The sequence below is a fragment of the Lycium barbarum genome, chromosome 9, assembly GCF_019175385.1.
Source record: "Lycium barbarum isolate Lr01 chromosome 9, ASM1917538v2, whole genome shotgun sequence".
NCBI classification, from domain to species: Eukaryota; Viridiplantae; Streptophyta; class Magnoliopsida; order Solanales; family Solanaceae; genus Lycium; species Lycium barbarum.
Window position 1 is genome coordinate 23,511,725 of NC_083345.1, and position 72,089 is coordinate 23,583,813.

The 72,089-nt window shown below is 36.1% G+C and overlaps 3 protein-coding genes and 1 pseudogene across 3 annotated transcripts; 3 read left to right on the plus strand and 1 right to left on the minus strand.

Annotated features, from left to right (window-relative positions):
- LOC132610125 (glutathione transferase GST 23-like) overlaps positions 1 to 705 on the plus strand; it is a 3,538-nt pseudogene extending 2,833 nt beyond the window's left edge.
- A 1,761-nt stretch (positions 706 to 2,466) lies between these two features.
- LOC132609001 (uncharacterized) lies at positions 2,467 to 3,418 on the plus strand. Its single transcript, XM_060322833.1, has 2 exons — positions 2,467 to 2,950; positions 3,022 to 3,418. The coding sequence occupies exons 1-2, from the start codon at positions 2,638 to 2,640 to the stop codon at positions 3,234 to 3,236; spliced, it is 528 nt and encodes a 175-aa protein (XP_060178816.1). The 5' UTR covers positions 2,467 to 2,637; the 3' UTR covers positions 3,237 to 3,418.
- A 9,816-nt stretch (positions 3,419 to 13,234) lies between these two features.
- On the minus strand, positions 13,235 to 14,083 carry LOC132611778 (uncharacterized). The gene has a single exon (XM_060326152.1). The coding sequence runs from the start codon at positions 14,081 to 14,083 to the stop codon at positions 13,235 to 13,237; it is 849 nt and encodes a 282-aa protein (XP_060182135.1).
- Positions 14,084 to 32,802: 18,719 nt separating this feature from the next.
- On the plus strand, positions 32,803 to 33,577 carry LOC132611779 (uncharacterized). The gene is made up of 2 exons (XM_060326153.1): positions 32,803 to 32,832; positions 32,915 to 33,577. Exons 1-2 carry the CDS (start codon positions 32,803 to 32,805, stop codon positions 33,575 to 33,577), a joined length of 693 nt encoding a protein of 230 aa, XP_060182136.1.
- Positions 33,578 to 72,089: the final 38,512 nt, after the last annotated feature.

Genomic DNA, 72,089 nt, shown 5'->3' on the forward strand with positions numbered 1-72,089 from the left:
CATTTCAAACGTCGTAGAAAAATGGTTGTTGCATCAAAGTCAGCAACACAATATTGAGGATCGGACATATATATTTTTCAACTGTTGCTAGAATGGACCACACAAATTTGGCTGATCTATGCGTATTCTCCTAAGACAAGTATTGAGTATTCTCCCTGTTTGATTGAGTCTTGAACTTCTCCTTGTTCTTTTTTTGAGTCAGAGTAACAATCAGAACATGTGAAAATGAATCAGTGTAGAGTGAACTGTTTCAAACCTAGCTTTGTATTGTGAAAATATCACAAATTGGAACCCCTTTATGAGAAGGGTATACGTTTTGGACATCGATTTCATGTCATGAGATGAAATCAATGTTTGGACATGCGATTTTATCTCATTAGATGAAATCCCAAATAGTCCAAAAAGACATGATTTGGGATTTCAAAATTTTAAATGTAAAACTTGACCTATAAGTTTATATTTTGTAAAAAAGACTCATAAGTTGGTAGATATTTTTAACAATTACTCCCACCAATCATTTATCAACCTTATTAACTTCTACCAATTGTTATTTATGTTCGTGCTATGTGAGATGATTATATTAAAGAGTAGTTACATTACTATTTATGTTAAATTTTTCTTTTTATTGAACTAAAGTTTGATCAATTGATGTTGTATTTTTCAAAAAGGCCTTCTAGTAGCGTATTAATTTTGTTATAAACTATGACTTGCTCATTTGGTAAGATTGTATAAGAATTGAGAAAGTTTTGATAGTTTTCACAACTTGTGGGGTTTTTATGCCTGTAAGAAAAAATACAACTTAAGAAATTCAAATTCCATGTCCAAACATGATTTCAAATCATGATTTCAAATCATGTCCAAACAGCTCCTAAGATTTTAGGCTTGTTATGAAAAAATTGCATTCATGACAAAATAATCAAAGACATAATATTTTTCACCAGCCAAGGCACCATTTGTGTTAACACGATATCTCACAAATTCTTCCGTCATGCATAATATATTTTGTTTAATGATTGTTGTTGTTTGAGTCAAACATCGTACTTTGCCCAAATAGTTAAGAATTTAAATAAGGTTAACCACAGTTGGTAGCAATTTGATAAAATGGTTGAAAATACACAAGCAAGTTAATAAAGGCTGATAAAGAATAAATAGTGAGAAAAAGTAAACTTATGCCAATTATGATGAATAACAACAATGGATTTCTCCTTTGCCAAGAATGAACAAGAGCTTGATGATCAGAGAATCATAATAATAATAATAATAATAATAATAATAATAATAATAATAATAAATAGAAAGTAATCAAGAATAATCTATTTCTTTTTTAGTGAGTATTCGATGCCTAGATATACAAGTGAAAGTACTATTTATAGGTATTTGGTCCTGTCTGGTGCCTTTCCCGTTGTGTGTAGGTAACGACAATTATTAATTGCTGAATTAATGATTGTCATTTAATCCCTTGATTCTGGCTGTTAGAAACCGTTTTGCCGTTACTGCATTCATTCTATTTAATGCGTAATCAATAGGATCTCATATGTTGTTCCCGTTGGTGTTCTCTTCGTTGACCATGTCGCCGATTTTAGCTACCTCTCCGTAATTACTATGCTCGGCATTACCATTAGATCTTTCTACGCCATTGTCTTAACTAACATGTGTCAGTCATATGTTGGTCCACGTGTTAGTTGTAATTTTTACTCATACAGATAGTCCCTCACTTTTTCGGGTTCATCACAAAGATGTTCCCAAAGAATTTGTTTTTGCCGATTTTTATCAATCTTTCCTTGATTTGAATTGTTTCATTGTGGAATAAGAAACGTTGTAACTAACGTTAGATCGTGGCCCACTACCGTGATGGGTACGTGGCATAACCGCAGAAGCTGAAAAGACTCGTATTAATGACGAAGTCAAACGTGGGGCACGTGATCGTTGCCATGCCCTTCATTTTCTCGCCAGTTCCCGATGTAATAATGATTCCTCTATAAGGCGTACTTTTACCCTTTTATTTTTGCTTCCAATTCACGCTTTAATTGTTTGAATATCTTTTGCTTCTTCTTCTTCTTCTTCTTCTTCTTCTTCTTCTTCTTCTTCAACTTCTTCGATTTTCAACCCTGTCTTCTCCTTCGTCTTCTCAAAACATCTTATTAGAAAAGATCGTCATTGTTGATGCTCTTCCTCCCAATGTGGGTGTTGAAAAACCTAAGAGCAGATTACCTCCCAAAAAATTTATGAGCGATGCTATTGTTGCCGCTGCTGCTTCCAGGCTTTCATCTTCACCAACTTCTGATGTTGGTGATGATGAAATTGACATGGTAAATATGAATCTGCCTTCTATTGATAGTGTGATTCCGAAGAATCCTTCACATACTACAGATTTAAAGATTGCTCTTCCGAAAGGCGATAATCGCGATGTTTCGGTGTTAGATGAAGAAAGGATGGTTTTAGTTTCTTCAATTACTTCTCTCGTTACTGAGGAGTCTCTTGATTCTATTCGGGAACGGTTTCACTGGACAACTCGTAATCTTGACATCGTAGTTCCCGAAGAGTATATGTCTGCAACTACTCATCATCCCGGATATTCTACAGTGTATATCTTCCCTTTCACTATCGGCTTTACTTTACCTCTTTCGCCGTTGATAGATGAATTTTTTCGCCGTTTTAATATTTGTGAGGCACAAATTACCCCCGGGGTTTGGCGATTTGTTTCAATTACTTGAACACGTTGCTCATCTTGCCGGGGTAGATATTACTCTCGATCATGTTTTATATCTGAATTCGATCTGTTTTATCCGAGGCTCTATGATTATGTTTAGAGCTCGGGGATCTAGTAAATTGTTTGAAGATCCCGAGGATGGTCATGATCAGCGTTGGTTTGACGAGTTCGTATTTATCTCTACCGCACAACTGGTGAGCGGGGATGCTAGCACCTTCCCAGAGATATGGAATGCGAGAGGTAATATTATTTTTCTTAATTTTCTTTATTACCACAATCTTGTCTTTTTAATCTTTCCCTTCGTTCAACAGCTTTTAACCCTATATTGGTTAAACCTTCGAACATAACGGAGTTTACCGAAACCGTGATTCAAGCTTCAGCGAGTGTTCGTACTCTCAAAGACATGAAGCCGGATGGAGCCTCTACGAAAGGTAGAGGTAAAGATATTGAAGAAATATCTTACTATGTAATGGCGAAAGAGTTTATTTTATATTCATTTTTTTCCCAGGTCCTTCAAAAAAGGTGAAACACGTAGCAAAGAAACGACTGACTCTTCCGAGTGACGAGGAGTCGGCATTAGAAAAGATAAGATCTCTTACTGGTAAGAGGTCTAATGCCAAAATTAAGGATTCCAAGGCTGTTGACGAGCCTGCCTTGAAGAAGAAAAGATCGAGAAAACAATCTCTTTCGGAATCAACAGATGTTGTTCACGAGAAGATAGGAGGTACGCCAAGTGAGTTCAAGCTAATTGACGAGAGTACTAATTCTGAAGAAGAATCTTCTTTAGTTTTACGTCGTAAAAGGTGGGTTGAGCTTCTAATTTCTTCTGATATTGTTGTCATTTCAGATGAATCTCCGATGAAGGAGTTGGAGAAAACAACTGTTACTGAGAGCCATAATGAGGGTGATACCGCGGTTCCCGAGGTGAATATCACCGATAATATTATTTTTGAAGTTGCCGATAAGACTAAGACCTGTCTTCCTGGTAATATTGATGTAGCTAAAGTTGAAGTTCCCTCTCGTGAAGCGGCTGTAGCCGATGTCGAAGGCTTGGTCGATATTGAAAACATTGATGCCAGTGTTGTTGGTAACCCAACCGGTACTTCTACTTCTCCTTTTCAGCGGCGAGGAACAAGTACCCCTAGTGTTCTTTACAATACCGCTCAACCCGTTTTCGTTTTTACTGTAGCCGATAAAAGGAAAATCGCTTGGAAAGAAGGCAATATCTTGCACGGGGTTGATCCTCGATCTCAACTTGTTCAGGCGGATGATCCCGCCACTATATGGATGAAGTCTTTTGTTCCTCTTACCATCAACCGTAATCATTCATTTGAACTATCAGTTGAGGATAATCTTTTGGCCAATCTTCACATGATGAGTCGCTTTGCTCATAACTATATTGGTCCTACAGAGAATATGATTTTGAAAAATATGCCTATTCATCAACTGGACATGGTTGCCCTCGGGCTTATGATTCAGGTATAGGTTTTCACTTTCCTTCTTCTTTTTTCTTCTTACTTCCCTTCATTGTATACTCTGATCCTTATTAATTTTGATATCGGCCCAAACATATTTGTGTGGAAGTCTCGAACGTGTCGAAGGTGAGGCTAAACTCATTCAAAAGCTTCGCGAGAAAAATGTCGTACTCACTTAGGAAGTGAAGATTTTGAACAAGGAACGCAACTCCTCCGTCGAGGAGTTAGAAAGGGCCAAAGCAGAAATTATGGCACATCGGGCTGATGAAAGAAATTTTCGAAAGCAAATTGCCGATATCGAAAAGAAAAAAGCTGAAGCTTTTCACATAGCGAAGCAGGAAGAGTTAGCTATTAGCGATCTGAAGCAAAAATTAGTAGAATCGAATCAGTTAAAAGTTGATCTCCAATACAAATTGTGGGATCAAAATGCCAAACTCAACAAACTTGAATCTTACTTTAATACTTTGAAATTGAAGAATGTCAAAGACTTTGGAGAGCTTGCACAGGCTTTGATTGATTTAAATCAAAATAAACATGATATTCAAACTCTCTGAAAAGAGTTGAGGGATAAAGATCCGGATCTCATTAAGAAAAATGTTATGTTGGCGGAAAGCCACAAAAAATTCTCGGAGTTTATGGATCGTTTTAAGAAATTGCGTGATTACGCAAAGCAACTCCTGGGTCGGAAAGACATGTACAAACAAAGAATTGAAGATATGGAGAAGGGTTTTGAAGATGAAAAACAGAAAATTCTCAGTTGGGCTGTTAACAAAGCTCATCATGAGTTCTTGAAGACTTTCAACCCTTCTTCTTTTGATCATGCTCAGGCTCTCGCCGCTGCTGAGCAGAACATGAAAGAAGCCAATGAAATCCTCGGGTATGATGCAGAGGATGAATCTATGGTTGAAGAGGAAATGATTGAGGAGGAAAATGATATTGGTACCTCAGATGAAGTGGATATATTATCCGGAGATGCAGCTACTCCTTCCCCTGAGGATACCGTAATCGGGGAGGATCTAAATGTTGATTCCAATGTCGGGATGTTTCCGAGGATCCTCCTGTGCAAATTGCCAAAGATGCCTCTCTTCCTTCTTCATCGCATGTTTCTTCTTCTCATGTTTAAATGTTTGTACTTTATGTCTTCCTCTTATAAGGCTTTTTCTTTTATGAACAAAATTTCTTTCATTCATGTTTTGCTTTTATTAAAAACATCTTCTTGGAAGTTTTCTTCAATTAAAACCTTTCACGGGTGATCAATCCGATTAAGGATTTTAATATCAGAATCCTTGTAAGATTTGTCATTTTGATGTTGCCTTTTCGGGAAGTTTGCTATAGTTTACTGAGTAGCTCAAATGATTTGAAGAAATCAAGTCATCGACTTTGACTTTCCACACAAACAATGAATCTTAACTGATGTGTTTCTTTTTCAACAAGAAATATTAGTTCAAAAAATATGAGATGTTGTAAACAGACTTACATGTCAAAATTCTGCCATTGTTAACTCGGAGGTGTTTTTAACGGAATCAGAATCTTCCGGCATTATGAATTTAATTTAAATGATCTGTATTACTATTGTGTATGTATGATCGGAATCATGGATACATTATTTGTATAATTGGAAACAGTGATATGTATGTATGATCGGAATCATGAATATACCATACAAGCTTATAAAACACAAAGATCATGTAATAATCAATTTCATTACTAACATGACTATAAGTTTACAAATCGATCCCGGAGGCCTTTCTCATACATTTTTGGAGCGATAGTCTCTATTGTCGGCCCCTAGTGATAGTCCCCCATTGTTTGTTTTGAGGTACGAAGAACTAAGCAATGATACCCGTAAACCATTCCCGTACATTCTACTTACTGCCTCGTTAAAAACCTCCCCGGTAAAACCCAAATGGGATAAAAGCCAGGTAAGGGAAAAAGAGTACAGTTTGTCGAATGCAACTAGATGTTAGGAATGGAAGAGCTTTAAATTTCTTATATTGTAGTTGTTGGAGAAAAGCTTCCCATCCAAGGTTTCTAATTGAAATGCTCCTTTTCCTGCATCAGCTATAACCCTATAAGGCCCTTCCTAATTTTCTCCTAGTTTGCCCTCGTTCGGTATCTTAGTAGTGTTGACACCCAATTTTGTCCCTCCTTTATTTAATTTACTCGGGCTTCTAAATTTTATGACGAGCTAAACACTTTATTTTTCACAATATTTTATTGCCACTACTATTAATATCACTACTTTTATTTTCAACATTATGAGCATTACTTTATCACAAATTTTAAATGTTCGTCATCGTTTCATTTTCGGGTTTGGAATCGTTAAATTAATTACAAGACACCACTTTGTGAAATCTTTATTTTTCTGCATATTAATTATTAATCATCTTCACATAGTATATATTGTACTAGTTATTAAATTAGAAATCCAAGAATAATTAAATAGAGGTGGAAGAATCAACAATTTTCACCTCATAAGCAATTGCTCGGAAGTATATCAATGTTGGACTCATTTTGAAGCTCGTTTAAAACAACGTATTATAATTTTTATTTCATCAAAATATTATTTTACAAGGGGTAAATTCTTGATAATAGCTATCTACCCCAAAAGAAAGAAAGAAGAAAAAAGGAAAAAAAAAAAACTTTGCATTTGCATATTCGTCTGAATTCCATTCTTCCTTTTTTTTTACTGCACATGCTTCTTTTTTTTAATGCACGCTTCTTCTTTTTATTTTTATGCATTCCACTCATGCTCCTCTACCCTACCTCTCTTTCTCTTTTTCCTTTTCATCATGACCACCACTACCGTTTGCCTCCCCAACGTCTCTCTTTCTGCTCCTCACCCGCTCCTCTCTCTCCTCAAATTTCCCCATAAAAAGAGGACGTTTCTACCTTCTTTGGGGGAGGGATTGGGATGAGCAAAAAAAAAAAAACCTAACAAAACAAGATCGGGCAGTGGCGAAAGAAAAGAGAAAAAAACAGACCGAAAAATCCCCCCTCAAAACAGATTGAACACGATCTGAAATTCCCAAAAACCCCCCTACAAACACAGGTTTTAATCGCCTTCAATTTCCCCAGAAAAAGAACAGCCTTCATTTTTTTTTTTTTTTGGGAAACATTTCTTGAAATTCAACCGAAAGGAGGGATTGAACACTGATTGGGGAGATTATTGTATACGGAGTATTTTGTCACCGAGCCTCAAGTTTCTTTTATCCTGGTCCTGATTTTGTTTAAAATCAGAAAAAAAAAAACACCTTTTGTTGAAAACATAAGATTTGTGACAAAAAATTAAGTTTTCACAATTCAATTAACTTTCGTCGCTGCTCGGCAAAAGAACTTTAATTACAACAAAGACATTTTAACTTTCGATTCGAGCTTTGAATCTGTCCATACGAGAGGGTAGATTCGAGGCTTCGACGCTCAGTTCACTGCACACACAAAAGGTAAACCTCGATACATTTATCGCTTCTAGCCTTTGCTTCCTGCTTGAGTTAAATTTTAGTTGATTCTGCTATTTTGCTAGTTATGTAGTTTCTTTGTCGTCACATTGTTTGTTTGACGTTTGGGAGCTGTTAGGATAGAATAACAATTGCTAATAGACAAATTTGAAAGACATATACTGTAGCTTGGATGTTTAGACTGAGTTTCAGGATTTAAAACCTATGTAGAGTCGAATATACATAGGATATACCGTGGGTATACATGCGATATACCTCTTATATACACACCTTGGTGTGTATATCTTAGGTATACCGTGTATAAGGTTAAGACAGATCGGTATTGTCTCTCTTTTACTCTGTTTGTTCAAATAATATGCCCCGGGTATAAATATAATCCGCTCGGTTTAGATACGATGAAACGGTTGTATGATATGTCGGTATTGTTTACTGATTTGATTTAGTCTATGGTTTCTGTTCTACGAACAATCCTATTAGCAACCATGTATCAGGCCTAGTTCCATTTTTAGTCTGATTAACATGTTTATGTGAAAATAAACATGTCTTGAACATAATCCCTGCTATACCTATGTTTAAAATAGCCATCCTGTTTGGTATATGTTGCTGCCCCCATATAATTTGAACGCATATTAACGTCTTCTCTTTCTGTACACAATGCGATTCTCATTGACATTCTGGGATCATGAATTTTCACCAAACTGGAACAAAATTGTTTTTCTCATTATCGGCACCATCTGTTTTCACATTCTACACTCTCATGCAACTCATATTGTGCTTTGTTGAGCATATTATATATCTGCATCTACTCATCTTTATATGCTAAGTATACTTGTATCGATTATATATGTGTGTACATGACAGGTATACTTTAGCCTATACATCTTCATAGATATGTATACATGAGATGCACTTTGAATATACATATTATATACATAATCTACTGATTTGTTTTTTTTTTATATTTTTCATGTTTAATCTTATCCGTTGAGTAGATACTAATCCTTTTCCTTTCATTTTTTTTTTTGCATGATATCTCGCATACGAGTCCAAACGACTCGTCATCTCCCGCATTCGGCTTCGGGCTAAAAGCCCAACATGAAATTCTCTCCCTATCATCCCAATCCGCAGCCAAACAAGAAAACAAAATCTGGGCCAAAGCCCAATAGACAAGACAGCCCATAGCAACAATATAGAGAAAATTTATTGGGCCTAAGCCCAATAAACGTGAACAGTTCAGCTGGGCCTTAATAAATGGGCCAAACCCATTTACCCTTTTTACCCTCTTCCTTATTTTATTTTGTGTATTTTTATTTGTTTTGTATGACTAACATCTTACCTTATTTTATTTTTCTAACTTACATGAATTTAGCAAATTAGTGGGGCTTAGTTTAATAATGGGTAATTAATTTAAGGACGATCAATCAATCCCATAAGATTCGCTTGTTTTCTTGCTATCGATTTTCAAAATTACGTCTTTATAATATTTCAAAAGAAAAAATTAAATGTATGTTCTATATTCGTTCTTGTTCTATAGTTCAAATTACAAACAATTTTCTAGACTCACGTTGTAACGCAACATATTTTCCGATAGATGTAAATGTGAATTCAACTATATTTTGTGAATACATTTTCAAGAATCATGCATATTTTAATTAAAGAGAGCTAACAAAAGAGAAAGAAAACTTATTTCCTTTGCATCCTATTTATAAAATAAGTCTAGATTTTTTTTACACCACTGCATTCATATAACATCATTTTTTATCTAAAGATCACTTTTTATGAATTATCTTTTAAAAAGCTATCAATCATAAGCAAATTATCCTACTTTTTTTTTTACGAATCTTATTTTTTGAATAATATTACTATATTTTCAATTTAGGCTTTAGCAATATCTTCATGCCTCATTTAACATTTAAAATCTTTTGTTGCGCAAATTGTTATGTTTTCTATAAGTATTATTTTAAACAATACTATGATACTTTCGTTTAAACTTAACGATATTTATAAGTCGTATTTTAAAATAACGTTAGAAGTATTCTTTTACACAAATTATTACCTTCTACAAAAATTCTATTTTTTCAAACAACATTTCCGTATATCTATCTGTACCTTTAGCTATATTTACATAGTTATTTTCTTTTCTACAATACTATATTTACACTTAGCCTAATTAATCATAAGTCCGGTCGGTTAACCATTGTTAATGGGTCTTAAAGGGTGCCTAATACCTTCCCTTTAGACTAATTGAACCCTTACCTAGAACCTTAAGTTTCGCAGACCTTAAACAGAGCTAACTTTAGAAAATAACTTTAATAAACTTTAGGTGTCCTAATTCACCATAAATAATTAGGTGGCGACTCCTTAACAACAAACACAAAAACAGGAATCTCCAATACGTCATACCTCTAAATTTAACTCTACGGGGTTAAAATGGGGTGTGACAAGTGGCTGGAGTTACCATTCGCATGACCAAATCTCCAAGTTTAATTTGACGTAATATGGTCTTATTGTTGTAGTATCTTTCCACTTGTTGTTTCTGTGTTGTTAACTTAATTAGAGCCAATTCTCGGTGTTCTTCTAGTAGATCAAGTCCATCCTTCATTGCTTCCAAGTTCTCTGCATTTTGTTGCATGTGTATATCTTATGCTTGGCTCCATTACTTCAATTCGTACCAATGCCTCTGCTCCATAGACTAATGAAAAAGGTGTTTCTGCGGTACTAGTTTTGTGTGTAACTCGATAAGAAGAACTTCGGGAAGGACATCAGGCCAACTTCCTTTTGCATTGCCGAGTCGTCTTTTCAATACTCTGAGTATCATTTTGTTTGTTGATTCTGCCTGTCCATTGCTGGATGGATGATATAGTGAAGATGTTATCCGTTTGATCCCGAGATTTTGGAGAAAATTTGTTATCTCCGCTCTAATAAATTGCTTCCCGTTATCACTACTTATTTCCTTTGGAATATCGAATCGGCATATGATGTCTTTCCGGAGGAAATTAATAACTTGATCTTGTCTAACTTTTGCGTAGGCCCCTGCTTCAACCCACTTAGAAAAATAGTCAGTTGCAACAAGTAAGAATTTAACTTTACCTTTGGCTTATAGGAATGGTCCCATGATGTCGAGTCCCCATTTCATGAACGACTATAGGGTAATGACTGAATGAAGAGGTTCTCAAGGTTGATGTATTGCAGATGCATATGCTTGACATTCTTTGCATTATTGTACAAAGTTTTGTGAATCTTTCCCATTGTGTTTCGATAATAACCTGCACGCAACAAAAATCGGGCTAATGATCTCCCACCAGAGTGATTTCCACAATATACACTATGCACTTGTTGCATAGCGGGTTCTGTGTCTGTTGAACCTAAACATTTGGCGAGCGGCCCTCCAAAGGTTCTCCGATATAGCTTTTCGTAAACCAAGAAGTATCTAGCTGCTTTTACTCGGAATTTTCGTGCTTCCTTCTTATCTGCGGGTAGAGTCCCTTGTTGCAAATAATCAAGTATCTCATTTCTTCAATCATGTGTTGGTCTCGTTGCATGTACTTCAATTTCGCAACCAACTGGATGTAATAAATAGATCATACTTCTACTTCCTAGCTCTGTGGGATCACCAGCTGATGCCAATTTTGCTAAGTCGTCGGCCTCCGCGTTGCTTTCCCGTGGAACCTGTTCTAGTCCCCAGTCTTTGAATCTTGCAAAGAGGTCTGATATCTGCGTTTGATACTTCTTCATTCGTGGCTCTTTTATACTGAAAGTTCCATTCACTTGGTTGGCCACCAATTGCGAATCGCAATGTACCTTGATGCTTTCTACCCCATATTCCAAAGCAAGTTTTAAACTTGCAATAACAGCTTCACACTCGGATTCGTTGTTAGTAATTTTTAGGTATTTGATGGCTTGGCGGATAATTTCTCCGCTGGGTACTTTAAGTACAAAGCCTAATCCCGACCCACTTTCATTAGACGCCCTATCCGTGTATAGGGTCCATATCCTAGAGGATGACCCTGACTTTTCGATGGTTTCTTTTTCTACTTCTAAAATTAATTTTGAACTAAAGTCTTCTACAAAATCAACAAGAACTTGCGACTCTATAGCATTTCTAATAATTTTGGCTTGTGGAGAATACTCCGTAGGGGGAATGTTGTTACCACGACAATTGGATGACTTTGAAAATAATGCCTTAATTTTCTAGCAGCATGTATTAAAGCTAAAGCCAATTTTTCTAAGTGCGGATATCTCATTTCGACATCTAAAAGTGTTTTGCTAACATAATAAATTGGAGACTGTTTACTTTCTTCTTCCCGTACAAGAACTGCACTCACCGATACCTCTGATATAGCAAGATATAGAAATAGATTTTCCTCGGGGTTAGGTTTTGACAACAATGGTGGGCTTGAAAGATACCTTTTGAGCTCCTGCAATGCTTGTTTACATTCCGGCGTCCATTCAAAACCTTGCTGCTTTTTTAGTATCGTGAAGAATTTGTGGCACCTTTCCGATGATCTCGAAATAAATCAGATAGCGCTGCTACTCGACCAGTAAAGCTTTGAACCTCCTTTTTGCTGTTGAGATCATCGGGAATGTTTTCTATCGCCTTTATTTGGTCTGGATTCACCTTTATTCCTCTCTTTGAAATGATGAATCAAAAAAACTTTCCTGAGGCTACGCTAAATGCGCATTTCTCGGGGTTCAGCTTCATGTTGAATTGTCTTAATATTACAAATGCTTCTTTTAAATGAATTAAGTGATCTTCAGCCCTTTCCGACTTCACAACCATATCTTCAATGTATACCTCCATTGTTTTTCCCAATTGATTTTTGAACATTGTCCTTACTAACCTTTGATATGTTGCTCCGGCATTCTTGAGTCCAAACGGCATTACATTATAACAATGTAAACCCCTCGGTTTTATAAATGTTGTTTTTGTTTGATCCGCAGGATTCATCTTAATTTTATTGTATCCTGAATATGCATCAATAAAACTCAATAACTCATGGGCAGCTGTTGCGTCTATCATTTGATATATAGGAGGGAGTGGAAACGGATCCTTTGGGCATGCTTTGTTTAGATATGTGAAATCCACACACATTCGCAGCTTTCCGTTCTTCTTTGGCACCACTACTATAGTTGACACCCACTCCGTATGCTCTACTGGCCTTATGGATCCGGCATCTAACAATCTTTGTACTTCTGTCCTCGGGGAATCTTCTTCGAGGTTGTTTTACGGGTCTACAATAAGGATCAATGTGCAACTTATGTATTGCTACTTCCGGCGCTATCCCTGTCATGTCAGCATGGCAAAAGGCAAAAATATCTATATTGTCACGTAAAAATGAGATATACTTACTTGGTTGATACAGTTTGCATCCAAGGAATGTACATTTTTTCGGCAATGCATCATCAAACGGCATTGGGTTGAGGTCCTCAACTACCATCGTTGATTGCTCCTCTGTTAAAAGATCTTGTATAGTTTCTTTTTCGACATCGTTGGTGCTTGATTCCATTTGTTGCAGTATTTGATAGATTTGTTTATCCTTTTTCCCTCCGCTTGTCGGTTCGAAGTGTTCTACCTTTGGTACGCCCTTCTTTTACGCCACAGTGTAACAGTCTTTGAAAATTCTTTGCTCTCCACGAACTTCGCCTACGCCCCACGCCGTTGGAAATTTGATCACTTGGTGATATGTTGATGGCACCGCTTTCATGGCGTGAATCCAGGGACGTCCAACTATCATGTTATAAGCCATTGCAGAGGACATGATTGAAAAAATAGTTTGTGGCTCCGCTCCACCTGCTACTAGTGGTAAAATAATTTCATCCAGAGTTCTTTCTATTGAATTATTGAACCCAGTGAGCATGATGGATTTATGGATTATTTTGCTCGTCAATTTCATCTCCTCTATGACCCTGATGTTTATGATGTTGGCAGCACTTCCCTGATGAACAAAAACACGCTTAATATCAGTATCTAAGATGCGCAAAGTAATTACTAACCCATCATTAGGCGGATATTGCATATTATCGGAGTTAGCTTCATCGAAGGTGATACAATCCTCGACGAGGGCTAGCCTATCCCTTTTTTCATTTTTGGTTGTTACTCTTTTGAACTTCACGCCTGAAGTGTAAGTGACTTTGTTGACGTCCAACCCTCCTGTGATATTGACATCTTTACCACCTGTAATAAAATTAACTACTCCCTTTGGCTCGGGAAGTGGTGGATGTGCTCCTTGCTCCCTATTCCGATAATATGCTTGTTTGTCTTTCTCCGAAAGTAACTCTGTCAAATGCCCTTGCTCCAAGAGTTCGGCGACTGCCAATCGCAATGAATGACAATCCTCTGTTTTGTGAGCATGTCCTTTGTGAAATTCACAGAAATGTTCTGGATTTCTTTTACTCGGATTTGATTTCATTTTTCCAGGCGATTTGACCCTATTACCCATTTGTCCAATACTACAACTACCTCTGATTTTGAAATACAAAAATTATGGTCTATAAGTTTTGGAACTCCGGTGTTGTAATTTCCTCGGGAAGTTCCTGCTGGTGGTGGTGATCTGCGCCGATATTGATTATTTCTTCGTTTTCCTTCATGACTTCCTCGTGAATAATATGGATCATAACGTTCCCTTCTATAAATTCGAGCTCTATCGTTTTTTTGGAATAACTTCTACTTGACGTATCCTTAATTGTTTATAATGATTTCCTCATGATCGGACTGATGATATCCTGTTCTATCTGAATTTTTGAATAATATTGATAATATATATCGTCCCATATGTTTTCGCCGGATATTCAACTAAGTGTTTGGCGAGATCTTTCGTTGACGGTGTTCCATCGAGATGCAATGCATGTCATAATGCAATGCCAGCCCATTTGTCTTTGATTTGAGGCAAGGTGTTGCGGTGTTTCTGGAAGGGATGAACAAATTCTTGTAGAGTTTCATCCCTCCTTTGTTTGATGTTGAATATATCTTACATTCTTTTTTCTGTTTTTTTTGCTCCAGTGTGTGCCTTCTTGAATTTATCTACCAAATCCGCAAAGGATTCAAGCGAATTTGGGGGTAAGCTTGCATACAATCTAGCGCTCCTCCTGTCAACACTTGACCAAATCGCTTGATCATAACAGATTGACACATCTTTGGCCCAAGGTCACAGGCCCGAATAGTAGATGTAGAGGCTGTGATGTGATCCTGAGGATCGGTAGTTCCTTCATATTTTTTTATTTTTGGTAACTTAAAACTTTCTGGAACATGTTCCAAACCTGCAGAATCTTTCCATGGATGATATATGTAATCACTATCATCTTTTTTTTTTTTTTTATGGCGGGTGAGGCTCCAGGTATTCTACTGATTCTCTCCTCGTGTTCTTTGAATTTTTTCATATGCTCCTCGAACCACTGCAATATTGGTATGAATATGATTGGGTTGATATCAGCATCGTTGTGACCTGTTGCTTCTGCTATTCCGCCGAGATAACCGGCATTGGTTGGCTCGACATTTAAGTTTCTTTGCTCAAGGGGCATTGTCCGAATTGAACGGGCAACCCCGTTCAGTGGAGGTGATCTCGAAGGGTTTTGACGTATTTCAACCATCATTTGTTTCATCACCTCTGTCATATCCCCCTTCAGGAATTCTCGCAAATCACCTATTGGGATTGAGGCTTGATTTGGGTCCACCATTGATGTGTTTCCTGTTGTCCCGTTAGTTGTGTCAACCAATCCCTCGTCATTGACATTCCTATTTTCGTCAATAGGTGTAGGTGGGGCTCCTGTCATATCTGAATGCAAAAATAGAAGAAAATACCAAAGTAATATCACTTGCGTAAACAGAGATAAAGCAGAAATCAAACTGCAAGGTCAACCGTAGAATTCCCACAGACGGCGCCAAACTGTTTGAGTCAAAATCATACTTCGCCCAAATAGTTAAGAATTTAAATAAGGTTAACTACAATTGGTAGCAATTTGATAAAATGATTGAAAATACACAAGCAAGTTAATAAAGGCTGATAAAGAATAAATAAAGAGAAAAAGTAAACTTATGCCAATTATGATGAATAACAGTAATGGATTTCTCCTTTGCCAAGAATGAACAAGAGCTTGATGATCAGAGAATCAGAATAATAATAATAATAATAATAATAATAATAATAATAATAATAATAATAATAATAATAATAATAATAATAAGTAGAAAGTAATCAAGAATAATCTATTTCTTTTTTAGTGAGTATTCGATGCCTAGATACACAAGTGAAAGTACTATTTATAGGTATTTGGTCCTGTCTGGTGCCTTTCTCGTTGTGTGTAGGTAACGGCAATCATTAATTGCTGAATTAATGATTGTCATTTAATTCCTTGACTCTGGCTGTCAGAAACCGTTTTGCCGTTACTGCATTCATTCTATTTAATGCGTAATTAATAGGATCTCGAATGTTGTTCCTGTTGATGTTCTCTTCGTTGACCATGTCGTCGGTATTAGCAACCTCTCTGTAATTACTATGCTCGGCATTACCGTTAGATCTTTCTACGCCATTGTCTTAACTGACATGTGTCAGCCGTATGTTGGTCCACGTGTTAGTTGTAATTTTTACTCATACAGTTGTCGCTTGATGAAAAATGTGTGCAAAATATCTTGCTTTATTAAATAAATTTGTGGCTGATTAATTAGACTATGATTTTCTGAGGGTAGTTTAGCTTTGTGATAGATTTATATGCCTCTAAAATATAAAGAATTTCAAATACTACTTTTTACTATTATTTGTTATATATATTTGCCTTCTTTTATTTTACTCTTATTTGATATGATTATTGCATGACATGAATTTAAATGGAGAAGCACAATATTTATATAACTGATCTCAACTTATTGCTGACTGAAATTAATTTATTTGGGATTGAGACATAGTTATTGTTGTTTGTTGATTAACTGGATTGGACAACCAGTGAAAAATAGGTCATGAGAGAATTCATGTTTAGACCTCAAGCAGTTAAAGAAGTTTCTTAACAAAGAATGGTTTACGGAAAATTGACATTCATACAATATCAACAGTTATTAACATATTTTTTGTGAAAGTTTAGGCTTAACAACCGGAGGTCAAACAAATGGCAGTGAATAGCCAAAAGTTTGGATCAGGAGCTTCTCAATAGTTTTTTTGTTTTGAATGGATGTGGTTGGATTCATTAGAAACACCTTGACAAACCTATATACAAGTTTGACGAAGATTGAATGTGATTTGGAGTTAAATTACATATCTGAATTGACTTGGAAAACGTTACCTCGACAACGTATATTACGTTTGTATATCGTATATATCATTGTAAATCACAATCATATTTTCGTGAATATACACTTTATATTCATGGGATAACATGTTTCCAACCAAACGACCCCTTAGGGTTTTAAAGGTAACCCCTCGCTATTATTTCTCATCGGTCACACAATATAATTCGTTTTCTCTAATGTGCATGGCAATGTTCCTTTTATGCTTGTAGAGCATGTATGCTACAACCAACAGTCCATGTGTAATGGACATGCGAACACGGCGGAACCAAGTGTGTTGAAGGGGGTTCGTTGGCGAAAACTTACACGATATATACAAGGTTAAAAATATTTTTAAAATAAGCAAGTTAGCGACTTGTCAAAGCTTAGTGGCAGGTTTTGTCGGAAAAAGAATGTTTTTCAGCGGGAGTCTCATCTGGGTGGAATCTTTCAGGGTGAAAAGCAAGATGTTTGACCTGTCGGGCGTAGCCTTGGTCACTTCTTTTTTGAAAAGCGGAATAATAAATGTTGAATAGGAACAAGCTTTTGGCTGAGAACAGAAGGTCTTCTTAAGAATTCTGTAATCAACTTTAAATTTGATTCTATTGTTTTTTTATTCCTATAGATTTAGTACTTTTTTTTCTTTATTACAGTGATCGAGCACTGCTTTATTTTTTGTTTAAATTTTGTATAATTTGTTAGTTTTCAGGATAATGAGTATTGACTTGATTCTTTGTGAATTTTGTTTCAGGTGAATACTAGAATCATCGCTTTCTATTAATGGAGGTTGGCCTCGATCAAATAATTGCGATGTTGAGCAACTTTAAATTTGATTCTATTGTTTTTTTTATTTTTTTGAAAAGTAAAAAAAAAAAAAACTGCGTTATTTTTGGAGTCCTTTTTGACAATAACTGGCATAGGAATTCCTTTCTGACAATAACTGGCATAGGAATCCTTTTTAGCTTTGGCGAAAAAAAACTGTAGTAGTTCTTCTTGAGATAACAATCTCAGTCCAAAAATTATAATCCGTCCAAACCATTCATATTTGATTATTGAGTGAAAATCTCATTTTTGCTCTTCCGTGTTTATTTAAGATTTGCGAATTACGTTCGATAATGCGAGAAACCAAATATTAAAATAATTCATGAATAATATTAAGTTAGTTAGGGTTAGTAGGATATTTTTGCAAGGGGCACTGGGGCAGTCCTTCTTCTTATTGTTTATTAACTGGCTCATTTTATTTTTCCGAAAGTTTTGTACGTGTTCATTAATCTATATTATTATATTAATACTTATTTAATCTTTTCTTATCTAACAATGTAAGAAATCCTAATATTTAGCACTTCTAAATCAATTAAAAAATTTAACATATAATTTTTTTTTCTATTTAAAATTATGTATTAAATAAACATTACATTATTAAACTACAATTCTATGTAAGGAAAAATTTAAAATTACTTTTCTATTTAAACTGTGTAGTAAATAAACTTCCTATTATTAAACTACAATTCTATTTAAGTAAAATTTTGATAATATTTTGCGGAACAATTTGTCTTAGTTTGTCTTTTTATTTAAGTTCAAATATCCAAATGTGTTAGTTTCTTTAAAGTTTTTTATTAGTTGTAGTTACAATTCTACGTTATAAAATTCTTGTGAGGCGCAAAGGAAGAAGCTTGGGTTGATCAAAATCACGTATAAGTGTATGTATTGTTTAAATTTATGTACGATCAACATGAATCATTTTCAAGAACTTGTACTTTTTTTAAAACCTAAATCCATTATCTAATAATGTTCATCGATTTTTTTTAAATTTATATTCATTGATATAGGACACGCGCAAAGTTTGTACACTAAAGTAGTTACATTAAAAAAGAGCTTGAAGAAGGGTTCCCACATATATTATGTATGTGAAACAATTTATTTCTTTCTTTACTCTGGATAAATGTTGATTTTTTTTCGGAGGAAAAAGGTTAAGAAAAAACAATGGAGATGCGGATCCGCAATTTAAATGAGAATAACATCAACTACTCTCACGTAATAAACGGCCAAATATTGATGGCTCCATAATCTATACTATATTAAACGCACGAAGAGCCTTAGAAATGCTGATTGAACTTTTTGTCCTTCATTAAAAGACTTTTTACTATTTTCCTAATACTTTTAAACTTCGAAATCAATTAAAATTTTAATCATTTAATTATTTCCTATTTAGGACTTCGAAATTAGCTAAATTTGGTATATTAAACCTTTCATTAATTGAACTTTGTATATAATAGATTTGTAAAAGGAAACAAATAACACAAGAAATACGCTGCTTATATGTTTATTCTTCCCGTGATTATATATGTCAAATTGTTAAAAGTCCTTCGGCCACTTTCTAGGGTTTCTTTTTGTTTAAAGCCTAATAGCTTTCGCATTACACTAAACGGCCAACAACTCTTCTCTGGAAGTGGACAGGTAATTTGTTTGATCATTATTTTGTTTAACTTCTCAAATTTATAGACCAAGACCTATAGTTTTTATACAAGCTTTATTGAAATTTACTGATTCTTTTGGTGCAAGGACATATATATCTTATAAATCTTTACATAGAAATAGAGTCCAAATAAACATTCACTTACCTTACATCGCAAATTTAAAAAATATTCGAAATTAGTTGAATTGTGATGATTATTCTGTGCTTTATTTTTTTAAAATTTGTTTTTTGTATAATTTGTTAGTCTTCAGGGTAATGTGTATTGACTTGATTCTTTGTTAATTTTGTTTCAGGTAAACACTAGAATTATCGCCTTTTATTGATGGAGGTTGGCCTTGATCAAATAATTGCAGTGTTGATTATGTGAAATATCAATTTACTGGCAAAACTTATTATGCTCATATATGATGTAATTATTTTTTCCTTTAACTTATTTTTAGAGTGTGTTTTTTTCGTATATCAATATCAACATAATTTTGATTTTTGATATTAATTGCGAAATTTTTTTCGCAACATTAAGTTTGCTCCTTAATTGTTGGGGTGTCAAGGAGGTGAGTTATCATGTTCCTCTTTAATTATCACCCTGATATTAAGGACCATACTCCTTTCTTTTTATTGTTAATTGTTACAAGTAGTTGTGTTATATTATTATGCTCATATAATGTAGCTCGTTTTTCCTTTACCTTATTCTTTATAGTGTATTTTCATGTACCAATACCAACACCTCTCTAATTATAACCTAATATTTAGAAATTCAGAATCGAGCAAGATTTTTATTTACACAAAGATCCTTATCGGAGTTGTCGTTCATTTTTTTTCCCTTTCAAAAATAAATGTCACATTAGAAAAAAAATAGGCATTTAGTTATTTTTCTAATATTTAAGACTTTCAAATCAACTAAAATTTGGTTATTGAATTTCCTTATACGAATTATATAGAGAGTCCAAATATTTAGGAGTTTGAAATTAATTAAGACTTTACCTTAAAAAAAATTCCTTATTTGAAAAAAAAACTGAACTAATATATTTAAATTTTGAAGAAAGGATGTTATAAACGAAAAAAACACAACTAGGAATATAGTCCATTGAAAGAAAAATTCATTTCGGTACCTTTAAATTAGTCTATTGAATACACATATGTATACAAAATTGTTATAGTTACTTTACAACTAATAGTTGAAATTGAAATTGAAATTTTTATTAATAGAAATTGAAATTGATTTTTTTTTTTACTAATCATAATTTGGAAGAGTTATTTACTGATTTCAAAATATTTGTGATTTGCAATGATAATAAATAAATCACAGTGTCAAATTATACCAAAAGTTGGACTCTATTCTCCGCATTATGTTTCACATGGATGCATATATGTTGCATTTAAAAAAATTATCAATGTCGACAATAAAAGTTTTTATCATGATAAAACAGCCAAAATGATGAAAAATAATATAAACCAACAAATCATTTGCAGAAAAAGATTAGGCGAGATACAACGAATAATAACATATTTGAGATACAATATTTAGTTATATATAGGGACATGAGCCCGCTGACGTGGCGCTCTAAAAACCCAGCATTCCCATTTATCTTTTTTTACAATTTTTTGCCATTTTCTGCTCTTTAAAATTACAGTTTAAAAAAAAAAAGCTTTTAACGAGAATTTCAACAGTCGCTTCTTTTCCTTGCGGGGAAAAAAACGCTCGCTGCATTTAACACAAAAAAGGGTCGCTGCGTTTAACCCTCCTAGCAGAATAAATCCAAACGAAAAGTTCCTTTCCAAGCATGTTGAACATCAGTTTTCTAAGCCCAGAAAATAAAGGAGCGAAATAAACTCAAAAAACAGTAAAAATAGCACTTCACGCCTTGCTCTCCTTGGTCAGTATTTCTTCACCAGAAAATAGATTGAATAGCTAGGCCTAATTATCTAATATAGATAGCGTGATGACGATTCAGGTTAGTTGTTCTCATAAATTGTCTATTGAACTTCCTTTCATCAAGAATATATACATGTATCTGCTATCAAAATTTATTATCTGACTGATCGAAATTTATGCATTGATCACGTCATGTGCACTGTCCACCAAAATGGTTTATTTAAGTCGGACAGATTCAACAAAGGGTTAAAATGCTCTTTACCCACATGTTATCGATTTCATTTGTCATGAATACTCCATTGCTCTTTCTTTTATACTTCCAGATTTCAAGTATACATTCATGGTCCTTTATTTGCTATCATGCACAATGAAGGAGTTTTCAAGAACTTGACTTGAGCAACATTCCTTCTGTCAGCAAGAGAAACCATGTTCCCCTACATATCTATGTGATTTTCATTCTTCTTTTTAATGTAAAGTTGCCCCACTGCAGGTAAGTTCTTAAATGTTTCCCTTCATTTTTCCTCTTTTTTGTTGATTTAAAAATTTCCGTATAGTAATTATATTTTTCGATCAATGTCTGCTGAAGAAAATTCAAAATGTGTTCTTATGACCCTTTATAAATTCGTTTCATTTGTTGCCATGTATAGCAACTGATCTAAAGTTTGCATTATCAAACGCTTGGCGCTTTTAAAAAAGCATGTAGTCTACTCCATAATGATTCCGTAAAATCTGATGCAAAGCTTCCTATACTTGAAGATTTCTCTATTTGCTGTCCAATATTGTTTAGGCAGCCTAAAATGTTACACATAATTGCAATGTTGGTGAGGTCTAACAAATGTACTACCATTTTCTTTAGTCCTATCTGAATGTGAACTTGATTACTTTATTGGAGTTGATAAAATTAGGAGTGTTCATAAAGAAATTCGGTCTATATACCACATTCAAATTGTTGACGTTACTATTATTAGAACATTTTTACAACTTATTCTTTATGTTGTTACTGCTTATTCTTTATTGTTACTATATTATTTACTGCATAGGCTGTTATTTTAGTTTTCACTATTTTAGGAGTCCATCATAATCTTTTCCTTGATTTCTGGTGTAGTTCCACCGTAGGAGGAGACTTTGTTAGTTTGTATTGTGTATATATTTCGGTTCTTCATCAATTAATAAAAGTATCTTTTTGCTTCATCTTTCTCAGTTATTATAACTATTACTGATTTATAAAGTTTTTTGTTGCAGGCGTTGTAGAAAATCAGTAGTAATTCAACCGTGGAATGTGGAAATAGAGAATTTCAGAAGGTGTCTTGATATCCTTGTGTGTATGTATGTCGAGTAGATGCCTGTGTTGTTAGCATAACACTCTTTGTTGTTCTTTTAATTTGTTTTCCTTTTCAGGTAAAAGATTGATTGTCAATGCTTTTAATTACTATAATGTCGTGGGTGACTAAGAAACGGGAACTTTTTGTCTATCAGAATCAATCATGTAGAGACGCTCCAAAGCAAGACGAATCTGTGTCTACCTACAACTTCAAAGCTCTCCCACTTAATAAAAAGGTACGTCAAGAAAACTTGGGGAAGATTTTATATAAGGAGTTCTGGGAACTGAACAACTATTTGAGTGTTCCGAAACACCAAGAGAGAAATCATAATGCCAATGGTAATCCGGACATGTATAGACTCTTATGTTGTTATTGTTATCTTTGAAATTCCAATAAGGACACATGAATTGTTTTGCCTCTGCTACATGAGTTCAATTTTCATACTGTAAAGAGAACTCATCATAATCCGCCAATTGATCTGTTTAATAAGGTTGATATTTTTCACATCTTTATGTTGATTGTTTCTATATCTTTACTCAATAACAAAACAAATTAAAAGTCAATTGTTGACTTCTTTAGTTCTCGTTATAACTTCTATAATTTGCTTTAACTTACACAAGCTTTTCAAAGGGGCAGGCAAAATGCTGAACCAAAAAAATCGCTCACCATTTTCATTTCTTACCACTCCCCCTATACCTGCTCTTCTAGAAGACTTGTAGTAGCAGCCATCAGTGTTCAATTTCACCACATTAAGGGCAGGTTTGTTCCAGCTGATCATAGAGATTCTGATAACAGGACTAAGATTTTCTACATGATTGCAGATATTGATCCAACTATCATCTATGGCAATATTTGGATAGGCATCTTGTATAACAGCTTCCATATTCCAAATGCATTTGGTAACCATTCTGTACAACTGAAACCTGCTGCTATCTCCATATCTACATGCAATCCAAGCCTTCCATATTTCCCAGCAAACCATGATAGGAGTAGCTTGTAAAATGATTTTGTGGAGATAATATTATTTAAATGGTCGAGCCCCATTCTAGCTTTTTGAACCTAGAATGGGGCTTTTTTCACTGCAACTTTTTAATTTTTTTGATTTTTCTAAAATTTTGAAAAAGATAGTCAAAATATAATTAATCTTTTCTGAGAGAATGTGAAATGACTACAACTTTTCAAAATGAAAGTGATCTTGAATAGAAATGGTGATCAAAATGAATATTTACCAGTGAATTGGTGAAAAGACTAAATTCAAGTTTCACTAGTGGATTAATCCGCGCTTCGCGCGGTCATAAGGCCTCCTTAAATTTATTATGTACTTTTTTTTAGTTATCTGAATGGTAAGATAATCACAAAGTATATTTTTCGGAACCTAAAGTAAATTGTCGTTTAGTTTATCTTTCAAAAGATAATTTTTTTAAAAGTTTATAATTTTAATCCGTGTGTATCTTCCGTTTGAGAAATAGTGACCAATAAATTATATGTCCATTCACATTCCAAGTGAAATAAAATTGCAAAGACCACAGCTACATGATTTTGTGATGTCAACAGTATTGATCCCTTCTCAACTTGCATTAAAACTACTAATCAAAACTGTTGCTCTGTATCTTCTGCCTTCATAACAATTTATAACAATGGTTAACTTTCACGGTTCCTTAACCATAAAGCGATATTGAATAAATAGTTAACTTTATACCAAAAGTAAGAACAGTTTACTGAAAAAAATTACCATATCAGTACCTTTTTCTTTTTAAGCTTTCGTTTTACTATATGTTGTTGATCTTTATAATTGAACATATTGTAAATTATGTTGGGTTGATGATTATATTGTTAGGTTTAACTTGTAACAATAAAGATAAATCTTTCAAAAAATGATTGATAATAAAATTTAATATTTTATGAAAGATCTCCTTCCAGGGAGGCGGAATCTTTTTATTGATTGCCACAGCAATATCAAGTAGAGCAATACAACAAACAAAACATAAGAAGATAAAATACTTGAATAGAGGCATATATAACTTAGTGTGAGAGTTCAATTTTTGCGGAAGATGTTAATCGTCTAATTTTTAGTTACCTAGAGTTGGTGGAGAATTAATTCCTTGATAATCCCCTTCCCATTTCCCTTTCAATCTTTCTCAACCAAAAAAAAAAGGGCTTCTTTTAAACCTTAATTAACAACAAAAAAGACAAGATGTAAATTAAAACATAAAATCATGAAATAATTGCATAAGTAGAGCAATTCAACAACACTAATGCAAACAAATTTTTTTCTTTGGTTTCTCAAGTTGAATTAGCTTTGGAACAGAAGACGCATCAAGATTCTCCAAATCAATACTTGTATCTTTAAGACTCCTCCAAAACAATAATTTTCTTCAAATTATTGTCTTTACACCACAAGACCACTCTCTTATTTAAAAATTATAACTTCAAACAATAAATTTATTTACATCAACCAAAGAGATGTCTTGTTATGCAGCTTCTTTCCAGTTTCACAATAAATGCTACGCAAAACATCATTTCTTGTTAAGAAGTTAGATTTGGCCTCTATTTCGTATTATTAAGTTTTAAAATAGTCTACGAAATTATGTTGTATCAATTTTTAAGCAGCTCTAATCATATTCCTGAACAAACCTAATAAGAAAGTTACGCAGAGTAAAAGAAATAAAAATAATTAATAGGAACAGAAAAAAAAATTATGAATTTAGAAAATGCACATTACTACCTTAAAAGTAATGCATTCAACGTTAGGGTAGATATCATCGAGTGTACCAGACTTCTTGATGCAGATGCCATAGCACGAATTACCAAAAATTAGCAAAATTGAGGAATTATGTGACACAAACGTATAAATTACAATATCAATTTATAAACAGGTCTAACCATATTCCTGAACAAATCTACTAAAAAAGTTATGCGTTGTAAATGAAATAAAACAAATCAATGGGAATAGAGAAAAGTTTATGACTTAGAAAGTGCATGTAATAAAAGTAATGCATCCACATTGAGGCAGATATTATCGAGTATACCAGTCTCCTCGGTGCAAATGAAATAGCACGAACCACCAAAATTTAGCAAATACTGAATAAGAAATTATGTGGCACAAAAGTATAAACTTTTCAATTAAAATGTTGGCAAAAGAAATTGATCCATTTAAATATGCTGAGAAGATAGCATATGAAAATAAGTCCAACCAAGATAAAATATTCACTAACACATAAACCTCACAAAAAATTGTTACTATGCAAAGTTAAAAAAATAAAAATAAAATGTCACGGTGAACTTCATGCTGGAGAATGTCCAGTTCACCGTTGGAGCTATAATGGATGAAGCATATATGAATAGCGTGGCAGTATGAGGAATAGGTTAATTCTTGTCTTTTTATCCTTTTATAATTAAAAAAAAGTTAAAGGGAAGGGAGAAGAATCATAGTAGGAGTAACGTTTTTACCTCCTATCCTCAGCTCATTACCACACATTAAATGCACAAATTGTTATAGAATGTTGCTGATACAGTCGTGGGATCTTTATTTGTAGCATAGATATTTGGAATACTAAACCACCCATTTATAGGTTAATTAAAGCACCCATAATGCTTGCAAAACATTGAAAACTGATAAAGTCGTGACCGTTATTTGTGGTATGCATGGATATTATGTGAGTCCGGAGCCAAAATGGGTTATTTTTGCAGCCATTACACAAAAATGGTATGCTTTTTTTTTAAAACCAAAATGGGCAGTTCGTGATCCATGCAACGAAATAGGTGGTTTTTTTTTATTATTTTTTTATTTCGTGAATAAAAAAGAAAGTGATTTGTAATTTTATTTTATTTTTTGCATTTCGTGACACTATTCACGAAATAGATGTTTTTTTGTTTTTTTTTTTTATTTCGTGAATAAAAAAGAAAGTGATTTGTATATTTTTTTTTTGCATTTCGTGAATCAATTCACGAAATACTTTTTTTTTTTTTTGCATTTCGTTGCCCAATTCACGAAATAGCCTTTTTTTTCGTGAATATTAACTTAACTGTTTTTTTTTTTGTATTTCTTGAATAAAAAAAGAAATAGGAAATTATATTTTTTTTTTTTTTTGCATTTTCGTGTATTAAAAAACGAAATAGGATAATTTTTTTTTATTTTGTTCATATAAAAAGGAAATTGGAATATATATATATATATATATATATATATATATATATATATATATATATATATATATATTTGCATTTCGTATATTAATGAACGAAATAGGTTTTTTTTTTGTGTTTCGTGAATAAAAAAACGAAATACGAAATTATATATATATATATATTTCTTTTTTATTTTTTTTATTTTTTTTTATTTTTATTTTTATTTTTTTGCATTTCGTGTATTAAAAATGAAATACGAATACATACATACATATATATATATATAGGAATACATACATACATATATATATATATATATATATATATATATATATATATATATATATATATATATATATATATATATATATATATATATATATATATATTATTTCATTCATATACCAATGAAATAGGATGAATATATATTTTTTTTTTGTATTTCATTTATATAATTATCCAATGTGGTTAAGCTCATAATTAAACTTTTGGTTAATTAAACTACTTTTTAATTAATTGTAATTAAACTTTTGGTTAAGCTCATAATTAATTGCCATAATAGTATTCATCTTACATATAACTACTTTTTTCTATTTAAAACAAAGCATATGACTGGAGAGGGGATGCAAGGAAAATATATATATTTTTTTAACGGATCGGAATAGTATTTCGTCAGTTATCCAACGAAATACCCATTTTGGTATTAAAAAAAAAGGACATGCTATTTTTGTCTATTAGCTTCAAAAACAACTCCAACTTCCTCACAGTTTCTTGATCTTATACTTTTAATTTGAAAATTAAAAATTCTTCATGCTTATCAACAGAAAATAATCTCCAACGACTAGTCACAATTTGAACATAGAAAATGACCCAACAAATGATACAAATATCTTTATGTTATATTTAACAATCTTACTTTCCTCACAATTTCTTCATCTTTTTTTTTAACTGTTGTTCTATGAAAATGACTAACTAAAAGAACATTTTATAATATAAATTTATACCTTTTTAATCAGTAGCTTCAACGATTTTTTAAGTATTTTAATTGTAGTTCGTTGACCGATAAACTCTACTAACATTTTTTAAAAGCTTTTTTTAATTGAAGCAACGACTGAAATTACCAACTATTGATTAATTAAACTTGTAACTTTTGTTTTCTTTATTATAGTCTACTACACTAAGTATAACATTTAAATAAATCAAAAAAATAAATGTGAACTAATTTATAATGACTAAATCAAAAAATATATGTAAAAACTTATAAAATTAATAGATTACCTCAATTTGAAGAAGATTATGGAGCAAAAGTTGAGAAATCCTTGTGATAGGATTAGTAGAAAAAAGAAGAAACGAATCAAGAACGGAAGAAGAGAAAGAATGGAGGTAGAGGAAGAACGGAAAATGGAGAAGGGAGAATGGAGAATGGAGAATGGAGAAGGAAAAATGGAGAATGGAGAATGGAGAGGATAAGGTAAAATAATATAGGGTAAAAGTGGGGAGCAGAAAAAGGGAATATGAACGAAATAAAAAAAAGTCCTATTTCGTTTTTATATAAACGAAATATAAAAAAAAAATTATCCTATTTCGTTCATGTATCAACGAAATATATATATATATATATATATATTCCAATTTTGTTTTTATATGAATTGCAAAAAAAAAAATAGTTTCTTTCATTATTTCAAGAATTGCAAAAAAAAAAAAAAACAGTTAATTAATTTCACGAATTGCAAAAAAAAAAAAAAAAAAACAGGCTATTTCGTGAATTGGGCAACGAAATGCAAAAAAAAAAAAAAACAGTTAATTAATTTCACGAATTGCAAAAAAAAAAAAAAAGGCTATTTCATGAATTGGGCAACGAAATGCAAAAAAAAAAAACAATTAATTAATTTCACGAATTACAAAAAAAAAAGGCTATTTCGTGAATTGGGTAACGAAATGCAAAAAAAAAAAAAAACAGTTTCTTTCATTATTTCAAGAATTGCCAAAAAAAAAAAAGGGTATTTCGTGAATTGGTTCACGAAATGCAAAAAAAAAATATACAAATCACTTTCTTTTTTATTCACGAAATAAAAAAAAAACAAAAAGACATCTATTTCGTGAATAGTGTCACGAAATGCAAAAAAAAAATTACAAATCACTTTCTTTTTTATTCACGAAATAAAAAAAAAAAAAAAAAACACCTATTTCGTTGCATGGATCACGAACTGCCCATTTTGGTCTAAAAAAAAAACATACCATTTTTGTGTAATGGCTGCAAAAATAACCCATTTTGACTCCGGACTCGATATTATGTAGCTTATCTTCATAACTCATAACTTTTCATCTCCATAACTTCTTATTTCTTAAAAGGTGAGTTTATTACAATTTAAAATTTCTGCCATTTACTTCTCCACAAGCATGGTGTTCTACATATTGAATTAGAACGTAGCTAATTGTGTTGGAGTGTGAATTTTTGTACAGATGTAATAAGCACGTATTTAACATAATTAATAGATAATTAAGAGAGTTAAATGATTGATTTTTGTGTTTTTTTCTAAATGAGAAAAATAGGAAAAGGCCAAAAAAAGGAAGGAAAAAAAAAGATAATTGTGTTTCTTGGCCAAAGAGAGGTGACACATCACTTCTCTAATGCCTAGCTTTATATTATATAATGATTTATTAGATATAACATGTATAACCAGAATTAAGAACTAAGAACTAAGAAGACAAACGAATCAGAACCAAAATAAGGTCTAGGAAGACAAACAAGAAGCAGAAGAAGGCGTATGTAAAGTATCCAAAATATTACTTACTACTGTACTCGTCCGCTCTTCGCGCGGTCATAAAAAAACTAAAATACAGTTGAATTCTAATGCTATTAGTTACTTTTATAAAAGGGAACCAATTTATATTAAATACACATATTTCATAAATTTCATAAAAGAGAATCCATGAAAAATGTTTTAGGTTAAATATGAAACAACTTAAATAGGAATACAGTATATATGAACTTGAAAAAGTAAAATATTAAAAAAAAAAAAAAGATGGTAATATTAAAATGTGGAATGTAAACTTGACATTAGGCCTGTGCACAAATCGGTTCAATTCGAATTTCCGAACCGATTCGAAACAATTCGGATAATTTAATTTGGATAATACAATTCGATTTCGATTTACAAATGCAATTGTAAAATATTACGGTTTAACGGTTCGGATACGGTTTGCTTCAATTATCAACCGAACCGATCCGAACAGACCGAATTTATATGCCACTAGTGATTAATATGACTAATTTGGTATATGTAATGTGGTGTTGGCGGATTTGTATGCTTGCACAAGTTGTCAAACTCTTGTTTTGCTATTTATATGCTATTATGCTTGCAAGTTTATCGGTTTTTCTTGGTTAATGTCTTGGTTATAAGGCTGCAAGTTTAGGATCTCATTATTTTTTGTTATGTTTACTCTAAAACTGAAATGAAATAGTTGCTTGTTAAACTTTCGAATAAACCGAACAAATCGATTTGTGTAACCGAACCGAAATAATAAAAAACGAATCAAATTGAACCTAGAATGGATCGAGTTTGGTTGAGAATTTTAGAAAGTCGAAATTCGAAATTTCAACTCGATGATAGCCAAAACCGAACCGAACCGATTCGTGCACAGGCCTACTTGACATTGATCGCTTTTTTCTTCTTCCACTGATGCCCTTTTCTTAATTGTATTTTTTTAGTATGATTTCTCGACACTTATGCTTTCACAAGATTCACATTTTTTATTTCTCTAAATAAAATAAAAAATAGACTAAAAGAAGGAAATAAAGTTAAATGTTGAAAAAAAAAACAATTTAGTATACCCCATCTTTTGTGAACAAGTTGTGCATATAAGATGCATCCTCTCTAATTTGAGTTGCTTAGTTTTTCACATTATATTTTTGGTTCCCGCTTCTTCCTCCAATTCGCTAATTTCACAATTTACTTTCTCGTTTTCTTCTATTCACCAATCTAAACGGTTGTCATATCAACATCACCAAAAAGGAAATAAAATAATAATGAAAGTACGAAAACAAAAGACGCTAATCAATAAATGCATTTAAAAATAAAAATAAAAAGAGAGAAAATAGCTACAAGAGAAAGGATAGAAAGGGAAGGAGGTAATTAAACTTACTAAAACATTAAAGCATACTTTCACATTCCAAATGAATTACTACATTAAATATTCATAAAATTAAAAAAAAAAAAAAAAAAAAGGAGTAAAAGTAATTAAGAGGATACATCCCAAAACCAACCTCATGGGGTCAGAAATAGGCACAAAAGATTCATCTTGATTATATCTCAACGATTGTGTGAGGAAACTTGTGGCAATCCAGTTAAACCTTTACATTTTTCATCTATTATAACTCTTATTGCCTTCACAACTTCTCATTGGCTAATACCTATAAAATAATTGAAGACAAATAAACCAATCTATAAACAACTACGTATACTTTACCATACACAAAACACAATATCCAGAGAGAGATAGAGATGTGAAAATTAGACTTTTAGGCATAAGTTATAACTAAAGTATGTATCATATGACATATGAATGGACAATTTGAGTAGAATAAACGAATCTATATATATTATAAAGCTAAGGAAAAGAATAGTGATGTGGAACCTTTCTTTGGCCAAGGATGCTATTTATCATTTTTCTCATTTTTTTTGACAATTTTTCCTACTTCTCTATTATATCTCTTACTAGAATAAACGAATCTATATATATTATAAAGCTAAGGAAAAAAATAGTGATGTGGAACCTCTCTATAATTTGCTTTGTCAAATTTATAATAGTACCCAACACACTGGAATGATCTAGCAGTTGGAAAGAGGCCTAACAGCGCCTACTACTACCCCACACTACACTTGACTTTGCATATTAGTTTCTGGCAGAGCTAAAACAAATGAAAAACAAAAACACATCGTTGTGGTTCCCAGCACAAAGAACAAAGGTATAAGAATAACTTAATATATTTACAGGAAAGGTTATTTACCAGCATTGACATCGAAATTGAGTTCTTAAATTTTGTTTTTTGCTCAACTGCTCTAGACACACTCAAAAAGCAAGTTATGTCTACCGAAAACCACTCTGGAGGTTCATATAGCAAATATGTAATACGTAATTAGTAAAAGACAAATGAAATTAGGTGAAAAGGAAGAGAATAAACCAAAATACATAGGTAGAATAAAAATAATTAGAAGATTACTCAATTATACTGCAGATGACATACCATAATGCAGCTATCATCTTGACATCTATTGTAATATGTATACCATGTACTACCACACCAGGGCACTAAAAACAACAGGAAAAAACATTAACTATTAGAAAATCATTTGTTCTAATTACCTGAGTATTCGGATAATTGACATGCATCTACAACGTCAACAGTTATTAACATATTTTTTGTCAAAGTTTAGTCTTAACAACCGGAGCCTAAACAAATGGCAGTGAATGGCCAGAAGTTTGGATCTGGAGCTTCTCAATAGTTTTTTTTTTTTTTTGAATGGATGTGGTTGGATTCGTCGGAAACACCTTGACAAACTTATATCCAAGTTTGACGAAGATTGAATGTGATTTGGAGTTAAATTACATATCCGAATCAACTTGGAAAACATCACCTCGCCAATGTATATCACGTGTGTATATTGTATATATCATTGTAAATCACACACATATTTTCATGAATATACACTTTATATACATTCTTCTGTCGAACCCATATTTTCATGGATATTCATGGTTATACATATCATATACAAGGGAATATACACGGATGGGATCGTCTTCAACCTTGAGTTTTCACTATGAACATTAAATTAAATCATCTCCAAGTTCAAAATTATTCAAGCTCCTTAATATGTTTATGACAAAATCTTATATCATCCCACAAAATAAATCGCAATTACACAGATCGAAATAATTCGAACCAGACTCTGATGGTCTTCATGAATCTTCTTCAACCTCGAATAATGTATTCAATATTATATTCACGTTTTTAAGTTTTGAATTTCACAAATCATAAATTTAATACTTTTAGGGAAAAAGTTAACGCTGTGTCGACAATTGAAGATGGCTGAAGGTGACAAATGATTGAACTTCGTTATAAGTTGCCAATTGTATAAATGGAGTAGACTTTTACATAGTTTACAACAATATCCTGTTTAGGCTTTCAAAATGTAATATTGATTGTTAGCTTAGTATAAGAATTTGTACGAAGAGTTAGGAGACAAAGGTGGGGACAAGAAGCTATATAGGTTAGCCAAGGCGAGAGAGAGGAAAGCCCGCGACCTGGACCAAGTGAAGTGCATCAAAGATGAGGAGGGCAATGTATTGGTGGTAGAGGATCATACTAGACAGAGGTGGCAGACTTACTTCCACAGACTTTTAAATGAAGGAGAGGACAGGAGTATTGTGCTGGGTGATCTGGAACACTCCGAGAGCCGGCGTGATTTTCAGTATTGCAAGCGTATTAAGGTTGAGGAGGTTCAAGGGGCTATGCGTAAGATGAGTAGGGGTAAAGCGACCGGGACAGACGAGTTCCCAGTGAAATTTTGGAAGAGTGCAGGTAGAGCGGGTTTGGAGTGGTTGATTGGGTTGTTTAATGTCATATTTAGGACGGCAATGATGCACGAAGATTGGAGGTGGAGTACACTGATTCCATTGTATAAGAACAAGGGTGATATCCAAAACTGCAACAACTATAAGGATATCAAGCTGCTGAGCCACACCGTGAAAGTCTGGGAGAGGGTTGGGGAGGTGAGGGTGAGGAAGAGGGTATCTACCTCTGAGAACCAATTTGGATTCATGCCGGATCGATCGACTACGGAGGCCATTCATCTTGTGAGGAAATTGGTGGAGTAGTATAGGGAGAGGAAGAGGGACTTGCATATGGTGTTTATCGACTCAGAGAAAGCTTACGCCAAAGTCCCAAGAGAAGTCCTCTGTAGATGTTTGGAGGCTAGAGGGGTACCGGTAGCATACATTAGGGCGATCAAGGATATATATGATGGAGCTAAGACTCGGGCAAGGATAGTGGGAGGAGATTCTGGACACTTTCCAGTCGTGATGGGGTTACATCAGGGCTCAGCCATTAGCCCGTTTTTATTTGCCTTAGTGTTGGATGTATTGACGAGCCATATTCAAGGAGAGGTGCCATGGTGCATGCTATTTGAAAATGACATTGTCTTGATCGACGAGACGCAGAGTGGGGTGAGCGCCAGATTAGAGGTTTGGAGCAGACCCTGGAGTCTAAAGGGTTCAAGTTGAGTAGGATGAAGACAGAGTATGTGGAGTGCAAGTTCAGCGCGGTGACTAGTGAGGCAGACGTGGAAGTGAAGTTGGACTCACAAGTCGTCCCAAAGAGAGGGAGTTTCAAGTACCTTGGGGCCATGATCCAATATAATGGGGAGATTGACGAGGATGTTATGCACCGTATTGGGGTAGGGTGGTTGAGATGGAGGCTCGCATCTGGTGTCTTGTGTGACAAGAAGGTACCACCAAAACTGAAAGGGAAGTTCTACAGAGTAATGGTTAGACCAGCGCTGTTATAAGGAGTGGAGTATTGGCCAGTCAAGAACTCTCATGTCCAAAAGATGAAAGTGGCGGAGATGAGGATGTTGAGATGGATGTATGGGCTTACTCGAAGAGATAGGGTTAGAAATGAAGTTATTCGGGAAAAGATATGAGTAGCCTCTATGGCAGACAAGATGCGGGAGGTGAGGCTGAGATGGTTCGGACATGTCGTGCGGAGAGACACAGATGCCCCGGTAAGGAGATGTGAGAGGTTGTCGATAGAGTGCTGGAGGAGAGGTAGACGTAGGCCGAAGAAATATTGGGGAGAGGTGATCAAGCAGGACATGGCAAGTCTTCAGCTTACAGAGGACATGACCCTAGATAGGAGGGTGTGGAGATCGAGGATCAGGATAGAAGGCTAGTGGTAGGACTAGTATTATTTTCCTTCCAAGTAGGATAAGTATTATTTTTGTCATTCTACTTAGTATTCTCAGTTTTGCCCTATAGTTTCTTGTCCTTGATTTTTTTATACTATTTGTTATTTCTTGTACTTCGAGTATTTTATTTATCTATTCCTTTTTCCAGATTTTTTATCATGGTCTTTGATCTTGCATTATTTCATTTTCATACTGCTTTGAATTGCTTATCCTTATCTGACCTTTTTTGCCATGCTTTCTCTTGAGCCAAGGGTCTTTCGGAAACAGTCTCCCTACATTGTAGGAGTAAGGTCTGCGTACACTTTACCATCCCCAGACCCCACATTGTGGGATTTCACTGGGTACGTTGTACGTAGCTGGATCTATAGTCCAAAAAGAGCTAGTTATGTATAAACTGCTTTACTTGGTTAAATAAAAAATATCATTTTGTTGTGAACTGGAAGTTCCCACATCGCTCGCACACGGGATTGTGTGCGTGCTTATAAGCAAGACCTGAAGTCTTTACTTGTAGACGCGTTTTAAAGCCGTGAGGTGCGCCAAAGCGGACAATATCTACAAGCTGTTTATAACACGTTATCAACACGATGCTCGCGATGGGAGGGTGTGTTGTGAACTGGAAGTTCCCACATCGCTCGCACACGGGATTGTGTGCGTGCTTATAAGCAAGGCCTGAAGCCTTTACTTGTAGACGCGTTTTAAAGCCGTGAGGTGCGCCAAAGCGGACAATATCTACAAGCTGTTTATAACACGTTATCAGCACGATGCTCGCGATGGGAGGGCGTGTTGTGAACTGGAAGTTCCCACATCGCTCGCACACGGGATTGTGTGTGTGCTTATAAGCAAGGCCTGAAGCCTTTACTTGTAGACGCGTTTTAAAGCCGTGAGATGCGCCAAAGCGGACAATATCTACAAGCTGTTTATAACACGTTATCAGCACGATGCTCGCGATGGGAGGGTGTGTTGTGAACTGGAAGTTCCCACATCGCTCGCACACGGGATTGTGTGCGTGCTTATAAGCAAGGCCTGAAGCCTTTACTTGTAGACGCGTTTTAAAGCCGTGAGGTGCGCCAAAGCGGACAATATCTACAAGCTGTTTATAACACATTTGACCAAAAAAAAATTGCCAATTTTGCGACATACTGGGTTAAATGTGTCAACATGGTGAAAGTGATCTATTTTGTGTCAATCTTTTACCCAACTGACATAGACATACCAATTTCTCAAAGTATTTCAGAGTTCAAAGTCAAACCGGCGCAAGCAAAGGCCCCTTAAGCTTTTCATAATGAGAATTGAGAAGTGAAGGTGTAATTTTTAAATTGCAGAATTTTTAAATTTCAGTAAACAAACATCTTAAGAAAATCTATCTTTATTAATAAAAACAGCGGGAAGTCCCAAATTAAACTGTTAAAAAACTAAAATACCCATCTAACGGTGATGAACTTTTATACCTTTTTAAAACTAAATTGTTCATCAATATTTTGATATAAGAAACATAAGCAAAAAATATTTGTTTGAATTTAAAGGTCACATGAAAATTCTAAAAGTGATGATGCATGCATCTAAAGTCGACCTCTTTTGTACTTCTAAAAAAAACTAGATGGCCTATGCCCGTGCTGTGCACGGGCCCAACACTTAGGATTATATTATATCTATGTATATGTAGTTATGTCGACCTCTTTTGTACTTCTAAAAAAACTAGATGGCCTATGCCCGTGCTGTGCACGGGCCCAACACTTAAGATTATAGTATATCTATGTATATGTAGTTGTGTTTAGTTAGTGATAATATATATATATATATATATAGTAGTGGGATTCTGCATTACTCCTTTATAGGGGATATAATTATAAGAAAAATGTACTCATATACAAATACAAAAACAGTTAAAAGAAAATGAAATGAACTTTTGTAAAAGCGTAGTTTAAACTAAAATCTTCTTAGTTTTAAAAAGATGATAGGGGGTTATATTTTTGTTTCAAAAGATATATAAGTATTTCAATAGATATATAAGTTTAAATAGGTATATTGTTTTGATAGACCAAAAACGATTTAGACCATATTAATTGCATGAGAACACTACCTTTTGTTAGACAAATACAAATTAATCATTGGTATTTATATAGAGATATAAAGGAAAGACGAGAAAATCAACAAGTAGAAAAAGCCCTAAGTGCATATTTAGAAATAATAAATTCAGAAACTTTATCATCACTAATACAAAATAGACTTTTACAAAGTCAGATTAACGAAGAAACAATCTCTGCTATAACTTGGGAATTACACGGTATAAGAGAAGATATAGAAAGACTTACAACTAGTATAGAACATCATAAACAAGTTTGTAAAATAAAAATCCCGTTAGGATAATAAATAAGCCTAGAAAAATAGAAATCTTAAAAAATCTAGAATACTTAGACTTAAAAATATACCCAGAAAAGAAGTATAGAGCATTAACAGACCATAGTATTATAAAGTGTAACTTTAGTAACGGAGATCATATATTACATAGTGAAGACAAACAGTTAAATACATTAGTAGATTTAGTCATAAATTTCAGTGAAAAAATACAAGAAAATAATAAAGATATCACTAGAATATTAGAAGTAGTAGCTACATCTCAGATTAAGCAAAAGAAAACCTTTGAAAAATTAGAACAAAACCTAGATTACTTAAAAACACAAGAATTAGAATTAGAAAAGAAAGTTCAGACTCTAGTTAATAAATTTAATCTAGAAAAATTACCTACAAAAACGGAAATAGAAAAGTTAGTTAAAGTTATTATAGAAAAACCAAAAGAAATAGAACTAAAAACAACCCACATAGTCTCTAAAATAACACAACAAGTAGAAGTTTTAACTAGTGACATTAGAGAATTAAAAAAGACAGTAGCAGAACTAAAAGAAATCACTCTTTCATGAGTAGACCAACATTAGTTCAAGAAGAAGCCTCAAAATTAATAGAAAAATCTATACCTTTACCAGCAGACTATAAAGATTATATACCTAGCGCTAAATCGGACCAAATAATAATACAACAGAATACTACTATAATTTCATTAATATTAGAAATAATAAAGAAAATAGAAAAAATAGTACCAAGGTTAGAATTATTAGACGAACGCATTTCGTGGTTGACTGAACAACAGATTTTTGAAGGAGATGATATTAATTATAGAGACAGACGGTAGTTTTGAAGGATGGGAGCAGTATTAAAAGCAAAACCTAGTAAATATAGTAATAAAAATGAAGAAAAGATATGTGCTTATCAAAGTGGTAAGTATAAAGAAAAAGGAAATATGAGTAGTATAGATGCAGAAATTTTAGCCGTAATATATGGATTAAATAGTTTCAGACTATATATTCTAAATAAACCAGAAATACTAGTTAGAACAGACTGTGAAGCTATAGTTAAATTCTATCAAAAGATAAATGATAAAAATAGCAGTAGAAGACGATGGCTAAATTTTTTAGATACCATTTCAATTTATAATTTAAAGTTTGAACATATAAAAGGAAAAGATAATAATCTAGCAGATCAATTAAGGGGTTTCCCTTTCGGGGAACCCGAAAAACTACTTCACACAAAAAGAAAATTACTGGAAAGCTTAAAACTATTTTACATGAAAGTTATATTACAAAGGATTTTATTGGGAAAAGGAGTTGGGGCATTTTTTGGAAGGGAAGAGGAATATGGAGTGGTTGGTGTGAGAGAATCTCTCGTTGAAGGCTTTTTTGGTGATTGTGTCTTGCTTGATTGATCGATGTTAATTTTCTGATGATCTCCTTCTCTGCAAAACACTGCTATTTATAGGGGTCTGACGGACTTCAAATTTGTGAAGAATCTTTTGAGTTCAGCCGGGTACTCTTAGGGCCCCATTGTCACGTGAAACTTTTCAAAAGATACTTTATAATTTTGTCCGTTTGCTGAGCTGTCTCATTTCTAGATAAAACTGCTACTTTAATAAAATCTGGTCTTCTTTTTTTCTGAAGTGTCACCATCATTACTCCAACGTGTCTTGAAAGATTACAAAGTCCAAAGTCAAAAAGTCTTCTACCTCTATTATTGTCTCATGTTATTTTTCTAAAAGATGACTAATGTCCTTGTCTCTCTCTTTTTGATGCCTTTGTCTTTAATTATTGTTTTCATGCCTTTTTGCAATGCTTTTATCTTTTTCTTCATCTTTTCTCTGAACCAATTTTACCAACCTTCACCTACCCTATTTATTTATTTTTTGTGCTGGCTAATGTCTTCATTTTTTCCATTAACTGGTCTAAGTGTCTAAATTGTGTAAAGCAATTGAATCAAAACTCATGCCTGAGTCTACATCATTTGGATCTTGAGAGTCTTGAAATGCACTGTCTTGAGAATTAATATCATCTCCTTCAAAATCTGAATTGTGAACCGGTGACATCCCTTGTCTTGGAGATAATTTCAGATTAGGATCTTTGACTATATATTTATCTTGTTCTTTTGTCTGGAAAAATCTTTCTAGTGTCTCTTTTACTATATTTTCTATTTTTTCATTTTTCTTCTTTTTTGCAAGTGTGCTTTTCTTTGTAGAAGTCGCTCCTTGCGTAAGTGTCTTTGGTAGTCTCCGTCTGGTTTGGAGAGATGAACAACCCTCGTCTTCACTTTTTGGCAAAGTGACAGCCATCAACGGATTTGATAAGTCTTTACCGGCTACCGTTTGAACCGGACTAGCTGTATCCTTACCCGATACAGTGGGTCTAGTTGCATTCATTGGGGAATGCACACCCGTCTCATCCATTATTTTCTAAGATGGAGAACTCTGAGTTTGCATCAATTCGAACTTTACCGCTTGTAGTCGTTGTTCTAATGTCTTCACTTGATCCAGGAGTTTCATTTTTTCTTGAATCAAAGTCTCTTTGTGCTGGTTTAACCTTTTGACTACATCAGTCATGGTAGAACAATGATCACAAAAGATTATTTTGTCTGTGTCTTTTTGGACATAAGAGCAATGGTAATAATTTTATTTCTATGGCTGATATTTTTTTAGGTAATGAAAGATAATTATTTAGCTGTAAAACAAGAGTTAGAAAAATTATATCCGGAATATACTAAATTAAGCAGTATCAAAGAAAACCAGTTAAGACTCCGCATTTGAAGTCCGTCAGACCCCTATAAATAGCAGTGTTTTGCAGAGAAGGAGATCATCAGAAAATTAACATCGATCAATCAAGCAAGACACAATCTGGGTTAAAGTCTGGGTTTCAAAAGAAAATTAACATCTTTTTTCTATCAAAACAATATATCTATTGAAACTTATATATCTATTGAAATACTTATATATCTTTTGAAACAAAAATATAACCCCCTATCATCTTTTGGTATCAGAGCGAGAAGATTTTTGGACCTAAATCTGTATTTTAAACCCATATTTTACTAGTTTCACTTAATTTTTTTTTTTTAGGTAATGAAAGATAATTATTTAGCTGTAAAACAAGAGTTAGAAAAATTATATCCGGAATATACTAAATTAAGAAGTACCAAAGAAAACCAGTTAAGACTACAAGAGTTAATAGATATAATATCAAGATTAGAATATAAATTACTACGATATATAAAATCTAGAAAGACTTTAAAAAACCAAAAACGATTTAGACCATATTAATTGCATGAGAACACTACCTTTTGTTAGACAAATACAAATTAATCATTGATATTTATATAGAGATATAAAGGAAAAACGAGAAAATCAACAAGTAGAAAAAGCCCTAAGTGCATATTTAGAAATAATAAATTCAGAAACTTCATCATCACTAATACAAAATAGACTTTTACAAAGTCAGAACATCATAAACAAGTTTGTAAAATAAAAATCCCGTTATGATAATAAATAAGCCTAGAAAAATAGATATCTTAAAAAATCTAGAATACTTAGACTTAAAAATATACCCAGAAAAGAAGTATAGAGCATTAACAGACCATAGTATTATAAAGTGTAACTTTAGTAACGGAGATCATATATTACATAGTGAAGACAAACAGTTAAAAACATTAGTAGATTTAGTCATAAATTTCAGTGAAAAAATACAAGAAAATAATAAAGATATCACTAGAATATTAGAAGTAGTAGCTACATCTCAGATTAAGCAAAAGAAAACCTTTGAAAAATTAGAACAAAACCTAGATTACTTAAAAACACAAGAATTAGAATTAGAAAAGAAAGTTCAGACTCTAGTTAATAAATTTAATCTAGAAAAATTACCTACAAAAACGGAAATAGAAAAGTTAGTTAAAGTTATTATAGAAAAACCAAAAGAAATAGAACTAAAAACAACCCACATAGTCTCTAAAATAACACAACAAGTAGAAGTTTTAACTAGTGACATTAGAGAATTAAAAAAGACAGTAGCAGAACTAAAAGAAATCACTCTTTCATGAGTAGACCAACATTAGTTCAAGAAGAAGCCTCAAAATTAATAGAAAAATCTATACCTTTACCAGCAGACTATAAAGATTATATACCTAGCGCTAAATCGGACCAAATAATAATACAACAGAATACTACTATAATTTCATTAATATTAGAAATAATAAAGAAAATAGAAAAAATAGTACCAAGGTTAGAATTATTAGACGAACGCATTTCGTGGTTGACTGAACAACAGATTTTTGAAGGAGATGATATTAATTATAGAGACAGACGGTAGTTTTGAAGGATGGGGAGCAGTATTAAAAGCAAAACCTAGTAAATATAGTAATAAAAATGAAGAAAAGATATGTGCTTATCAAAGTGGTAAGTATAAAGAAAAAGGAAATATGAGTAGTATAGATGCAGAAATTTTAGCCGTAATATATGGATTAAATAGTTTCAGACTATATATTCTAAATAAACCAGAAATACTAGTTAGAACAGACTGTGAAGCTATAGTTAAATTCTATCAAAAGATAAATGATAAAAATAGCAGTAGAAGATGATGGCTAAATTTTTTAGATACCATTTCAATTTATAATTTAAAGTTTGAACATATAAAAGGAAAAGATAATAATCTAGCAGATCAATTAAGTAGATTAAATATTACTGCTAACTAAAATTTTTGTTTGAACAGCATGAGACCTTCCAGTTCTCAGACAGCAGACAAGGGGAAAGGCATAGCCTCATCCCAAGACACATACAGACAGACAGTATTAGGTAACCTTCATTTTAGACCTACATCTTTATTAGAAAGAAATGCTATGGAAGAAAGAATACAATTCGGAGCCAATAACTTAGTAGCTTACCAGCCATCGAATTGGACTTTTAAAGTATTACCAGAATATGTAATAGATAGACAACAAAGATGCTTAGTGGATAATTTATGGATTTCGCGTAATAAAAAAGACGGCGCTAGTCATTTTGTAGCCACTATAAATGCACTTTGTCAGTATTTTACAGACCGAAATTTAGACAAAATATTTAAATTTTATGTTGTAGTTCACGGCAAAACTAATGGTATTTTTCAGACTTGGATAGAAGTTGTAGACTCTATTAAAGACATAAGAAAACCTCTTTTTAAGGGATTTAATAATTTTACTGAAGCATTAGACTATGCTAGAGGAACATTGGGTCCAAATTATTATATTTCTCCAGCTCTCAGACAAAACCCAGACAAAGTCCCTCAGTACAACGTCCAAAAAGACACAGACAAAATAATCTTTTGTGATCATTGTTCTACCATGACTGATGTAGTCAAAAGGTTAAACCAGCACAAAGAGACTTTGATTCAAGAAAAAATGAAACTCCTGGATCAAGTGAAGACATTAGAACAACGACTACAAGCGGTAAAGTTCGAATTGATGCAAACTCAGAGTTCTCCATCTCAGAAAAAAATGGATGAGACGGGTGTGCATTCCCCAATGAATGCAACTAGACCCACTGTATCGGGTAAGGATACAGCTAGTCCGGTTCAAACGGTAGCCGGTAAAGACTTATCAAATCCGTTGATGGCTGTCACTTTGCCAAAAAGTGAAGACGAGGGTTGTTCATCTCTCCAAACCAGACGGAGACTACCAAAGACACTTACGCAAGGAGCGACTTCTACAAAGAAAAGCACACTTGCAAAAAAGAAGAAAAATGAAAAAATAGAAAATATAGTAAAAGAGACACTAGAAAGATTTTTCCAGACAAAAGAACAAGATAAATATATAGTCAAAGATCCTAATCCGAAATTATCTCCAAGACAAGGGATGTCACCGGTTCACAATTCAGATTTTGAAGGAGATGATATTAATTCTCAAGACAGTGCATTTCAAGACTCTCAAGATCCAAATGATGTAGACTCAGGCATGAGTTTTGATTCAATTGCTTTACACAATTTAGACACTTAGACCAGTTAATGGAAAAAATGAAGACATTAGCCAGCACAAAAAATAAATAAATAAATAAATAGGGTAGGTGAAGGTTGGTAAAATTGGTTCAGAGAAAAGATGAAGAAAAAGATAAAAGCATTGCAAAAAGGCATGAAAACAATAATTAAAGACAAAGGCATCAAAAAGAGAGAGACAAGGACATTAGTCATCTTTTAGAAAAATAACATGAGACAATAATAGAGGTAGAAGACTTTTTGACTTTGGACTTTGTAATCTTTCAAGACACGTTGGGGTAATGATGGTGACACTTCAGAAAAAAAGAAGACCAGATTTTATTAAAGTAGCTTTAATAAAGTAGCAGTTTTATCTAGAAATGGGACAGCTCAGCAAACGGACAAAATTATAAAGTATCTTTTGAAAAGTTTCACGTGACAATGGGGCCCTAAGAGTACCCGGCTGAACTCAAAAGATTCTTCACAAATTTGAAGTCCGCATTTGAAGTCCGTCAGACCCCTATATATAGCAGTGTTTTGCAGAGAAGGAGATCATCAGAAAATTAACATCGATCAATCAAGCAAGACACAATCACCAAAAAAGCCTTCAACGAGAGATTCTCTCACACCAACCACTCCATATTCCTCTTCCCTTCCAAAAAATGCCCCAACTCCTTTTCCCAATAAAATCCTTTGTAATATAACTTTCCTGTAAAATAGTTTTAAGCTTTCCAGTAATTTTCTTTTAGTGTGAAGTAGTTTTTCGGGTCACCGAAAGGGAAACCTCTCTCCATCTTCAGTCATGTAAGTTTTATCTATGTTTTCTGTACTAATCTCCCTACTATGTAAATTATTTTATGTTCAATATTATGTTGAATTAAAATATTATGTTGATAATATTTGAGTAATTACTTACCTGTTGTTATGAATCTATTACTTTTAGTATATGGTTATTCTCTTAATTTCTTAATGTACTCGATGGATTAACCTGTAAATTCCTAGATGTTTAAAAGGTCGTTTTAATGTCCAAAATGATAAAAGGACGATGTTGGCCATGGTAACCGGGGTGTGGTTAAAGAAGATGGATATTAAGAACTAAGATTAAGAGAAAGAGATGAACAGTGTAATAAAGATTCATAACTAAACAGATTTATAAAAAAAAAAAAAAAAAAAAAAAACGAAAATTATAAAAAAGGGAGAATATGCAGAAAATAAATACACTTACATGATAAGAGGATTCAAGGAGTGAGGAAGTACCGAGTAGGATTGTTTAAGATATAATTAAAAAACCACATAATATTGCTATCTTTTTTCTATCAAAACAATATATCTATTGAAACTTATATATCTATTGAAATACTTATATATCTTTTGAAACAAAAATATAACCCCCTATCATCTTTTGGTATCAAGGACATTGGCCCCAAGTAACTGCAGGTGGTGGGTAGTGTATGTTACAAAGTTTCAAAAAAAGATGTATTATGTAGAAGTACCAAAACTTCTTTACTTTTTCTTGCACTTGCAGTTGTTCCACATAACTGCTATTCAACTATATGTTGTGACTGGATTCTTGTACTCACTACGATTTCCTTTGATATTGCTACCTTTATAAAAAAATAAAAAAAAAGATGCTTAGTGGATAATTTATGGATTTCGCGTAATAAAAAAGACGGCGCTAGTCATTTTGTAGCCACTATAAATGCACTTTGTCAGTATTTTACAGATCGAAATTTAGACAAAATATTTAAATTTTATGTTGTACATACAATCCTATTGTTCTTCCAATGTTTTAATGGTTTTTCTCCTATAATTTCTATTTCATCTAGTATTTTTATTATATTATCTAGGTCTTTTTGATTTTTTATTATTCCTATTTTTTCTATTCCTATTTTAAAATTATATAACTCTGTCTCTATATCTATTAAAGTATAATCTTTTTCTAGCAACTCCTCTTCTTCTAGAATTTCTTTTTCTTCTAAAGTTAAATTTTTTATTTCTTGTTTGTCTTTACAACATGTATTCTTTTCTTCACATTCTTTACAACAACTATCTTTTTTCTTTTGCAGGTCTGTGGTAGGGATCTTTTTATGACGAATCCTTGTTTCAGTCTTAAGAACTTGTACTGGTGTATGAGTAATATTTTTTAAGAAAATTACTCCATCTCTTGTAATCATACAGCTACCATTATTATGTAACATAAAGTCTAACCCTATGACAAAGTCTACATTTATATTAAGGTCTCTTACCCATATCTTATCCATTTTATAACTTGGTTTGTAAAACTCTGAACATGTATTTATAAAGCTAATGTAGGCTTTATGAACATAATGTCTATATATATTATGGGTTCCATCCATTTGCATGGCCGCAACTGGTTTTTCCAGAATTTTTATTAAATTAGGTGGAACTATTCTTTTATTTATTATGCACTTTGTGCACCCTGAATCTACTAATGCTAATGTTTCTATCTCATAATCATCTATTTTAATTCTTGCAAGTATTTTTATTGTTCCTAATTTTTTATCTTCATTACATACTAATGCTTCATGGTCTTCTATGCTCATTAATTCTGCTTGAGATTCTTCTGGTATTATTGTTAATGGTTTCATTATTGGTTGTATGTTTGATAATCTTATTTCTTCGTCTTCACTATCTACTTCTCTTTGTTTTCCTCTTTCTAGGTTACATAATCTGGTTTCTAATTCATTTATTCTTGTTTCTAATGTTATTATTCTTAGACTAATAGTAGGGTCTTCAATTTTCTTATGAGTTGTTTCTTTATTTATTTTTGTTTTAAATTCTTTTTCTATACACATTGTACATCCTTCTATGTAACAATTTTTACATTTAGCTCTTTTGTCTCTACTAGGATACCATTTACAAAAGAAACATGCATTACTATCCAATCCTTTATTTCGTTCAAACTCATGGTTACAGTCTTCGGCTATATTTGCTAAATTATCCATTGCTTCTAAGTCTAGATTTTCTAATCCTATTTCATTAATTAATTCGTCTGCTTCTGAGTCTGTTTTGATTTTTTCTTCAGTGTCTACACTTACTATAGAATATATGCTTTCTGTATCTGACATATATTCGTCTACATTTATTAATGTTTCTTGAAAATCTTCAATTAGCTGGGAATTTCTTGTCTTATTATTTATTCTTTTTCGACATGTATTTGCTAGGTGTTCTACACTTCCACAAGTGAAGCATTCTAATTTATTTCTATAATTTCTTTCTGTTCGATATTTTCTTACATGCCTATTTCTGTCTAAATAAGGTTTTCTAGCTGCTGATTTTCTAAGATAATATTTCTTTCTATTATATTGAGGATAATTTTTATTATACTGTGTTCGGTATTTTTTATGCTTTTTCTTTTTATAATTGTCTTTATCATAACTTTGTGTAGTGTAAACTACGCTTTTACAAAAGTTCATTTCATTTTCTTTTAACTGTTTTTGTATTTGTATATGAGTACATTTTTCTTGTAGTATATCCATTATATGTTGTATTCTATGTCCTATGGACCACGTTAAATTAGGATTCTGCATTACTCCGTCTCTCTTATTCCATCTATCTTCTATTTCTCTTCCTAAGGCTCCTGGTAGTTTATTAAATAACTTTTTACCTAATTTTTGATCAAATGCATTTCCACTAATAGTACAGTAGTAAAAATAATCGTTTAAAAATCTCTTAATATGAAACCAACTACTTATGCTTAGTTGTTCTAATTTTATTACTGCATTTCTTTGTAGTACTAATAATCCACTATTTGGATCTTCCCCTGTAATTAAAGTATGTATTTTATTAGTAAAATTATATGGGTTTGCTCCCATGGATACTAGGTGTTGAAATTCCATTGGAAAAATTTCTTTATTACAAAGGATTTGATTGGGAAAAGGAGTTTGGGCATTTTTTGGAAGGGAAGAGGAATATGGAGTGGTTGGTGTGAGAGAATCTCTCGTTGAAGGCTTTTTTGGTGATTGTGTCTTGCTTGATTGATCGATGTTAATTTTCTGATGATCTCCTTCTCTGCAAAACACTGCTATTTATAGGGGTCTAACGGACTTCAAATGTGGACTTCAAATTTGTGAAGAATCTTTTGAGTTCAGCCGGGTACTCTTAGGGCCCCATTGTCACGTGAAACTTTTCAAAAAATACTTTATAATTTTGTCCGTTTGCTGAGCTGTCCCATTTCTAGATAAAACTGCTACTTTATTAAAGCTACTTTAATAAAATCTGGTCTTCTTTTTTTATGAAGTGTCACCATCATTACCCCAACGTGTCTTGAAAGATTACAAAGTCCAAAGTCAAAAAGTCTTCTACCTCTATTATTGTCTCATGTTATTTTTCTAAAAGATGACTAATGTCCTTGTCTCTCTCTTTTTGATGCCTTTGTCTTTAATTATTGTTTTCATGCCTTTTTTCAATGCTTTTGTCTAAATGCTTTTGTCTTTTTCTTCATCTTTTCTCTGAACCAATTTTACCAACCTTCACCTACCCTATTTTTTTTTTATTTTTTTTTTGTGCTGGCTAATGTCTTCATTTTTTCCATTAACTGGTCTAAGTGTCTAAATTGTGTAAAGCAATTGAATCAAAACTCATGCCTGAGTCTACATCATTTGGATCTTGAGAGTCTTGAAATGCACTGTCTTGAGAATTAATATCATCTCCTTCAAAATCTGAATTGTGAACCGGTGACATCCCTTGTCTTGGAGATAATTTCGGATTAGGATCTTTGACTATATATTTATCTTGTTCTTTTGTCTGGAAAAATCTTTCTAGTGTCTCTTTTACTATATTTTCTATTTTTTCATTTTTCTTCTTTTTTGCAAGTGTGCTTTTCTTTGTAGAAGTCGCTCCTTGCGTAAGTGTCTTTGGTAGTCTCTGTCTGGTTTGGAGAGATGAACAACCCTCGTCTTCACTTTTTGGCAAAGTGACAGCCATCAACGGATTTGATAAGTCTTTACCGGCTACCGTTTGAACCGGACTAGCTGTATCCTTACCCGATACAGTGGGTCTAGTTGCATTCATTGGGGAATGCACACCCGTCTCATCCATTTTTTTCTGAGATGGAGAACTCTGAGTTTGCATCAATTCGAACTTTACCGCTTGTAGTCGTTGTTCTAATGTCTTCACTTGATCCAGGAGTTTCATTTTTTCTTGAATCAAAGTCTCTTTGTGCTGGTTTAACCTTTTGACTACATCAGTCATGGTAGAACAATGATCACAAAAGATTATTTTGTCTGTGTCTTTTTGGACGTTGTACTGAGGGACTTTGTCTGGGTTTTGTCTGAGAGCTGGAGAAATATAATAATTTGGACCCAATGTTCCTCTAGCATAGTCTAATGCTTCAGTAAAATTATTAAATCCCTTAAAAAGAGGTTTTCTTATGTCTTTAATAGAGTCTACAACTTCTATCCAAGTCTGAAAAATACCATTAGTTTTGCCGTGAACTACAACATAAAATTTAAATATTTTGTCTAAATTTCGGTCTGTAAAATACTGACAAAGTGCATTTATAGTGGCTACAAAATGACTAGCGCCGTCTTTTTTATTACGCGAAATCCATAAATTATCCACTAAGCATCTTTGTTGTCTATCTATTACATATTCTGGTAATACTTTAAAAGTCCAATTCGATGGCTGGTAAGCTACTAAGTTATTGGCTCCGAATTGTATTCTTTCTTCCATAGCATTTCTTTCTAATAAAGATGTAGGTCTAAAATGAAGGTTACCTAATACTGTCTGTCTGTATGTGTCTTGGGTTGAGGCTATGCCTTTCCCCTTGTCTGCTGTCTGAGAACTGGAAGGTCTCATGCTGTTCAAACAAAAATTTTAGTTAGCAGTAATATTTAATCTACTTAATTGATCTGCTAGATTATTATCTTTTCCTTTTATATCTTCAAACTTTAAATTATAAATTGAAATGGTATCTAAAAAATTTAGCCATCGTCTTCTACTGCTATTTTTATCATTTATCTTTTGATAGAATTTAACTATAGCTTCACAGTCTGTTCTAACTAGTATTTCTGGTTTATTTAGAATATATAGTCTGAAACTATTTAATTCATATATTACGGCTAAAATTTCTGCATCTATACTACTCATATTTCCTTTTTCTTTATACTTACCACTTTGATAAGCACATATCTTTTCTTGATTTTTATTACTATATTTACTAGGTTTTGCTTTTAATACTGCTCCCCATCCTTCAAAACTACCGTCTGTCTCTATAATTAAATAGTCTGTTTCTAGAGGCATATTTAAATCGGGAATGTTTTTTATTTTTTCTTTTATTTTTTGTACTAATTTAATGTCTTCAGTATTAAAATGTTTTTGGCCATTAGATTCAGTTTTTGAGTATAATGGTCCTGCTATTTTTCCTAAATCTTTTATAAAATTTCTAGCATAATTGACTATTCCTAAGAATTTTTGTAATTCTTTAATATTGTCTAACTTGTCTGGCATTTCTAAGGCTTTTTTGGCTATATGAGGTTGTAATTTTATTTTACCTTTGTCACGACCCAAATCTGACACTCAGGCCGTGACCGGGCACCTGACGAGCTTCTACCCATGAGGCGAACCCTCTAAGCTAATCATGCGAAAATTAACGAATAAAATGAATAATACGCAAAGTCTCATAATTTAAAGAAAAGTGCGGAAGCGAAATACAAATACTGAGTCTTGCCCATAAACCCCATAAAAATGTCTAAGTCATGGAACTACTAGTCTGAATATAAAAGTACGAGACGTAGCTCGGAATACTACTAAGTCAACTAAAGAAGAAGAGGCCGCCATGATCTAATGGTGGCTCACCTCCACTGAACTGGACTGAACAAAGCTGGAATGAATCAAGTATCGGCTACCTGGTCACCGTTAACCACACCTGCACACATACAACATCAACAAGTGTGAGTCTAAAAGACCCAGCAAGATCATCGACACTCTCAGCTTACCCTTGGGGCAAGTCTTTGAAATTCCTGATAATGCATAAAAGCAATTACACAGTACAAGTATATTAAATATATACAAACACTGAAGCTAAGCTAAAATCATGAAGCACAACCAAGCAGAACATGAAATACTCTAAATCTGAATCTATGCTCACGGGACATAGTACGTATTTATCTATGTCTTACCCCGTTTTCCGGAGAGGGCATTATTTACCCCCATCTTACCCGGACGAACAATACATGAAATATACTGAATCTGAATGTATGCTCACGGGACATAGTACGTATTTGTCGATGTCTTACCCCGTCATCCAGAGAGGGCATTATTTACCCCCAACTTACCCGGTTTACTTAAAATTCTAGCATCTATCTCTCACCGAACATCAATGGGACCTGTAGAAGTATGCCCCTCTGAAGATATGATAAGTGGGACATACATCCATTCAATACCACTTCTAAACTTTACATTTATATAAATAGTATCTATTTAAGCGAAATTACGCTAAAGGACTCATACGGTCATTACTTTAGAAATTTTAAAATTATCCAATTTAGATCATGCTTGCCCACTCACACGAAATAAATGGTTTAAATGCATACATACAACACAAACCATATGCTTTTTATGAAAAGCAAGTAAACTAAGAGTTTAAGCCTCACTTGCCTTTTAATCGGAACGCAAACCTTTCTTCAAACGCCAAAATCTCTTCAAACGATCTCCAATAGCCTCAATCTATTTAATAACGTAAATAATGGATCCAAATTAGTCCAAAGACCGTTAACTGTTCTGCTAGTAGTCAACTAACCCCTTATTTACTGACACAAAAAGAGAACCTCAAAAACGATACTCAGCAACATATGATAGAGATTCTGCTAAATTACCCCTCATGTATTAACACACAAAATTATAAAGTCCAAGTCTATAATACCACTCAACGATAGTTCCTACTGCCAAATGAATTTACTGTGCAAAATAGAAATATGATCTAGGAAGGTACTGCCCACTATATAAAAATATATTCATATTCCCAAAGCCTAATAAGTACAGTCATGTCTCCCATAATCATATTGTCCCCCAAAGAAGAATTCTTGGCATTATTCTTTAAAGAAATAATTGTACTACCCATCCTAGTTCATTCATGAAACATAGCCTTCCTATATATAAATAAATATATTTGACAACAACTATTCAATCATCTTAATTTGGCAGATTTTGACAATTGGGAAAATTAACATAGAATAAGAAAAAGTTTTCCACGTTTTGGTTTTCTCTGGCAACAACTTAAATATACCCTAAGTTCATTACTTAATTATCAACTGTCACCATTAGTACTATAAACTAGTTATCACAAAGGTGAAGCTATGGAAGGAATTAAACGTAGTACCTGAAATTGTTGGGGAATCTACTCTTTTGATGTTCCTGGCTTTCCCCTCACGTAAAATAAAATAGCAGTTGCTTCTTCTTCTTATTTCTTTTTTCCAGCCAATCTGTAGTCTAGGTAAAATAAATAGGTTCCTCCATTCACCACATACTTCTAGGGAAATTACGTGAATAGAGGGGTGATGGGCTTGGCCCACTACTCAAGTCATTTATTATTAATTAAACAATTGCACTTAACTAACAACTCCTTCAACCCACTGATCAAAAAAAAAAAAAAAAATATATATATATATATATAATAATAATACATCTCATACCTTATTGTACCTATAAATATCTAAACTGTATAAATATAAATATTTATGTCTTACTTACCTACCTCAGAAGGTGAATGGTTAAAACTAAGCAAACCACAATAAAGGGTTTAATTCTAAAATTCACTCGAAAAATATCGGGTTGTTACATTCTCCCTCCCTTAAAATAATGTTCGTCCTCGAACGTAAGAAAGCTCTTCATGTGGTCAAAGAGCAACACATTAACAACCTTAACTGTCTCAACCAGTCTCTTAGGCCTACTGAAATTCGGGCAGAGTTTTCCCTATAATTATGACTAATGTCACTTATATATCTAGTATAAAACCACTAATAGCAACCCCAACAAACATCATAAATAAATCAACATATACTAGGGAGTTCCGGGCGACTCCATACCATCAATCACATGCAAAATGGGGCACCAGGCGACCCCGTACCATCATGCAAAATTACAAATAAAAATATAACACCAATGTAACTCAAATAAGTCAATACATAACTGCGAATATATAAACGCACTATCTATTAGTTTAATCCTCGTGAAAACACATAAAGAGTATACCTGTAACCAATGCACAAATGCATTGGAGCTTCTTCTCTTGACATGACTCAAGAGAAAAGCTCGGGATATCTGTCTCGAATGTCCTGCTCCGCCTCCCAAGTAGCTTCCTCACTCGGATGGTTCTTCCATAAGACTTTTACAGAAGGAATACTCTTGGATCTCAGCTGGCGAACTTGCCTATCCAAAATAGCTATCGGGGACTCCTTATAGGCTAACTTCTGATCAAGCTAAACTGCCTCATGGTCAATAACCTGAACAATATGGCTCGGGTCTCTAGAGTATTTTCGGAGCATGGAAACATGAAAAACTGGATGAACTCCTGCTAAGGACGGCGGTAAAGACAATCTATACGCAACTGCTCCTATCCGCTTTAGGATCTCGAAAGGACCAATATATCTCGGGCTTAACTTGCCCTTCTTGCCAAATCTCATGACACCCTTCATGGGCGATACTTTCAACAATACCAAATCACCCTCCGTGAACTCAAGATCACGGACTCTCTTGTCCGAATAGGATTTTTGCCTGCTTTGAGCTGTCTTGAGCCGGTCTTGGATTACCTTCACCTTTTCCAAAGCTTGCTGAACCATCTCTGGACCCAAAAGCTTCCTCTCACCCGGTTCGAACCAACCAACTGGAGAACGACACCGCCTACCGTACAAAGCCTCATATGGAGCCATCTCAATACTAGAGTGGTAGCTATTATTATAGGCAAACTCTACCAAAGGCAACTGCTCGTCCCAATGACCTCCAAAATCGATAGCACATGCTCTCAACATGTCCTCCAAGATCTGAATAACCTGCTCTGACTGACCATCAGTCTGCGGATGGAATGCTGTACTGAGCTCAACCTTAGTACCCAAAGCCTTCTGAAAAGACTGCCAAAACTGAGCTGTGAACTGTGACCCTCTGTCAGAAATGATTGAAATGGGCACGCCATGCAATCGAACTATCTCACGAGTATAGATCTATGCTAACCGCTCTGCTGTGAATGTAGTCTGAACCGGTATAAAATGTGCGGATTTGGTAAGTCTATCCACAATCACCCAAACTGAATCATGTCTCCTCAGAGTACATGGCAAGCCCACCACAAAGTCCATAGTGATTCTCTCCCACTTCCACTCGGGAATCACCAGATTCTGAGCTAACCCTCCAGGTTTTTGATGCTCATACTTAACCTGTTGGCAATTCAAACAACGAGCCACATAATCAGATATGTTCCTCTTCATCCTCATCCACCAGAAATGTTTCTTCAAGTCTTGATACATCTTTGTGGCTCCCGGATGTATGGAATAGCGAGAACTATGAGCTTCTTTCATAATAGTCTGCCTCAGGTCTCCTACATCTGGTACACATAACCTGTCATCATGCCATAACACTCCATCGGAGTCAATAGTCGCTCTCTTAGTCTGTCCCTGCTCCACTTGCTCTTTGAGCTTAAGCAACCAGCAATCCTCGAACTGATGAGCTTTGACCTGCTCAATCAAAGAAGACTGTGCAACTACGCAAGCAAGTATCCCTCCACAAGGCGTAGCATTAAGTCTAACACCACTATTGGCCAACCGCTGAAAATCTATAGCTAAAGGTCGGATTGAGGATAAAATAGAAGCCAAACTACCCATTGACTTCCTACTCAAAGCATCTGCCACTACATTAGCTTTCCCCGGATGGTACAAAATTGTCATATCATAATCCTTTAGTAACTCAAGCCATCTCCGCTGCCTCAAATTCAAATCTTTCTGCTTAAAGATGTACTGAAGACTCTTGTGATCTGTAAATATCTCACATGGCTCGCCATACAAATAATGCCGCCACAACTTCAAGGCAAAAACCACTGCTGCTAGCTCTAAATCATGAGTCGGGTAGTTCTTCTCGTGATTCTTAAGCTGTCTAGAGGCATATGCAATCACCTTGCCTCTCTGTATCAGAACACAACCTAAACCCACTCTCGAGGCATCACAATACACTGAATAGCCTCTCTCCCCAGTAGGCAAAGTCAATACTGGAGCCGAAGTCAAAGTTGTCTTGAGCTTTCGAAAGCTCAACTCACACTCCTCTGTCCACTTGAACTGGACATTCTTTTGCGTCAATCTGGTCAGCGGTGCAGCTATTACTGAAAATCCTGCCACGAAACGTCTGTAATAACCGGCTAAGCCCAGGAAACTCCTGATCTCAGTAGGAGTAGTAGGTCTAGGCCATTGCTGCACTGCATCAATCTTCTTTGGATCGACTAGAATACCATCCTTAGAAACCACGTGACCTAAAAACGCCACTGTATCTAACCAGAACTCACACTTCGAGAATTTGGCATAAAGCTTGTGTTCTTGCAGCTTCTCTAACACCGCCCTCAAATGACCCTCGTGCTCCAACTGGCTACGGGAGTAGACCAATATGTCATCAATGAATACTATAACGAAAGTGTCGAGAAAAGGCTTGAACACTCGATTCATAAGATCCATAAATGCTGCCGGGGCGTTAGTAAGCCCAAAGGACATGACCAAAAACTCATAATGGCCATAACGAGTCCGAAATGCAGTCTTTGAGATGTCCTCTTTCTTGATCCTCAACTGATGGTAACCCGATCTCAAGTCAATCTTGGAAAAACAGACCGCACCCTGAAGCTGATCAAATAAATCATCTATACGAGGTAGTGGATACTTGTTCTTGATTGTGACTTCATTTAATTGCCTGTAGTCAATGCACATTCGCATGGAACCATCCTTCTTCTTCACAAATAATATTGGAGCACCCCAAGGTGACACACTGGGCCTGATGAAGCCCTTATCAAGCAAATCCTGAATCTGTTCCTTCAGCTCCCTCAATTCAGCAGGTGCCATACGATACGGGGGAATAGAAATAGGCTGAGTCCCCGGTAAAGTATCTATGCAAAACTCAATCTCTCGGGTGGGAGGCAATCCTGGCAAATCTTCAGGAAATACATCTGGGTAGTCCCGTACAACCGGAATGCTATCTATAGTCACTGTCTCAGCTTGAGTATCTCGAACCGTGGCTATGAATCCCAAACAGCCCTGGCTAATCAATTTACGGGCCCTGAAATAAGAAATGATCCGCTTTTCTGGAGCGGCTGTGGTACCTTTCCACTCTAATCTCGGCTCTCCAGGTATATCAAATCTAACTAGCTTGTTACGACAATCAAGTGTAGCATAACAGGCTGCCAACCAATCCATACCCATGATGACATCAAAACTGACCATCTGAAGCTCGTGAAGATTCACCAAGGTCTCTGTACTCTGAATAGATACTATACAATCACGATATACTCGATCTACCACTATAGACTCCCCAACTGGGGTAGATACTAGAAAAGGCGCATCTACGTAATCGAGTACCCGCTCCAAACAAGTAGCATAAAATGGGGATACATAAGAATAAGTGGATCCAGGATCCATCAAGGTAAATGCCGGATGATAACAAACTGTGAGAATACCTGTGACTACTGCATCACATGCATCAACATCCTGTCTGGCCAAAGCAAAGAAACGGGGTTGTCCACCCACTGCCTGTGCACCCTGAGTACCCTGTCTAGCTGCTCCACGACCTGCCTGTGGTACTGATCTAGCTGGAACTGTGGCTATAGGTGGCGCCGCAATGGCACCCTGCTGCGGGGCTGCCGGCTGGACTGCGCCTACAACTCTAGGACATGCAAAAGACAAATGACTCTGCTCCCCGCAAGTATAGCATCCAGTGAAACCCCTCATACACCTGCCTGAATGGTTCTTCCCACAAGAAGAACAATGATAAGCCATGTTCTGAAAAGAACTACGTCTCTGGTGTTGCTGCCCCTGCCCCTGCCGGGCTGACTGAGAACTAGGTGAGTCCTGAGAATGATTATGTGAAGCTGACTGAGGAGGTCTAGATGACCCCTTACCCTGAACACCCCTGCTCCCAGATGGAGCCAAACTGGGTACCACTGATGTGCGCGACTTCTTCCCTTCTCGCTTAGTCTTGTCCTCTAAATAGTATACCTCTCGACGCATAGCACTATCTAGAACCTGATCATAAGTAGACCTCCGCACCTCAGTAGCTAAGGCGGTACGGTGGGACCATTTCAACCCATTCACAAATCTCCTGCCCCGATCCTCTTCAGTAGGAATGATCTCAAGGCCATAACGAGACAACCTGGTGAATTCTGCATCATACTGTGCCACAGTCATGTCGTTCTGACGAAGCTTTTCAAACTGATCGCGCAAAGCATCACGCTGACTAGGAGGTAGAAACCTGTCCATAAAAAGTGTCACAAACTGGGCCCAAGTGAGTGGGGGAAAATTTGCACGCCTATTACGACTCAAGGTAGTCCACCATGACTCTGCCAATCCAGAAAGCTGAAAAACTGTGAAGTCAACCCCGTGAGTGTGTAAAATACCCTGAGTCATCAGAATCTTTTCACACCTGTCTATGAACCTCTGGGGACCCACCGAATTAGGAGTAGCATCGAAGTTCGGTGGTCCAAAACCCATGAAAGCTTTAAACTCATCTGTAGCACTTGCCCTCCTACCAGTAACCGAAGTTGTACCCCCTAGATGAACTGCTGGTTGTGTTACCACCTCAGCTGGTGGTGGAGCTAAACCAGGTGGTGGTGTCTGAAAACCCTGTGCGACCTGCTGCTCTGTGGTAAGAGTGGCTGGTGTCTGACCACCCACACCCTCCCGCGTCTGGGAAGTAGCTGAAGGCATAACTCCACCTAGACGAGGAACAATAGCCTCCATAACTGAAACCATCCTGACCAATAGCTCTGGTGGTACTGAAACTGTAACTCCCTCTACTGGGGCTGCTGCTGGTATGTCCATGACATCCTCCTCTGCCGGAAGCTCGGGTGGTGCCTGTCTGGCGGCTGGGGGTCTACCTCTAGGCATAGCAGCCTGTCGTGCTGGAGGCCTTCCTCGTGACCCGGCTCTCCCCCGTGCTACTGGTGCACCCCCTCGCCCCGCAGATGCAGAAGATCGAGTCCTAGCCATCTGTTCCAGAACAAGAAAAGGGTTAATTCCTTATTCAACTTTAATGGCACGATAAGAATTAGAAAGAAGGGAAATTTTTCCTAAAATACCCAAGCAGCCCCTCGAAGATAAGTACAGACGTCTCCGTACCGATCTACAAGGATCTACCAGGCATCGTTCCATGACTTCAAGGAAATTGAAACCTAGGGCTCTGATACCAAGTTTGTCACGACCCAAATCTGACACTCAGGCCGTGACCGGGCACCTGACGAGCTTCTACCCATGAGGCGAACCCTCTAAGCTAATCATGCGAAAATTAACGAATAAAATGAATAATACGCAAAGTCTCATAATTTAAAGAAAAGTGCGGAAACGAAATACAAATACTGAGTCTTGCCCATAAACCCCATAAAAATGTCTAAGTCATGGAACTACTAGTCTGAATATAAAAGTACGAGACGTAGCTCGGAATACTACTAAGTCAACTAAAGAAGAAGAGGCCGCCATGATCTAATGGTGGCTCACCTCCACTGAACTGGACTGAACAAAGCTGGAATGAATCAAGTATCGGCTACCTGGTCACCGTTAACCACACCTGCACACATACAACATTAACAAGTGTGAGTCTAAAAGACCCAGCAAGATCATCGACACTCTCAGCTTACCCTTGGGGCAAGTCTTTGAAATTCCTGATAATGCATAAAATCAATTACACAGTACAAGTATATTAAATATATACAAACACTGAAGCTAAGCTAAAATCATGAAGCACAACCAAGCAGAACATGAAATACTCTAAATCTGAATCTATGCTCACGGGACATAGTACGTATTTATCTATGTCTTACCCCGTTTTCCGGAGAGGGCATTATTTACCCCCATCTTACCCGGACGAACAATACATGAAATATACTGAATCTGAATGTATGCTCACGGGACATAGTACGTATTTGTCTATGTCTTACCCCGTCTTTCGGAGAGGGCATTATTTACCCCCATCTTACCCGGTTTACTTAAAATTCTAGCATCTATCTCTCACCGAACATCAATGGGACCTGTAGAAGTATGCCCCTCTGAAGACCGTTAACTGTTCTGCTAGTAGTCAACTAACCCCTTATTTACTGACACAAAAAGAGAACCTTAAAAACGATACTCAGCAACATATGATAGAGATTCTGCTAAATTACCCCTCATGTATTAACACACAAAATTATAAAGTCCAAGTCTATAATACCACTCAACGATAGTTCCTACTGCCAAATGAATTTACTGTGCAAAATAGAAATATAATCTAGGAAGGTACTGCCCACTATATAAAAATATATTCCTATTCCCAAAGCCTAATAAGTACAGTCATGTCTCCCATAATCATATTGTCCCCCAAAGAAGAATTCTTGGCATTATTCTTTAAAGAAATAATTGTACTACCCATCCTAGTTCATTCATGAAACATAGCCTTCCTATATATAAATAAATATATTTGACAACAACTATTCAATCATCTTAATTTGGCAGATTTTGACAATTGGGAAAATTAACATAGAATAAGAAAAAGTTTTCCACGTTTGGTTTTCTCTGGCAACAACTTAAATATACCCTAAGTTCATTACTTAATTATCAACTGTCACCATTAGTACTATAAACTAGTTATCACAAAGGTGAAGCTATGGAAGGAATTAAACGTAGTACCTGAAATTGTTGGGGAATCTACTCTTTTGATGTTCCTGGCTTTCCCCTCACGTAAAATAAAATAGCAGTTGCTTCTTCTTCTTATTTTTTTTTTCCAGCCAATCTGTAGACTAGGTAAAATAAATAGGGTCCTCCATTCACCACATAATTCTAGGGAAATTACGTGAATAGAGGGGTGATGGGCTTTGTCACACCCCGATCTTACAAGGGTGTGATGGGCACCCGACCCTTACTTAGGGCCGAGCGAACCCTCTGACTCCTATTACATACATAAAAATTTTTTTTCATCGTACTCAAATCAAATATAATCTGTGATCATATGGACTTTATAACATAACATAAAATGACACATAGGCTGCTGACAGAACCGACACTCTATACCCACGACTCTGTCTGCAAAGTCTCTAACCTCGAACATAGCGTCATAGTACATATACTCTGACTTGGCAGCACTCCAGGACAAGTGGAGCCTACCAACTCCGCTGGAACATCTTCTATGTTAACTTCGCATCCTTTGGGTGTACCTGCGCGGCATGAACGCAGCCCCCGAAGAAGAGGGGTCAGTACGAGAAATGTACTGAGTATGTAAGGCAAGAATAGTAATATAGTAAGAAATATGCGTGTGAATAATAACTGCATGGAAACATAAAACATGTCATAGAATAAAAGAGTAACCTGTACATATGAGTGCCGCTGAGGGCGGATACCATGCATACTTAGCTGGTCATGTCATGTCATATCTTATCATATCATCTCATATCGTATCATATCATATCATATCATGTCATGTCATATCATGTCGTGTCATATCATATCATGTCATGTCATAGCACCGAACAATGTCGGCTCGCCCACATAGCGCCGAAATACGTCGGCTCGCCCATATATCCCGCGTCCGGGATGATAAGCCAGCTGACCAGGTGGCAATGAAACATGTTTCCCTTCCCATCCCCCATGTATCCCTTCCCCCACCCCATGTGCATATACATATCTTATATACATATGTCATATAAGCATGCAGGAGAGCCCAAAAAAAATCATGTATCCATCGAAGTGACGTAAGGTCGATGACCTCCGATTATGTTATGGAATAACCATGATCGCTTCGTCTCACCTTGAAGGAACTGGTATCATAAGGCGAGACTATCAATGAAGAGTGTCACTATGAGAAAATATAAAATAGGGTCATGAGGCATCGTTTCATATACTTGGAGCCTTTAAAACAGTGAATATCCATAATAGAGTTGAGAAATCAAGAAATAACTTAACATTTTCATATTGTCATATTCATGGTAGGAACATATCGTCAACATATCTGTCATGGACATTTTCTCATATTTGACGTCAGCGTTGTCATTGTAATACATATCCATCATTTTGGTCATAAAAGCTTATAATACCATAAACCTTTGTTTTGGAAAAATACGAACATTTTGAAAAACGTTGACGGGTTATCGGGAAAGTAATCATACCTTAGAATCATAGACATCTAACTTTTAAAAACAAGTAAGATATGGAGACAATTTTAAATTCACAATATCGGGATCATGCCTTTGAAAGAAAAGGGACGAGTCTTAACATACCTGTTCCACGTCCAATTAGCTATGCTTATGTGTCCGAGCTTGTAAGTCTACATTTAAGATAATTCACACTAATGTTAGCTTTTTCATCGTACACTTGTGCCATAATTCAAATTATACTATTTTATATTCTGCCGAAAATCGGGCAGCATCTCCCCTGTTTATATGCCTAGCCCAAATTTTTAATTCAGCAGCCAACAACAACAACAACAATACCAACATCAATTATAATGTTTCCAACTCAAAATATCTCCTAAAACAGCCCACACGCTGTTTTTCAGCTTTCATAACTAATTAACTCAGTATACAATTATTTAATCGCGTATTCTTCGTAAATAAACCGGTATTAGCACAAATAGAAAGAGATTCATACCTTTCTCCCTTTAATATTGCTTAATCTCCACTTTTCCACGCTAAATTTAGGCCACCACACACTGTTATATGATTCTGCACCAATAATTATACGCTACCCGGCCTGGAATTGAGAAATTATACCTGGTTTTGGACAAAATTTTGGTTGGGGAGTTTGGGAGAACTCTCCAGATATTTGGAGAGTTATGGGGTGTGTTTTTCGTGTGTTGATCTGAAAATGAGGGGGGTTTCCCCTTTTTATGATGTTTAGAAGCTGCCAGAAGCAGCTGGAAAAATGCTCTGCGCGTTCGCGCTGCCTTCTGGCGCGATCGCGTAGAGTTAAATAATTTCCTTCTGCGCGTTCGCGCCCCCTTTGGGAGCGTTCGCGCAGGGTTAAAATTTCTGACTGAATGTTCGTTCAGTAAAACGGTCATAACTCTTGATCTCGATATCGTATGAGGGCCCACGACCTATGGTTAGAAAGCTCTTTCAATTATCTACAACTTTTATTTCTGGAGGTTTTCCCAAATTCCAAACTTATAATGCCGTTTTTGCCCTTTCAAGTCAGATCATCCGAAAACGTTTCCTTAAATTGTCCTTTTGGAGGGCTTATGCCCATTTTTGGCTTATGGGTCCTTCTTAGGACTTGCTCAACTTTCCATATACTACTCGTATGCATCTTCATATGTCCTTTATAAAACTTTGACATGTGGGCCCCACTTAGCTTGCAGCAACGAGGGCTTTTCGTCAATTAACATATGAACTAATTTACACCATATGGTCTCCAAATGTCATATATATATGCCATTATTACCTTCTTATAACACAACCTTCATTCTGAAATTGATTTTCAGATTTTTGTTCAGCGCGTTCGCGCCACGTTGGGGGCGCGTTCGCGCTGTATTGGCCCTTTGGCCCATTCTAAGCCGTCTACAGTTTTTGGTAACACAAAATTTTTCCGGGGTGTAACAGGCTTGGCCCACTGATAACGTCCAAATCCACCCTATTAATTAGAATGGGCACGGTCGTATGCAAATATATTTTACCCAACTATGAGTCGGGGTCGATCCCACAGGGAATACAATGAAGAAATATACTTGATAAGTGTAACACCCGACTATTAGTCTATATTTCAAGAGGAGAGGAAATGTAATAAAAGTTTGATTGTTGTTTGTTCATTGAAAACTGAGAATGGTTATAGGATTGAAATAATTGGTAAATGAGACTAAGGTTGTGGTTCCAATGGAGAGTAATGCGTTTGGGTATCAATTCAACTTATTTATACGCCTAGGTGCATTAAGCCAAGGGTCACGCGATTCTTGCCAAAAGTTTTCCAACCAAATTAGCAAATTTCATCCTAGGCTTTTCCAAGCTCTAGGATGTTTTATAAGAAAGCACCCATGTAGCCTCAACTAGCTTTCCTATTCCTAGCTCAAGCCATTAGATGGATTTAATGACCCACATTGTTGCTATTAACTCTTTTCCTAACCTCTACTTTCTTTTCCAAGCAAAGTAATGGTATTAAGGCACAAGTAATGTTGTACACCATCACAAGACATTGATGCTTGAAGAGTTAATAGAAAACACCATTAGCATATAAATATAGTTTGAATATGAAACCCAGTCACATAACTAACACATTGAATACCACAACCTTAGCTGAAAGATTAGCTACTAATATTCATTAAAAGTAAATCAATCAAGTAAAATGTATTCATAAAGCTTACAAAAGTACTGGTTGAAGAAGTTGACAAAACTAAAAGAAATCTCTTAAATGCTTCAACAACCAACAGTAAATGACTCCACAAGAGTCTATGCCAAAAAAAACTGCAGGATCCTCCATCCAAAACCCTAGACAATCTATTTATAGCATGTCCAAAACGGGAACAATTTCCAGACAAAAATGCCCCTGTGCACCAGATGCGTTTCGCACATGTTGTCGCAAGTGCAACATGCGAGTCGCATGTTGCACCAAACCATCGCATGTGTGACAATCTTGATCGTCTGTTGAGCAGCATATGCGACATCATATGCGAGTCGCATGTGCAACATGCGACTCGCATATGGTGTCGCATGTGGTGTCACACATGGTTTCTTCTTTCGCCTCTTTCTGTCAGCAGATGCTGCATCACATGCGATTCGCATGTAGCACATGCGACTCGCATGTGATGCCATTGTTCAGTTCAGCTGACTTTTTGGTTCATTTTCCTTCATTTTGCTTCAAGTTACTTCCGGCACATGTTATTCTGCAAATTGTCACAAAAACACGAGAAACGACATCAAAAGCACTTGGGGATGTGCAAAAGACTAAGTAGTTGGTGTCGAATATCGCGTAATTTCACGACTCATCAACACCCCCAAACTTGTACTTTTGCTTGTCCTCAAGCATTTAAAACAGAACTACAACATATGCCAATTGCTAGGTACTACAATGATGATCGTGACCAGTCAAAACATAGTTATTCAAAATACGAGTTCCCCTCCCTCTTGTTGCGAGACGTGGTGCCTTTCCTCAAAAGGTGGGAATTAACCGACTGCTGCACTTGATGACACAAGGTTACTCTATCTTTAAAAGAAACGGCTTCAAATGAAGCGTCAAGAAGTAATTCTTTCGTTGAGCCTAGTAATCCATATGCCCTCACAAAAAGACCAAAGAAAATCCCACACACATATTCACGAATGGCAATCGGGACAAAAGACGAATAAGGAGAGAACCACTCACACTCATAAAAGAACAAGTACAAGTACAAAAAAAATGTGGTGCCATATGCTTGCCCTTTAAGTATTTCTCCACTAATGTAAACACACTTGTTCAAAATCAATTAGGACTTGCGGGTCATAGCTAAGGTTCGGGGTTGCGGTGAGGTGAGATTTGGGTAAGAGTGACTTGACGTCTCCCTAAGCATTTTCGAGCACGCTCCCTTCACCTAATCCGTACCTTTTTCAACATTTAAGCATTATCCGCCAATTCGTGACTCCTTTTGCCAATATCGTTATTGCTTCTCTAGTTTCCCCACTTATTCCTTTCATCACAACCATTATTCACACCCTTGCTTTCCCTGCTAAATCTACGATTTGCATGTACATATACACACCTTTCTTTTACACAAATATCTACATTTTTTTTTTTTTTTTTTTTTTTTTTACTAACACCCCCAAACTTGTGCGTTTTCGCCTATTGTAGCGTGTTCGATTTGCTTAGGGAGATAGGGTGCTGAAAAATGGGTAAGCAAGGGCAAAAGGAATGGGGCCTGTCGCAAGGTTGTAATGAAAGAAAAGAAAAACAAAGTTACGGCTCGAAATGGGTTAACTAGGATATCAATGCAAAGGGTAGGAGTTTTTAGGTTTCGTGGCAGTCCAAAGAGAGCCTAATATCCTTTTTCAAACAAGTGTAGTTTAGTATTTCGCCTTGAGATACTTTCCAGGCAAGTTCTAGATCACAATTATGCACAAGACTTAGAACAATAACCTTTCACACACATGGCACATGGATTACTTTGCTAACTTCTAACTACTTCTCAACCCATCATTCTAGACTTGCAAAACATTTGTGTGTCACCAAATGAGCCATGTTAGTGTTATTCCTCCCCTCTGAGTACATATGCAAGAATTTTGGGAGGGGTGTTATCAAAATACGATGGAAAAGCGAAACAAGAAAAATTTATAAACCGATCAACCATCACTATTATACTTGGCAATGACACAGTACAAGTGAACAAACTTAAACATGAGCTTATCCTAAAACGATAAAAACAAACATATATGCCGCGTGAGCTGTCCTACCCCCAACAAAAGGAATATGCAGTGTCCCAATGCATCAAATGTAGTACAAGGGATGAGTAACTCACGATGGACGCCTGGCGTCCGATGGTGTCTGATCAGCAGGGAGGACCTCCAACGGAGGTACTATCAATGAGAGCGTCGCGGCATCACCCTCCCTCTCGGGTGTCAATATCTCAGGTCCCACAGACGGGGGCAGTCGTGTGTCAGTAGGCGGAGCGGTGGATGAGCTGGCCTCACCCGCCCTCGGGGGTTGAAAGGCCCCCCTGGATTTTCTGCTCGCCCCAAGGGACTGCTGCATGGCCACATACGTGTCTATCTCGTCTTCAGCAATACCAGCAGCTCGGGCGGAAGTACGTGCCTCCTCAACAGCTGGGTCACCCTCCAGCTCCTCATCAAACTCTTCCTCGCTTTCTTCCCCCTCTTCTTCCTCTTCTTCCTCAGTTTCTTCGTCCTCCCCAGCTGACTCCTCCACCCCTTTGTCCGAAGGCCCAGTGGAGAATAAGGAGGCACCGGATGGTAGAATGGGTGCACTGAGCTCAATGTCATGGGCTTTCAATACCCGAATGTCCTTCTTGACTTTAGCTAGGTCCGCCCGAATGGCAGGAAGACCGCCTGCACTGCCCCCCTCAATCTGTTCCAACCGACGATCAATGTGGCGAACATGCTCCTTAATTCTGTCCTGCTCTTTTCTAATATCTGTGATCGCCTGAGTGTAGGGTGCCATTGCTGCCTCAATCGCCTCCTTCACAAAATTGGGGAGCCGCTCAACCAACCAATTAACTTTAGCATCTGCTGCCCGGAGCACTCGCATACCCTCGGCAGACACTCCACGAGCTGCTGTGGTGGATGGCGGAACCGTATCAGTAGGAACTGTAGTGGAAGAACTCGGAGGGTCAGACCTCGGTGCTCGAGGGGCTGTGGTAGGAGTGGTCTCCTCATCATTGGTGGCCAAATCTTCGGACCCAAGAATATGAGCATCAAGTGGTGTCCCCGAAGCTCTCGGCTGCGTGCTCACCCGCTTGCGCTTCCTAGTTCCCGGTTCCAATTTGGTGTAATCAATCATTTGATCAGCCGGTACATTCCTGTCCACCCGAGGAATATGACGAACCTCTGTCCGGCGGCATAATTCAGTAATCAAACAGGGAAAAGGGAGCGATGTGCCCTTCTGAGTGGACGAATTCTTGATGTGGTCTCGGATAATTTCCCCCACATTGACAAGATGGCCCGACATGAGCGAAGCAATGAGAATACACTTTGCAATAGGTATGTTGGTGTTGTTCTTGGAAGGAATCACCCGCGATGATACGAGAGATAGCCAAAACTTTGCTTCGCGGTTGAAAGTGTTCTTCTCAATTGTGACCGATGGATCTAGCCATGGTGGAGTCCCAGAGGCAATTATTGAAGCAGCCCACTCTCGATGCTCCTCCGGGTTCTCCATCTTCAATTCATATTCCGAACTGACCGGAGGCCATCCTTCAATAGGGTCTGTTTCGCGGCGTTGCTCATATAGAATGGATGTTATGGTATCGGCAGCACAATCAATCTCTTTCCCCCGAACCGGAACCCAACACAAATGTTCCAAGTTTTTCTTTGGTTGGCGGCGCGACTTCTTCGCATTTAATGTGGCTGCATAAGCTGCGTAGAATTCCATCACTAGGGCCGGGCAGTATGTAGCGGGTTGCATGAAATAAGTCCATCTCAAGGTCTCCAGCTTGCGAATGAGTCCCGGACATTGGTCGTGCAGCCCCTGTAGAGTGACTCTCTTTTCAACAATGAGGCCCCGGATTGGATTCCCATCGGGCTTAATTGTGTTCCAAGTCTTATATAGTTCCCTAGATCCCGGCACGGTAAACCGTTGCTCTATTGCTTCCCTCCGTTGACCTCTGGTTACAGCATCCTCGGGTTCAGGAGAGGAGGCCCCATGTGTCCCCTCTTCAGACTGGGGGACTGGTTCAGCAGGTGCCTTGTCTTTTCGTCTTCGTGTTGCTCGTTTTCCTCCACCTTGAGGTTGATTTGAACGAGCCATCCTGCACAACATACAAAAGTATACCCATTATTTATGGTGTTCCTTTAACAATGATAAAGAAACATTTTTTTTTTTGTTTTTACGGTGGCACCACATGCGAATCACTACATGCGAGTCGCATGTGTGACATGCGACTCGCATATGGTGTCGCATATGATGACAGTGAGATCACTACTTGTGAGTGTCTCACTGTCACCACATGCTGCAGCATATGCGATTCGCATGTGCAACATGCGCATCGCATATGATTCTCGCATGTGAGTCACTCGATTTTTTTTTTTTTTTTTATTTAACACAGATGCACACAAACCAAACAAAATATGTTTAGGTAACTTTTTCCGTTAATATCGCTTTCCCCCGTCTATCATTGGAAAAATTCTATTAAATTACTCACACACATCTATATTCGATGATTGTTCTTCACAACAGACAATGACACTTTGTAATCCAAAAGGCATCACGGGTCCTACTTCACAGGTAAGGTGCCATGGGTACTTAAGAATTCCCCATTTTGGCGACCGATCATATTTCCGCACCATTCAAGCATTCAAAGGGTCATTTAGGCATTTAATCATATGAGTTGAGAGCGAGCCTAAACTAACAATTCTTACAACAACTGGGTACTCAAGAATTTCCCAGTCATTATCTCATTCGTCATTAACAACCAATTCCTAGATGGACTACACAATCATGGGTACTCAAGAATTCCCCATTTTTCATCAATTCTTAATCAACCCACAAAATCACATAAAATAGATCTACCCGACTAACTAAATACAACGAGTGGTACGGTACTACGGCATGATAATGACATGGAATTGAGCAAGTAGTAAATACCCACTAATTACAGGAGCGAAAAGTCGACATACCTTGAAAGTTAATGAAAGTAGGAGACCTTGAAATCCTTTGTTTTCAGGGGAAAAGAAGTAAATACCAGTCAGGATTTGGGGAGGTGATTAAAGATGATTAGAGTGAAATGGAATTATGGGATGATGTAGGGGAGAAGAAGGAATGGGAGGAGAGGGAATCGTGAAGTTGTAACTGAAGATGAACGGTTACCTTCTTTTATTTTAAACAAAACGTTTCCGCCGGGTCGGGTCGACCCGCGAATTTTCACCTACCTGCACAACATGCGACTCGCACATCATGTCGCATGTGTGACATGCGAGTCGCATGTCGTGACACTCCATCGCATATGATGACAGAAACTTTTGTTCTCAATGACTGAATTTTGGCATCAGATGTGAGACGCATTTGCCATGGCAGGCACCACATGCGATTCGCATGTGGTGTCGCATGTGGTGTACAGGGGCATTTTTCCAATTCTTCTGCTTTGTGCACACTTTATTCCTACACACTTGGACACACATCAAAACATCGTAAAAGAACAATAAACACATGAAAATGAAACTTGGGTTGCCTCCCAAGAAGCGCTTGATTTTACGTCGCAGCACGACGTGGATACCTGTTTAGCCCTTTTATGGCTCGTTGAGGATGAAGACCTCGATAATCTTTGCTTCATTCTGAGATCCCCAGTAATGTTTCACCCTTTGCCCATTCACTTTGATTTTATTACCACTTGGGCAAACAAGTTCGATTGCTCCAGATGGGAACACTTGCGTGATTTCAAACGGGCCAGACCATTTGGATTTCAACTTCCCTGGAAACAACCGGAGCCTGGAGTTAAACAACAATACCCGATCTCCGATGCTGAACTCTCTTTGCAAGATCTTCTTGTCATGGAAGTGTTTCATGCGGGCCTTGTAGAGTGAAGAACTCGCATATGCCTTTAGTCGAAATTCATCGAGTTCGTTCAACTGCTCCAACCTCAAGTTTGAGGCATCACCCCATTCTAGATTCAACTTTTTCAAGGCCCACAATGCCTTATGTTCGAGTTCCACCGGAAGATGACAGGCTTTTCCAAATACCAGTTGATATGGGGACATGCCAATTGGTGTCTTGTAGGCTGTTCGGTATGCCCATAGGGCATCATCCAATTTCCTTGACCAATCAGTCCGGTTAGCATTCACTGTTTTGGAAAGGATGCTCTTAATTTCTCTATTTGAGACCTCAACTTGGCCACTTGTTTGGGGATGATAGGGGGTGGCCACTTTATGCTTGACCCCATACTTCTCAAGAAGAGTCTTGAATAATCGATTGCAGAAATGAGAGCCCCCGTCACTAATGATTGCCCTTGGAGTTCCGAACCTTGAGAAGATAACCCTTTTTAAAAATGCAGTGACACTTCTTCCTTCATTGTTGGGGAGCGCGACGGCTTCCACCCATTTGGATACGTAGTCTACTGCCACCAGAATGTACTTGTTGTTGTAGGAGCTTACAAATGGACCCATAAAATCAATGCCCCATACGTCGAACAATTCAACTTCCAGAATTGGTGTCATTGGTAGCTCATGCCTTCTTGCTATGCCCCCATGTCTTTGACATTGATTACAAGCTTTTACAAAGTCATGAGCATCTTGATGGATTGTCGGCCAATAAAACCCACTTTGAAAAACCTTAGCAGCCGTTCTTGTGCTACTATGATGTCCACCAACCGGTGATGAGTGACAAGCTTCGATGATGGGCATCATTTCTACTTCGGGAATGCACCTCCTTATGATGTTGTCGGCGCAAACCCTGAATAGATATGGCTCGTCCCAATAGAATTTCCGGGCATCACTCAAAAACTTCTTCTTTTGGTGGAAGTTCAAATCCATTGGCATGATGTCACTTGCATGGAAGTTAGCAAAATCGGCATACCAAGGGATCATGTCATGCGACCCCGCCATTACCTGCTCATCCGGGAATGACTCATTGATTTCTAGGCCATCCAATGAACGCCCACCCTCTTCAAGACGAGACAAGTGGTCCGCCACTTGATTTTCACACCCTTTTCTATCTTTGACTTCAAAGTCAAACTCTTGCAAAAGAAGGACCCAACGTATCAGCCTCGGTTTTGCATCCTTCTTTGTCATGAGGTAACGTAGGGCTGCATGATCGGTGTGAACAATCACATGAGTGCCCAAAAGATAAGCCCGGAACTTCTCGAAAGCAAATACAATAGCCAGCAACTCTTGTTCTGTGACAGTGTAGTTCATTTGGGCACTGTTCAGAGTCTTGCTTGCATAGTAAATTGGGTGAAAGATCTTATCACGCTTCTGGCCAAGAACAGCCCCCATGGCAAAGCCACTTGCATCACACATAAGCTCAAAGGGTTGAGACCAGTCCGGGGCAATGATGATAGGAGCCGATGTGAGTCTCTCTTTCAGAGCCTCAAATGCCTTCAAGCAAGCATCATCAAATACAAATTTCGACTCCTTCTCCAACAACTTGCATAACGGGTTGGCTATTTTTGAGAAATCCTTGACAAATCTTCTATAAAACCCAGCATGCCCAAGGAAGCTACGAACACCTTTAACGGAAATTGGAGGGGGAAGCTTAACAATAACCTCAATTTTAACTTGGTCGACTTCAAGCCCCTTTTCCGAAATCTTGTGCCCCAAGACGATGCCTTCTCTAACCATGAAGAGGCACTTCTCCCAATTCAGAACCAAATTTGTCTCTTCACATCGTTTCAATACTTGGGCAAGATTCTGCAAGCATTCATCAAAGGAATCCCCAACTACGGAAAAGTCATCCATGAATATTTCAATGGACTCCTCAACCATATCGGAGAAAATAGACATCATGCAACGTTGAAATGTTGCGGGTGCATTGCATAACCCAAAAGGCATTCTCTTGAAAGCAAAAGTCCCATAAGGACAAGTGAAGGTAGTTTTCTCTTGGTCCTCGGGGGCAATGGTGATTTGGTTGTACCCGGAATACCCATCAAGGAAGCAATAATAATCTCTACCCGCAAGCCTATCAAGCATTTGGTCCATGAATGGCATTGGGAAGTGGTCCTTTTTGGTCCACTTATTCAGCTTCCGATAATCCATGCAAACACGCCACCCGGTAACCTTGCGAGTGGGAATCAACTCATTTTTATCATTTGCAACCACAGTGATCCCACCTTTTTTTGGTACGCATTGAACCGGACTCACCCAAGAGCTATCTGAAATGGGGTACACAACCCCAGCATCCAGCCACTTGATTATCTCAACCTTGACAACCTCTTGCATGGGAGGATTTAACCTCCTTTGATGTTCAACGCTTGGCTCACAGTCTTCATCAAGCTGAATTTTATGTGTACAAATACCAGGTGGAATCCCTTGAATATCCGCAATACTCCACCCGATAGATTTTTTGTATCTTCTCAAGATCACCATCAACCTCCCTCTTTGCTCATCCGTCAACCGGGCAGATATAATCACAGGCAGTGTGTTGTTGAGTCCACGAAACTCATACCTCAAATGTGAAGGAAGAGGTTTGAGTTCCAAAGTAGGAGGCTCAATAATTGAAGGTTTTGCAGGAGGAGTTGCTCGGTTTTCCAGGTCAAGATCGAGTCTCTTTGGATTGAGGTGGTAAGACCCCATTCCAATCAATGCATTGACCATCTCCTCAAATTCTTTTTCGTTGTCCCATTCATAATTCATTATCACCGCAGCCAACATATCACCTATATGCTCATGTTCTATGGTTGTCTCCATTGCTTCATCAATTGTGTCAATAACCGACACAACACTCATATCCGCCGGTTGTTTCATTGACTTGCAAATATGGAAAGTGATCTCTTCATCATTCATTCTAAATTTCAGATCACCTCTTTCCACATCCACAAGGGCACGCCCTGTGGCTAAGAATGGTCTTCCCAAGATTATGGGAACTTCAAAGTCAACTTCACAATCCAAGATCACGAAATCGGCCGGAAAAATAAATTTATCCACTCTTACAAGCACATCATAAAGAATACCAATGGGCCTCTTTACAGTTCTATCCGCCATAAGTAATCTCATCGTGGTAGGACGGGGGGTTCCCAATCCCAACTTGTTGAAGATAGAAAGCGGCATCAAATTGATGCTTGCTCCAAGATCACATAAAGCTTTAGCAAACTTGTATTTACCGATGGTGCATGGAATTGTGAATGCTCCGGGGTCTTCTTTTTTGTGCACCAAAGCTTTGGTGACGATTGCACTACAATGATGAGTGCCCCCCAATGTTTCAATGCCAGGACTCCTTCTTTTGGTCACTAGATCTTTCATGAACTTCGCATAACCGGGCATTTGTTCAAGCGCCTCAACCAATGGAATATTTATTGAGAGATCCTTTAATCGTTCGATGAACTTGAGGAACTTTCCATCTTCCGCTTTCTTTGCCAATCGTTGAGGAAAAGGAGGGGGAGGCCTCATAACGGGCGGTGAAGCCCTTGGTACCTCCTCCGCCGCTTCCTTGCTTTCCGAGGCATCATTGATTTCCGGAAGGTCCTTGTTAACGATGGGCTCTTCAATACCAGCCCGCATATTCTTTGGGTTTGCTTCTTCTTCAGCCACCATGGGTTCTTCAACCATTTTCTCTTCATCACCCAACACATTTTCGTTCACCAACTCCTTTTCCCCAATTGTTTTGCCACTCCTAGTAGTAATTG

What these genes read in the sequence shown, in the direction of transcription:
- LOC132609001 (XM_060322833.1), top strand. Translation starts at nt 2,638, where the DNA reads ATGAATTTTTTCGCCGTTTTAATATTTGTGAGGCACAAATTACCCCCG. An exon ending in AGAGATATGGAATGCGAGAG is followed by an intron (nt 2,951 to 3,021) that starts GTAATATTATTT and finishes TTCGTTCAACAG; the next exon opens with CTTTTAACCCTATATTGGTT.
- LOC132611778 (XM_060326152.1), bottom strand. Translation starts at nt 14,083, where the DNA reads ATGGGTAATAGGGTCAAATCGCCTGGAAAAATGAAATCAAATCCGAGT.
- LOC132611779 (XM_060326153.1), top strand. Translation starts at nt 32,803, where the DNA reads ATGATTGAACTTCGTTATAAGTTGCCAATT. An exon ending in TTCGTTATAAGTTGCCAATT is followed by an intron (nt 32,833 to 32,914) that starts GTATAAATGGAG and finishes TTGTTAGCTTAG; the next exon opens with TATAAGAATTTGTACGAAGA.